We start from the raw sequence: 72,089 nt of genomic DNA on the forward strand, positions 1-72,089 counted from the left end.
GGGGCTCTATTTATAAATGATTGCCCTGTCGCTCTAGATCAGGCATGGGCAAACTACTGCCCAGTAGGGATGTTTCTCCGGCCCTTTGGGTGGACCGCGGTTCTGGAGGAGCTCAGAGCCTGTGATAGGGGAGTGGGTGGGCTGTGTCACTGCACATGTCAGATCTGCGATGGAAGAGTGAGTGGGGTATGCCATCATGATGTCATGTTGAGTGGCGACATGATGGCATAGCTCCGCCCACTCCCCTATCGGCCCCTCTGTCAAATTTAATTTCAGATTGTGGTCCCTGACTAAAAAATTTGCCCACCCCTGCTCTAGATTCATTCCTAATTTTCGTTTACAAAGATAGCATTTCCTATTGTGACAACTGTGCACTTTTGAGATTGGCCACTAGATAACAGAAAGAGTCATTTTTAATATGAACTGAAAGGATATGCCTGGAGAGAAATGACCACCTGCCAGCCAACTTCCGGCCAATTGAAGGGGAAATAATGAGCCCTAGGTGAATGAACCGCCTTGAATAATTCCGGTTAGGTCCTGAGAGGAGGGGAAACAGATTAACCCATTCATATGCTGCCATTGAGCTATCAACAAAGGAAAATAACAGGAAGTATTACATTTTCCATTTAGCAAGCAGTTTTATAGGTTTGCAAGGGTTTTGAGTGTTTTAAAACTGCTAGTTTGAACTTATCCTGAATAACACATAACCATGGTTTAATGTGAGTAAAAAAGTCAGTTGGGTAGATTTTTTTTTTTTATGCCAAGACTTCACAAAAAGTAAAACTGTTGCAATTTTTACCTTTGGATCCTATTTATAAAACGGAATCTAACATTCCTTCATTTGGACGTTTGCTTTATTAACCGGATAGTCTACTAAATTGTGCTTCAAGTCAGAAACGTGAACAATAGATGTAAATACACCATAAACATGGCTTCCATCTAAATACTGTCCAGCAGCAACCAGCCCTCACCACCTCCTTGATATTGTTTCCCTGCCTCCATAGCAGTGACCGAGTTCCCTCACCAGTCATATACAGCCAATCAAAGTACAGTAAATTGCCCCGCCCTTGCTGCAGTGGAAGGTCCGGACTAACAGAATCTGCGTTTATTCAGAACTTGTAAAGAGGTAAATTTATCTAATAAACAATTGGCAAATATTTAAATTTATTTGGTATCCTTTTAATTATAGAATACAAGTTGATTGCTTTTAGGAAGACGACTTCTATTGTAACAATATTGAAAGATAAGCCATTATTCAGGAAGGAAGCAGATGGTACAGTCCGCCGCGGTCATGAATTATTCATATAGTGGGCGAGGCAACAAAGGCTTTATAAAGCGAAGTCCGGCGCCTATTGCGCATTCCGCATTGCTGTTTCGTTTTTGGTGTATTGTTGTAAGTTGACAAGGTAAATATAATGTGAGTGATCGGGTTTGTAGGTCAGACAGGAGAGGATTCGGTTATTGGCATGGCTCTGTTCGTGGATTCTTTAATTTAGACATGTTTTTGTGTATTTTATGTAGCGCTTGTATTTGATGGCGAAATGAGGCTTCGCCTATGTGTTTATTTCTGTAGACGGGAGCTGGGAAGAAATGACTGCAATATTGTCCTAATGCTGAGTTCTTTGCTGGTGGCTATAATGGTAGAGGCTACTGTGAGGAGGGGTGGTAGGAGGATAACGCATGAGAACGGCGTGTGAGGATCAGCGGCCATTTTGTGAACACGTTAGACTTAATTGTAGACGCCATTTTGTCTTTATAGATCTCATCATGTCTTCTAACGAAGGAAAGCTCTTTGTCGGTGGTCTCAGCTTTGACACCAATGAGCAAAGCCTGGAAGATGTATTCAGCAAATATGGACAAGTCTGTGAAGGTTAGTTTTTTTTTTTTTTTTACAGAATTTTTTCTTGTTTGTTGGAGTTTTATTGACTTCTGTTTACCTTTTCAGTGGTTGTGGTGAAGGATCGGGAAACAAAGAGATCCCGTGGATTCGGCTTTGTTACATTTGAGAATCCAGACGATGCTAAGGATGCAATGGAGGCAATGAATGGAAAAGTGAGTACTTGGAGCTGGGATTGTTGGTGGTTTATAAGTGCATTTAAATTTACCCTGGTATTAATAAACAATAGATAAAAGGCTTTGTTGCAATTTAGCAATTCATTGCAGTCTTTTCCTGTGTGGAACACAGAGGTTAAGCATCTGGAACTGGCAGTTTTTTTTCTACCCCTGTGCCTTGATTACCTCTGCTATATATGCATCTGAAGTGGTTGTCATTGTTATCTGCTCTTTAATGCAAAAATCTCAATTTCCTTTTTAGTCTGTGGATGGTCGTCAGATTCGCGTTGATCAGGCAGGAAAGTCCACTGGTGAAAGGAGAGGAGGCTACAGAGGCGGCTCATCTGGAGGAAGAGGGTTCTTCCGTGGTGGCAGAGGCCGTGGTATGTTTATTACTAGGTTTGCTTTTTGTGTATGTTCACTATGTGATCCTTACTGTTTATAATGGAGCTACAGAAATCTTGATTACTAATTTATGGAGACCAGGCCTTGGCATTGTAATGGTCTGCATTTATCATTTATTTATCAATGTTGTTAGAAACTGTTTGGACCTCTATTTTGGGGTTTATAGTTTTGATTTTTAAAGATTGAATTTCACCACAGTAAATGAACCTAGAGGTCAGGGATGATATATTTTAGAGTTTATGTGAATGGCATATACTTGAAAATAGATGCTGCAGGAAGTCATTGAACAGATATTTTTGCAGTGAGTAAATTATGCTCTGTTGCACTTAAATAAGGATTTTTGTCAACCTTGCCCAGTTCCACTACAGGGGAATTATGTAGTTTATTGCCCGTATACTAGATGGATTTTTGCATGTATTTGCTTACCTTGGATGTAATTTTAGGTTAGTAATTCAAAGCATGGAAGTTGGTGGGTCTTAACCTCTATAAGTCTATGTACACATGTCAGATAATATAGGACAAGATTCTGTCTCGTGTACAGGGACTGTCTAACGTCTATCATCGATCCATCCTATCAGGTCCACCTATGACCGCGCTCACAATGTGAGCGCAGGGGTGTGCTGCTCTGTCCTTTTCCCCCTCCCCTCTCCATAGAGCAGAATGGCGCTGTTTTTTCTGTTAAGGATCGTGAAACATTCTTTCCAATGACAAAAATCTAATGTGTGTACATATCCTAAGTCCTCTTGTTTGAGGTTTGTTTGCACTGCTATCCTTAAAAAAAAAAATAGGGGGCAGTCGGAATTGGCTAAGAAAACTGCACCAGTTAAAATGTCTGTTTTGTGGTTAAGGTGGTGGTGACCGTGGTTATGGAAGCAGCCGGTTTGACAACCGAAGTGGAGGTTATGGTGGTGGATCCCGGGATTACTATGGCAGGTAAGTTCCTTTGTTAAGAAATTGTAAAGTGTTCTAGAAGTTATGTTTGCATACTTAATTTGTTTTGTTTTTTTTTTTTTATTTTACCAGTGGCAGAAGTCAAGGTTATGGTGACCGGTCAGGTGGAAGCTCCTATAGAGACAGTTATGACAGCTATGGTAAGTCAAAGCATTACTGGATTGATGTGACTGTTTTGGGGGCCTAATTCCACTAGTGGTATCTGTAAGGGCATGCATAATAAACCTCAGCAGCCCATGAAATGCATGTGTATAAATGTTCTATGGAGGTTTAAAAGGATTTACAAACACTAGCAGTGGGCTTTGTGGGTTGGGCTTAGTGTAGGGGTGGTATAATAATGAGATCTGACATCTGCTTCAAGTATCTTTACAACCTGTGCCTGCTTCTTGTCCTCAGCCTCTCACAACGAGTAAAATACCTTCCTGAATCAAGATCGTCCTTCCAATGGCTGTATTTATAAAGATTTTTGGAGCTTCGCTGAATCGTTAATATGTAGTATTTTCTATTTGTCTTCACTTTTTATACACTTGATAACTGCCTCGTAATGTGAAACAGCAGTCCCTATAAGTTTTTTTTTTTTTTTTTTTTTTTTTTTTTTTTTTTTTTTTAACTGGGATATGTGCTTTTATTAACTTTTTTTTTTTTTAATGTTTATATTGACACGGACATTCCCTTGTCATTTGCTGTTTCCTTGAGGCAAATTTCAGACGTTTCCCTTTAAGTTATGGAGTGCATTGGAGGGGATCCACTCCATCAGCAACAGATTGATAGTAGCACATGATATAATTGTTTGCTGTTGGACTTGATCTTGGCTGCAACGTGGGCTTTGATATGCCTGTTGCTGTACATACTGCAGGGGTCAATGGACCCTAAATGCTTGTATAGTTTTTTTTTTTTTTCTTTGAAGACATTCCTTTAGTGTAACAAGGTAGCTCAGAGCCAAGGTGCACTGTAAATAGCGGCTTAACCTCCTTGATATACCTAAAGAGAACCTCCTTCCCAATCTCTCCAGTAACGTTTGCAAGAAGTTCTAGAAAAGATTTGTAAATATTGTCGCTTTTTTACTGGAAGAAAATGTATCAAAGTGGTTGCGCATATTATGTACTCTTCGTTTTGGCTTCACGAAGCCTATTAAATAAAAGACCATCTGAAACAAAAGTGCTTCTGACATTTACCTTCTGCACAACATCTATGACACAAAAATATTAGGTTTTTTTTTTCGGGAAATGGTAATTTTAATGTCTCTATAGGTATCTCATTAAAATTAGATATTTGTCTGAAAGGGTAACCTTGCTTTGCTTAATGAGTTATTCTCACACTGCATAGTCATGTGGGTACATCTAAAGAAAGTATCCAAAATGCTGCCACCTGCAGTAATGCTCAGACGTGATACGTTATGATGATGCTGCTAAACTATTTTATAGATGCATAAAACATGGTAGTAAAGCATGCTACTAAGTTATAATGGCAGCCAGTTCTTCAACTGAAATATTTTATTTGGGGTCTTTGCAAATAGAAATTACAACAGTCATTTGCAAAATTAAAGGCCCATTATTATTATTATACTAGGCAAATATATTGGAAGATGGTACTGAAAGAACTGACTAGGCATGGGTAGGAAAAATGCAATAAGTGACATGAATATATGCATGATGTTTACGGTAGCTAATGGCTTCTGGCTATCTGTTACCTTTTACTGTCTTGTAAGCACACATTAGTGCTCTCGTTTTATTGTACAGGTTTTTTATTTCATACAAGGCATTTTCAGATAGCATTGTAAGTGATATAGCTAAACTTTTCATACACCGTATTAGATGGTAAAATACTGTTGCCTTCTGAGAATCCTCTTAAAGTACAGAAGCTGCAGTTTCCTTGGAGAAGTCAAGTGTTGTGCATCCTGTGAAGCCTGGTGAAGCTGCTCATGGCTAGTTCGTTTGCTGAATTAGTCCGGTAATTTGAGGTAACTCTTCTGCTAATGTCCACATACCTCTTCCTCAAGTTCATATTGTTCCTGTGACTTTTTTTGCCTTCACATCAAAATATTAGGTTTACATGCTAGTATTGCTGTGCAGTTAGAGGAATTATTTCCCTCTACTCGAAAACCAATCTGGTAAGGTGATGTTTTAAATAGATGTGCCACTTCCAAACAGCAAGCAACCTAGCTTAACCTAAATATCTTTTAACTGTTTTTACTAAATGTTTAAAGGTGGTGGGGGGGGGGGTGAGTTATGATATTATGCAGTTTAAGTAGCAGATTTACTGTGATTTGATGGGAGTATACCAGTCTGGATAAAGTAACCTTTTAGAGACTAAGTGGGCCCTAATCTTTTTGGACACATCTTGGTGTACATGTCAGTGGCTATCAAGACTACAGTGCATGCTTGAGTGATTTTGGATATTACTTATTTTAATTGCGATACTCTGGGTTTGAAGCGGATTCTGTCAGAATTGATTCTAGCATATTTGAATGCATACATGAACTAGTTTATTTTTCAGAGGGATTATTTTTCATTCTTGTGTTTGACCTGTCCAGCCACAATGCACAGCTAGGCTCTCCTTCCTGTTCCATGGACAGAGATGCCTATTCATTGTACAGGAATAACGATGAAACCTGGAAAATCTACACTATGACTTTATTTGCACCATGGCAGGGCAGTGTTGAACACAAGTTTGCCTTAACAGATTTTCCAATTTCTTCATAGTAGTAAATCTTCATAACACCTATCAATAAAATATACTTCTGGAGTTTTACTGTGCATTTGAAGAGAAGGGAAGCCTTGGCAACAGTCAAATATTTTAGTATTTTTAAATAGACAAAGCCTGACCTTTTTCTCCTTGATTTTAAAAAATGTCTATCAGCTGTTTGCTATTTTTTAGGGGTGTTTAAATTTTGTTTTTTGTTTTTTTTTGTTTCAGGTTGATAACTATCTTCTGTCCATGTAAGACTACAGGAGGTATGACTGAATGAAATAGCCTGATGCTGGTCATCAGAAACTTAATGTGAGGTAAGTATTTGCTATAGTTCGGAATGAAGTGGGGGGGGGGGGGGATAAAGTACATCTGCATGTGATTTTGGGATTATTTAAAATTTTGAAGGCATTTGATTTTATTAAAGCTCTCCACGGCTTGAAAAAAGATGCACTTTCATCAGTGAATCTGGGTGCTTCAGCAAACCTTACTTAAATGCATCTGGTCCAGGATTGAAAACATTTGCCGGCAAATGACTGAAGAAATTCATTCCAGGTTCGCTGGATCACCCAGCTTCACTGATAAAAGGGTATGCTCCCCGGCCTTTGAGAGCTTTAATCATGCCCACTCTATGAGACAGTTTGCAGTCAGAAACATTCTAGACTAGGGTTCCTTGTTAGGTTGCTAGGGCTTCCTATAACTGACACCAATGATCTTTTTGACTATCTGCAAGGGTGACATTCATCCCACTGGCCAGCAATGTGAGGCATTCTTCCACCACACTAATGTGCTGCAAGCTGTGGATATAGTTACTATAGCGTACATTCCCTGAAGATTATTTTAAGGGATGCTCTGTGTAAAAAAAAAAAAAAAAAAAAAAAAAAAAAAGTTGAGAAACTCTGTTTTACATGAATCTGAGTGGCAGTGATCTGGATAGATAACACCCCAATAGGAGGCTAGGAACATGCTTTTTTCCCATCTAATCCCTGTAATCCAGCATTCATGCTTCCTAGTTCTCTTCTGAGGTCACGTGACCATAATCATATTGCACTTAATAGGAAAGTTACACTTACTGGCTTGATCCTTTAGAAGTTTTCTTCACTCTAATTTTGTATGATCAGTAAAAACCAGTCTTTGAATTTGTTCTGCAGTGTAGTACTAGCTGTACTGTTTTAGTCAATAGTTTGTTAAAAGTAGCCATTACCTTCTAAACACACATAATTTCAGAATGGGTAACTTTGTATCCTTTAAAATTAGACTAGTTGTATACTTTAAGACTTTAGACTAGTTGATTTTGGCAGGGGGTAAATTACTGTCCTGTCCTGGTTTTATTTATATTAGGATTTTTTAAAAAGTTAACCTATAGCTAAAAATATAAATTAGCCTACTAGTTTGAGATGGTCCGTTCAAAACAGTGCAGTGATTGTAGCAACAATAGAAAAAGCCTAAAGAAAGGAAACCCAGTGTTCTCCCCAGACATTTTTGGGTTCAAGTTGTTGGGGGAAAAGGCTGTGGCTTCTCAAAAAAATGAGCACAAAAGAACAAACATGCGAATTATGTTGAGAAAATTGGGGAAAAAAAAAACCTTCCCACCAGTTCGGTCCATAGCATCTCACAATCTTCTGACAAAAGAATATGCAGTATGTCTGACTTCAAAACCTTTTATTTTTGAGATATGTGATGATATATCTATAAGCAAAAAGTTAAATGGCGTTTTTACAAGGGTCAGCCTTATTACCTTTGACACATGGATTATATAAAGCATGTCCTCATACCCTAAGGCTGCTTTTGAATGGCAAAATCTTTTCCCATTGTGTATTTTCCATTCAAATACAGATGCATGTGTTTGAGTGGGAAAATACTGTTTAGCTAGAATACACAATGACATGAACCATTCAAGTTGTCTTCAAGAGTTAAAATTGTTTTTGGATAGAATGAGCCATATTATAGGCGGTTGGAAGATATTTTCAAATAACTTTTTTTTTTTTTTTTTTTAGGCTGGTCTTGCCATCAAAGCAACTGCATTGATTGATTTCTTCCGGTCTTATTTTTACAATAAAACGTTTTCTTGGAATGCCTTGTCTATTGTTTCTCAATATGATGGGTAAATGTGTTTTTAATGTGGACTAAAAGTTAGCTAATGGTACAACAGGAGCATAAAGAATATCAGGATAAAATGGTAACATTACACTGCAATACATGTGCAGTTTCCAATATTTTGTCTCCGTTAAATGTGAAACAACAAAAGAATCTCACAACAGAAGCATGGATATACCATCTTCTTAGAAGTGTCCACATTATGTTTTAAGATTTCATTTCCCAATCATTTTGGGTTTTAATAAATACATTTCATTATACCATACATGCAGGGAGCAGAAGTTATTACCTCAAGATTGTAACCAAATCAACAGATGTGTAGAAACTTAAAATGGTATGTTTAGAAGCAAATGAGAAGTTTGTATATAAGTGATTACATGGGTACTGTGGCCATTCTAGACTGATTTCTCATATTAAGAATCTAGCTACAGGTGCTATATTAGTACTTAAAAAATGAGAGCAGGCAAGCACTTTGTCATCTGGATTCTGGATCTTCAGCCATATAACTTATAAACATGCACAACAGCTGTCCCTTGTTGCAATAATAAACCTGCCCCCTCAGAATTTTTTCTAATTTAAAGAGGAACTAAACTCAAAACTGCAAAAAAAAAAAAATACCTTCAATCCCGCAGGCTCTGATTCATCCAAGGGTGTTCTGCATCGGGTCCTGGAGCGGGCGCTCTGGGCGCCGCCATTTTCATTTTTTCCTTTTTTTCATCCTACGTCACCATACCCAGGCGCAAAATTGGGTGACCTAGGATGAAGAAAAAAAATTGCCGATCTCACTGGGCATGCGACAAGCCACACTCGGCTAAAAAAAAACACCTTTTCCCATCACATCCTCGGGCGGCGTCCTGCCCGTCGGATCTTATCCTCGGGTGGCGTCCTCTTATTCGGATCTTCAGCTGACGAGTGCAGTGATGTTCTTGGGGGGTTTCCCCAGTGACGTTGGGAGTGTGCAGGAGGTGCAGCGGGAAGTTCAAATTATTTTGTATTGGGATTCAATAAAAAATAGCTGTATTGAATCCAATACAAAGTAATCCTTACATAATAATTGTTTTATACATGCTACTATACAGTTTTATTACAGGTTTCAGTCGGTCAGTTATGCCTAAGAATTTTAGTCCTACAATGTAAAATACATTTCCATGCAAAACAATTAAAAAAACAAAAACATTTAGAATGCTAGGGGGGTTAAGTATAGTTCCTTCTTCAAGAGCAACAACCAAAAAAAATATAGAAAAATAAAGGAACTTTAAAGGCATTTAACAATTGATTTTTAACCTCCCTAGCGGTAGAAAAAAGTAGCTAAAAACGGTAACACCGAGTCACAGTCGGGGTAGGTAATCCGATGGGAGGTAATAGTAAATAGTCCATCGCTGTCATCTCTGTCTTCTCTTTCTCCAGCTGGCTTGTGCATCCGATGAGTCACCAGGGAGTTCCCAGTGACATTGGTGCGTGTGTATGTTGCCGGCAGGGCCGGAAATTCAAAATCCATTTGTATTGCATTCAATACAAAATAACTATTGAATGCAATATATGTATAAAAGCAGTATTGCATTGTTTTCAAGAACATTTATTTTACGGTATATAAGTAATACAATATGTATTTAAAAAATAAACTTTTTTAAATATATAGATTTTAAATGTATTCAATTTATTATTTTTACATGATTTTGTGTTTCAAACTTTAATATACTGTAAAAGAATCTTTCATGAAAAACAATGTACTTACTGCTTTTAGATATATAAAACCGTAAAGAAATGAACCGATAGGAAGGTTGATTCTTAATTAACCACCTGGGCGGTTAGCCCGACCTTGGTTCGGGGTAAGTAAACTTGCTAAAAAAAATACCCTGTCCCCGCAGCTCCTCCGGACACGTCTGTCCTCTTCTGTCTTCTCCCACGTGTGCAGTGACGATCTCCGGGGTTTCCCGGTGACGCCACTGCATGTGTTGGTGCGGGTGGGAGGCAGGCGGGGCGGGAAATTCAAATAATTTTGCATTGAACTCAATACAAAAAACTATTGAGTCCAATACAAAGAACTCTATATAATCTACATATATATATATATATAATACAGCTACTATACAGTTACATTACATTATACACAATTTTTTTTTAAAGATTTTTTTTTGTTTTATAAAAAAATGTTTTTATTAAATTTATACAATTTTGGACATATTTCGGTGAGTTATGCGGTAATTCGGTGAATTATAAGTAATTATTGAGTAATTACTTATTACTTATTATTATTATTGAGTAAGCCTACAATCTAAAATAAATTTACATGCAAAAAATTTAACACTTTTTGCATGGAAGTACGGAAGTTCAGAAAGAATTAGAACACTCGGCGTTTGCGTACGCGTCCCTCTGCGATTTCTGATAATAGTGCTTGTGCCCGTCGACGGGGGACGTAGCGGGAATTTCAATTATTTTCTATTGGATTCAATACAAAGTATCCAATCCAATACTAAATAATACAAAATATATTTATGTGGTTTTGTCTATAGGTATGTGATGTTGGACTCTGTTTTAAAATTGACCACACTAGGGGGTGTTTTAGAAAAAATATAGTACTATACAGTATACCGAATTATTGCATTTTCAGTATTTTTGTGTTTTTTATTGAATTTTATTAAAAGTACATTTTTTTTTACATGATTGTGTTTCAAACTTTTTTCAATTTCATGATATCTACTAGACCCTTGGTCGGACATATTTCTAAGTTACAGGTCTACAATTTAAAAAAAAATTTCATGAAAAACCGTGTACAGAAATCTAGACATCAGTGAAACGCCCAGGTGGTTAGAAACCTATTGTACAAAGATAAAAAGATTGCAAGAACAATCGTAAATAAATACACTTTGGAATGATCAGTCAATCCTTCACTTAGTCTCAATCAACAATTGTTCAATGTGTTTGCTAAAGTACCCTGTTTCCCCTATAATAAGGCACTGTCTTATATTTTTTGAAATGCCAAAATATGCCCTAGGTCTTATTTTCAGGGGGATGTCTTATTTTTCCATGAAAAAGACTACAGTACACATTTATTGTTGAAAATCACTCATGTGCCATTCATTGTCCCCTTTTGATCACTCATGTGCCATTGATTGTCCCCTTCTGATCACTCATGTCCCATTGATTGTCCCCTTCTGATCACTCATGTGCCATTGATTGTCCCCTTTCTGATCACTCATGTGCCATTAATTGTCCCCTTTCTGATCACTCATGTGCCATTGATTGTCCCCTTTCTGATCACTCATGTGCCATTAATTGTCCCCTTCTGATCACTGACTCACTTTTTTTTGGCTTCTACGGCCGGGTAACGAACTCTGTTAGGGCAGGGATCAGCAGCTTGCTTGTCCTTTGAAGTTACTTTCAGTTTCACTGCACTGCAGCCAGCATCGAGGAGTCACACAGAGGCACACAGTATCAGGTATCGGAGGATGTCCATTTTGCGGGGGGGTGCTTTATTTTAATTGTTTGAGCAAAAATCGGGGGGTGGCTTATTTGATGGGGATGCCTTATCATTGGGGAAACACGGTATATACTGCTTCATCAGGAACATATTTTGAAAACCTACAATACAGTACAATTTAAAATTACATAACAAAAAAAAAACATTCTCTATAAATAAAATCATAATTGTGAAAATACAGCTACTAACTTAAAAACTTCAACAAATCATAATTAACAATCTGGTGATGTTCTTTCAAAAGAGAGTGGGTATAACAGGTCGACCGATGGGAGCAAATCAACCCAGAGTATGCATATATGCATACCAAACCTGAATCATCCAAATAATAAAAATATAATTCCCTTTACTTAAATAGATTATATTCAAAATATTCCTAATATATAGATTTACCACCCTGGCGGTATGAATTATGATACGAGTATTTTTAAATGTAAAAGCGGTATTTTAATATACACATTTAAAATTTTTCCCTTGGTCCTGCCTATTTGCCCAGTGGTCCTGCCCTCCAGACTAAGGCTCGCGAGCAGATACCCGGCCGGCATCTGCTTCCCCTGGCCTCGCATCCCCAACGTGAAGCCTGGCGATGGCCAGCAGTGCTAGGGGAAGCAGATGCCGGGTGTCACTGGAACGTGGGAACCAGGTAGGGGTTTTGAAACTCTGGCTATTCCATCCCGAGTGTGGCTTAGGGTAACGCTTTTGGCACTGAAAATTAACTCCGAGCCACACTCGGGAATACCACCAGGGAGGTTAATCAATGATTCATTTTAAATAAAATTGCCCTACAACCTAAAGTCACCTTTAAGGTAAAAAAAAAAACACGTTGAAAGCGGCAACCCCAAACCACACTCAGGCTAGCTAAAAACATAAAAAAAAAAAAACCTGGTCTGATCTGCGTCCTCTGGTGCCCTGCCCGTCGGATCCCATCCTTGGGCTGGGAGGCGCAGCGGGAAATTCAAATATTTTGTATTGGATTCAATACAAAATAACTTTTGAATCCAATACAAAGGAATCATTATATATACTTATATTATATATACTAATGTACAGTTTTATTACAGGTTTCAGTAATTTTATGCACCCTTGTTTTAACAGATTTTTTTATTTAAAGTTTATTCTGTTGTATATATTTTAGTGAGTTATGCCTACCTAAGAACTAAAGGCCCACAATGTAAAAAGAAAAAATTACTTCATATAAAAGGGTCCTCAACCCTTTTACGTAAAGTAAAAATTTTAGTTTAGGTCCACTTCAATATGGCAATTCTTAAAAGTTTAGACATAGAAAATGTTTACTCCAGCATCAGAAAATGTGTATGTTGTCTACAATTTTTTTTTGAACTGGTTTAATATTTACCTAAAAACGACTCTATAGCAGGACTAATAATCAGAATATTAGTAGGATTGGGCTGACCACTGAATAATGTAAATCGGGAACCAAGACATTCCTCATTTACTGTTGTTTGGGGTCGGTTGCTGGCAACATGACCACTTCAAGTATTTTGGTGTATTTAAACTGATCCATAGGTCCAACACCATACTTTAAGAAACACCTCTATATCATGATGCTTGCACCAGCATGCTTAACTGCACAGTGTACTGTGGCTTGAATTCAGTGTTTGGGGGTCAGTCTGCAGCCCCTAGACCGAAAAGAACAATCTTGCTTTCATGAAAATATGCACCATTTCTCTTCAGGCCAGCTAGGCAAGCTGCTCCCACTCTTGCACCTGTTTTTTTTTAATCATTGTAACTTTGCTGGAAGCTTCTTGCTGATAGCTTGGCTTCACAAAGGTGTCTTCTAACTGTAACAGTACTTCACAGGTAACTTTAGACCTTCTTTGATGTTCCTGGAACTAATCGATGATTGAGTCTTTACCATTCAAATAGATAGATTAGCCAAAATGGCATTTTTCTGTCTTCTTCCATGGTAGGGTTGTCATTTTTTTAAAAAAAAACTTTTGATATTTTAGTCAAGCAGGCAATCCTTTTTTCTGCACTTTTATATATGTTTTCTCCTCTCTAATCAACTGTTTAATCTTTATAGGTTTTAAGAATCCCACATTTTACACAGATTGTTGCCTTCCGTCCTTAAATTAGAGCCGCAATTGACACCTGGTTTTCACAGAATGAATGACCTCACTAATTTATATATTTATATTATTTTCAACAGCCTCATATTCTATTCTCTTTCTGTAAAGGAATACTAAATTTGAGATTTCTTCATGTTTTGATTTAAAATAGAATGTGCAGTGTTACCAATGCATGTGTGTATGGAAATTAAAGCTAATCTAAGAATTTTTAGGTTTATTCACTTTTTTAAAAACACACAACCCTACCTATCCCTATCCTCTTGCTGAGTGTTGCCATGTTTTTTTGGCCATAATAATTGGACATGTGGGGTGAAATAACGTGTGTGAGGGAGTTCAGCCATCCCTGGAAAACTCGAGGGTAGAAAGAAATGCTGGGTTTCACTGGCAACAAAAGCTGACAGTGTGGGCTTGATTTAACAAGCAAGTTCGCGGAAGCTTGACGCGCGTATACATGCGCCGAAATACGAGGCGTATTTCCGCGAACCAGAGCTGAGTGCTAGTATTCTCGCCTTCACTTGCCAGCCGGATTCCTGCCTTGAGAAATGAGCAATAGGGGTTGAGAATACGCCAATTAAGGCAATTAGTTTGCAGCTACGTGATTCAGGAGGATCTGTTATGCTCTGTCAATGATGAGGTCATAGCAATTAGTTAGCACACACCTGCTCACTGTTCTGTGCGCATCTACAGTCCATTACAGATCAATTTGAATCTTCATCTTCTTTTGGGTAAGTGCTACATTTTTATGTTACAATATACTTATTCACAAAATTTAATAATTTATTGTTACATTTGTTGCACTGTTTTGGTACTTTTTGGTTTGCTTTGCAACACTGCAAACTAATTTAGATCAAGCTGTAAATATACTAATTAGCACTTCATAATATGTCATCACACAATAGTATGAATGTTAAAAAAAATGTCACCAAGCATTTGTGATCTGATTCAAATTTCATTGTAGTTTGGCTTGATAGAAAACAAATATTTGGAAAAAGGATTGTTGCCAAAGATGTTATAATACGTGTATCAAGAAACATTTAGTGCTTTCACTTGTGTGTGTATTTCAAAATACATTTAAATGCATTTAAATACATATGCATTTTCATTAATACTTTTTTAAGTAATAAAACTTTTTTTGTGGGCGGGGGGTTAATCAAGTAAGTTTGCTTGAATGGTATGCATTGATGTGACTTTGTAATCCTCAATATTGTTAGTTTCAACTTTTGCTGCAATGTTTTTGTGCCTGGTTTGTAATGATGTTGTAATGTTGTAATGATGTTGTTTAGAAATTCTTCAGCAATGTTTTGTCATTTTTTTCCACAAATATTCAGTGCAAATGTATGCATGCTTTCCACTCCAAACTGCTACTTGAACCCCTTTGTTGCCTTTGTCCCATTCTCAAAGTCACATGCCACATATTGGTATTTGAATGTATTATGTACATATTCCTTTTATGAATAAATTGTCATGGATTTTATTTATTTGGTTTTCTTTGTTTTATTTTTCTTAGTCTGACAATTGCACTTATGTTGATTTGCTGCCACACAACTCCTCTGTTCATTTGTAGTAGTGTTATAGGTTTGTTCTCATTGTGCTGTGCTGCCTGATCTTAGCTCCATTGTATACAAACACACTTCCATTTGGTGTCCAAACAAGTTGTCAGCTGTCCAGCTGTGTTGCGTACTTTTTCTAACACACCTGATGGTGATGGAAGGAGGTCCAGGTTGCCAAGCACAACATCAAACCACATTGATTGCCAAGCTCACAAGCAGAGTCAAGCACTCTTAGAGAAGTGAACAGATAATCTATTGTTGCTCAACCTAATTTTACTGATTAAATACTGGCGTGTATGCATTATTTAGGTCTTTACAAAAAACAAATAGTACTAGTATCTAAAACTTCCAGGGACAAATCCACTTTGTGCCAAACATATGTTCTTGCTTTTCCAGCCTTTCAGGGTGTTATTGCAGTGAATGGCAGTTCAGACCTTGGCCCACTATATATTGACTTACTCACCTCAGCTTGGTAGTGGAAGCACGTAAAGAGGGTTTCCTCCTTTAACCAGAAGCAGTATCATTCGTGAATTTTGCTTGGAGCCAAGCCCATGACATCAGAAATTATAGGAAGAAATAGGCAATCTTTTCAATTTGAAGTATATTAGGCAATATGCCCAAAAAACATCCTCTTTGCCTATTTCTTCCTCTAATTTCTCTTTTATATGTATATGTACACACAAATGCATACATACATACTTATATATGCATGTATGTACATACATTAGTGCACATGCAGCAAAACAAACAATATACACCTAAAAAGAAAAACTTACCCGAATGAGGATCCTTCTCTGGAAAATTTTTCAACTGATAGATTACAGTTCACACACACATAGTGGTTACGCCTTGGCACACAACAATGCGCATCACACTCCTAAGGTTTGGGCGCACAACTATGCACATTAAACTGAGTTTTTAGCCAATCATACAAATCATAGAAGGGAACTGCTTAAAAGCAAGCATAATTCAATTTTTAAATTGTAGGTCCTGGGACGCTGTAAAGGAGATCACAAACTCCCCAAAAACAAATTACAACATTTTTCAAAAAACTTGATTCAAAATAAACCCATTTTTCTAAAAGGTCACATTAAAATATAGAGACCGCACAGTTACATGACAAAATAAAAAACACACATGTAAACCCACACTTCCATATAAAGCCAAATTAGTTAAAAAATGGCCCAACAAATATTGCATTCCAAAAATACCAAACCAATATGCAATTTTGACCTATCAAGGGTGGGAAACTGGATTAGAAAATATTTATGCAGGACAAACATTTAAAGGTGGTAATAAAGACATATTATTGAAATGAAACAATATGGCCACAAACACAATAACAGAGCATTAAAATTGACTTCTTAATTGCAAAATGGACATTCAAACATTCAAAGTTGAAAAATCAAATTGTGCTACTGTGCTAAACGGTAAGCAAAGTATCAAATGTAGCAACATAGGTTAGGCAAACAAACAAAACAACAGCCCCTCCTTGAAAAATAAATAAATAAATAAGACAAAAGAAAAAAGCAAGTTAGACAACACCCTTATATATGCTCATCATTATGTGCACAGGTGCTAAAAATTGTGTGCAGTCCGTGAAATTTGGCTGTTTGTTTTTTTCTCCAGTCTGACATTCCATATTATTTTATTGATCCGATCCTTTAGATTTGTACACCAGTAAACAGCTAGTCAAAAAAAAAAAAAAAGTAGAGGAGGATTTTTCAAACACATATATATATATATATATATATATATATATATATATATATATATATATATATATATTTATATATATATATATATATATATATATATATATATATATATATATATATATGTTTATTTATTTATTTTTTTGAAAGAAAGAAGTTTTGAAGGCCTTAGAAGTTGATGCACCTGGCTTACATTGGATCCCTAACCTGCAGATATTGTTGATGGTTTTGATGTGTTGGATGAAGTACCCAGATCTAATTATGGATATATACAAAATTTAGAAGTTTTCTGCTTTGGAAAAATTTGAAGAGAAGTTCTCCACTTATGCATAAACGTTATGAGTTTCATAGTAGCTTTCTTTCAAGAAGGACTGAAAGAAAATTTTCTGTTTCCCTTATGTTATCCTTTTTGTTGAAAGCACTATCTTTACTAAGTCACTATTAGCCTAAAATAACACGCATCTTAAATAATAAGATATTTATGAACAAAGAATAGAACTAACAAGTAAATCAACAATTATTAAAAATAAGCTAAATAATGATCACACAGACCAAGTAAAATGATACATTATGCAAAGAGTCCGTCCTCTGTATGCTGCACCCTGGCTGGGTTCCAAGAAAAAGAGAGAGATTAGAGCAATAAGAGATTTAAGAGAGAGCAATTAGAGGGAGAGATTTGTGGCTATTGTCCCTTCTTATACATCTCGATGACCCCTAGCTACATTTAGCCACACCCATGCATCCCTTACTCAGGTGTCCTCCCACTTTCGAAAATATACTGCTCACAGGTGCCCGCTGATATTCTCCAGTAGGTGTCACTGTTGCATTGGGGGCAAGTCCTCTGACCACCTGGTTCCGGCTCCTTTGAGTGTCATCAGATAACAGCGATGTTTACACCCCTGACAGGATATTTGGAGAAGTCCTTGAAGGAGATTTCACAATGCACACCCCCCATACCCAACAACTGGTATGGTGTGTTATTCATGCTCACAGAGATGTTATCTTTTTTGTGGTTGCTTGGTTTCAACCTCCAGCTGGAATCATCCTGTTAGTTTTTATTAGGTTTCAACAGTATATTAAACCATAAGTGATGCATATAGAAAAGAAGTATCCATGTAATTACATATGAACAATATAACACAAGTGTCAACATAGGGGAGGGGGGAAACGAAAGAATGCCCAAAAAATTGGTAGCAAAACTAATTAAAAACTGATGATTCAATTTAACCTTACCGGCATATGATCAATAAACAATAGCCTGTGAGAACCATATTTCTGCTCTCTTTAACCATGTAGGGGGTGAAGGGTAACATGTGCAGCCCACAGTTTGAGGGGGGGTGGGGAGGGGGGGTGTAGGATTAAGTATAGATTAATACTCGCCGGCCAACTACTCATTAAGCCGCAGGATCAGAGGGCTAAGTCCACTCCCCTCAACGCCAAGCCATTCTGTTAGCCTCATGGCTAAGCGGAGTATGTCAACTTGTACTTTTCCGTCATGTCTTCATCCTCTGCGGCAAGCAATTTCAAATGTTGTATTTTTTCTAGTCCTGAAAGCCAATCTCTCATGGATGGTACTGCATCCTGTTAGTTTTGTCCTCGGAGTCCTTTCAGAGTCAAGCCTATTTGGCATATTTCAAAGTTAAACTTGGTGATCAAGATGAGTCTTGGGCAAAGAGAACACGGGATAAAATGCAATTTGCTATACCTATGGTTTGACGAGAGCCAGGAGATTATTTTAGTGACTGTTACTTTTGTATAGTGAAAACTTCAGGATATAACATGAAAAAAAAATGTAACATAGAGTATCCTAGTCTACCATCGGCTATATGCTCAGTGGCTCATTCAGATGAAATCCCAGTGCCGCTTTTCGTTACACTACCCTCTCTTGAAGAACATTATTATGGTGATGAACTAGGTGACAACAGTGATAAAGAATTTGAAATTGAAGAGGATTGTGTTTGTAGGGGATTTGATCAGCATGAGCTGAGTGATCTGGCACATGATTTGGGACTATTGAAGAAGGCTTTAGAACTCCTAGCATCAAGACTGCATAAAAACTTACTTGAAAAAGGAACGAAGGTAACATACTTTCGAACCAGAGAAATTGCATTTCTGCAGTACTTTAGAACTGACGGTGGCTTTGTGTATTGCCATAACATACCTGGTTTATTGGAGGAATTGGGAATTCCAATCTACAACTCAACTGAAGGGCGACTATTCATCCATAGCTCAAAGCGAAACTTAAAGTGTGTCCTCCTTCACAATGGCAATATATTTGGGTCAGTCCAAATTGGCCATTTAGTTTCTCTTTGTGAAGAATATGCAGACATAAAGAGAGTCATTGAGTTGTTGCAATATCACCAACACAATTGGGTCGTGTGTTGACCTTAAAATGGTATGCTTCCTTCTTGGTCAGCAACGCAGATACACCAGGTATCCCTGTTATCTGTGCATGTGGGACAGCAGAGCTTGTGAGAAGCATGAGCCACTTGTTGATGAAAGGATAATATATTCCCACCTCTGTACATGATACTGGGTCTGATGAAGCAGTTAAAGCTTTGCCAGCTGAAGGAGACTGTTTCAAGTATCTCATTTTAGCATTTCCTAGCCTGTCATTTGAAAAAATAAAGGCCAGTGTGTTTGATGGTCCACAGATTCGGCAACTCATCAAAGATGAACATTTCATCAGGAGAATGTCAGAAGTTGGAAAGAATGCTTGGTTATCATTCAAAGACATTATCAAGGACTTTCTTGGAAACACACAAGCAAATAATTACACAGAAATTGTCCAGAAACTCTTGGAGAGCTAAAAAATGCCTGGTTACAACATGAACATCAAGGTGTATTTTCTCCATAGCCATCTTTCTAACTTCCTGGAAAACCTTGGTGCAGTCAGTGATGAGCAAGATGAACAATTCCACCAAGATTTAAAGGTCATGGAAGGAAGGTATCAGGGTAGATAGGATGTACTTAAGATGGCTGACTATTGTTGGAGCATTTGGCGTGATTGTCCTAACACTCAACATTCCAGGAAAAGCTATAAGTGTAAATTTTACCTTAATTGCTTAGCCGATTTTACTGTAAAAAAATGTCATAGAGTAACAATAAATCCTTTGTATGAACAAAGAAATTGAAATAAACAGTACATTCATGTTATTATTTCATTATTTTTTCATTATATGTAAAATGTGTGTTTTTTAACAAAAATGGAGGGTACCCTGTATCGTAAAAACTGGATATGATAGCAAAAAATTGGGGTCTTTTCTGGATTCACCACCCAAAAATAAGTAAAAAACAAGTGTAAGATCTAACTCAACAAAAAATGCGTTTCCCAGTGTATATATTGTTAATAAAGATTTTGTCATTTTATCCACAAATAATTAGTACAAATGTATGCCTTTGTCCCATTCTCAAAGTCATATTGTCACATATTGGTATTTGCATTTCAAAAGTTTTATCAAATTTTTTCACAAATAAATTACAGCAGCGGTTTTGGACATATACGAATATAACAAAACAAATATTCCACACATTTATGGATTAACACTGTTTACATGGGGTAACAACAACTACAGAAAAAAATTCTCTTCAGCCGAATATGAATTAAAAAACAAAGCCTCAATAAAACTGACATGGCATTTCAACAGTTATAAATGAGGCCTGAGGAAAAAAGACATAACGAGAAAAATGGCACTACAACAATTTAAACAAAAATGAGACCTCAAATAAAAATTTCCTCAACAAAAAAAGAAAAACAATTAAAACATAGTCACACTACAAAAAGCATGCAACAAAAAAAAAGTGAATACCTCACATAGGTACCATTTAAGGGAGGGGGTGGGGAGGGAAACCATAACCGGGAAGGGTGGAGGACTCAAAAATAAAAAAGGTTCTCACTGGAAAATTAGTGTTGAGTGTAGGCTAACCACGGGTTCCAAGTGTTTTAGAATTTATCCATGTTGTTCTGCAAGGCACAGGTTAATTTATCATTTGTCCTGATCCAGTTTAGTTTGAGTTTAGTACAATTGAGTGGAATGGCGGAGGCTTTCCAATAGCAAGCAATCATGATGCGAGCTGCTAAGAAAGTATATTTTACTAATCCGCAGTGAAGTTTAGGTACTGAGTCTGGTAGTTTTGAGAACGAAGCACTCTCCGCTTTTCTCAAAATGTTGATTTGTGTGACAGAAAACAGCAAGTTAATAATGCAAATCCAGAACCTTTGCACTTTAGAACAAGTCCACCAAGCATGAAACATGGTGCCCAGCCGTCCACAGCCTCTGTAACACAGAGGGGAAATAGTAGGATTAATTTTATTAATTCGGGTGGGCACCATATACCATCTCAGCAAGACTTTGTAATTAGCTGTAATTCTCCACCTAGCATCAGTGATAGAACGGCAAGACTTTTCAAATGCTATACTTTGGTAAGGGGCAGATAGGCCTTTAAGTTTAGATTGGATAAATGACCTAATTTGGCAATAGTGAAACATTTCAGTGGGTGGGAGGGAAAATTTATCCTGTAAATGAGAGCTACTAATGATATTTTTACCATCCAAAAATTGCCAAAATCCTTTATTGTGCTACCATACTTCATGCCCCTGTTCACATTCAAGAGAAAAATCTGGGTTTCGCCATAATGGAGTCAAAGAAGTGTGCTGGGAATCAAAAGCTTGCTTAGTTTTTTGACCATCCCACACAAAGAGGGCATAGAAAAGGGAGGGGAAAGAATTGCTGGACGTTTTTTACTCGAAACCAACAGTAATGTTTCAATATGAATAGTTGGGCAGGACAGAGCATCAAAGTCAGTCCATTGGGGTCTAGACTTCAAAAGAGAACATTGGCCCAGGGCTGCTATTTGGGCTTCTCTATGGTATAATGCAAGACTGGGGACCCCTAGACCACCTAGCTGTTTGGGAGTATAAAGTGTAGTCGCATTAATTCCATGCTGTTTACCATTCCATAAAAATTTGAGTAACTTGTTTTGTATATTGTGGAGAATCACTTTGGGAATTGCAATTGGCAGGCTGCGAAATAAATATAGCAACCTGGGCAAAATATTCATTTTAATTGTACCAATTCTTCCAAACCATGACGGAGGAGAGGATTGCCATCTGTGAAGATCATTAACTAAGGTACGAAACATTGGGGGATAGTTAGCTTTAAAAAGCGTGTGAAATGAAGGGGTGATCTGGATGCCCAGGTAGGTTATGGCCTTAGGATTCCATTTAAATTAAAAATTCCCCTTAACCCCCTAAGCGGTAACCCTGAGTGTGACTCGGGGTAGAAAAAAGTTGCTAAAAGCAAAAATCCCGAGTCACACTCGAGGTAGGTAAACTTATGGGAAGTTTTAGTAAATCGAGTCTTACCTGATCCGCCAGCTTCCCACGTCATCCTTCTCCGTGATGTCCGTCTTCTTTCTTCATCCAGCCGGCTTCCTCCACACTCGATGAATCACCGGGGGGTTCCGTGCGCGAGGACATTGCCAGCAGGGTGGGAAATTCAAATCCATTTGTATTGCATTCAATACAAATTACCTGTATTGGATGCAATACAGTGGATTTATATGTGTAAAGCAGTACATTGTCTTTCATGAACATTTACTTTATAGTATAAAAAATTAGTATGAGAATAATATTTTTTTTTTTTAAATGTTAAAAAAAATTAAAGAAGAAACATTTTTTTTTTTTAAATTCATTAAATTTATTATTTTGACGTGATTTTGTGTTTCAAACTTTTTTATACTCATACTATTATTATACTGTAAAATACATTTTCGTGAAAAACAATGTACCGCTTTTAGACATAAATCCAGACAGAAATGAACCGCTCAGGAGGTTAAGCAGAAATACCAGGTTTTCAGGAAGTGAGAGGTTGAGAACTTCTGATTTGCTTCTATTGATTTTGAGTCCTAAAGCCTCTGAAAAAATTGTGAGTTCTTTAAATAGGTTGGGCAAAGAAGTTAAAGGGGAAGTGATGTATAAAAGGGTATCATTGGCAAACCCACCCATTGGCAAACCCACCCCAAAGCCACATTTATGTACTGTGGAACCACACTTTAATGACAATACCTCTAATGTCCTGGTTAAGTTGTATACCTATAGCCAGGGGTTCGATAGCTAGTGGGAAAAATATTGGAGATAAAGAACAACCCTGTCTAGTTCCACGTCAGAGATCCAACCAGGGTGTGAAAAAACCTCCAAGGTAAATTCTAGCTGTGGGAGTGGAGTATAGGGGCGCCATCAATTGCATGAAGGCTGGACCAAAACCGATTCTCCTTAATAAAGACATTAGGTAATCCAAACATAGCTTCACATTTTTGCACCACCATCCCAGTTCCCATGCACTGCCAAAATCAAATTATTGGTTCTCCTAGTTTGATCCAGGGCCTGAAAGTTGTGAAGAAACCCAACTTGATTGGGACGTATGTATCGGTTTAAAAAGACCCTAATCTCATTTTTGTCATTATTTTAGGATTGCAAATAAAAAGTAAGATGGGTCTGTAATTGGCTATTTCCATGTGATCCTTACCTGGCTTGGGGATTACGCTTATATGAGCTCTGTTGTCATCAAGAGGTACCACATTGCCTTTACAGAGGTAGTTGAAAAAAAGAGTCAGACGGGGAGCTAAGACCTCACTATAAGTTTGATAGTATAGGTTGGGAAACCCATCTGGGCCTGGGACACTGTTGGTTTTGACAGATTTGATAGCTTTTAAAGTCTCTGCTGAGAATTCCTTATACAATAATGGGACTTATGTAGTTTAGCTAAAGGGATTCTAGAAAAAAATAGTCCAAATTGTCACTAAAAAGTGAAGATGGTTTTTCATAGAGTTTATGGTAAAAAGCATGAAAAGCTTTCAGAATCAATTTTGGGTTCTGGGATAGGCGACCATCAGATAGCTTGATTTTAGACCCCAAGTAATGGACACTTAAAAGGCATTCATTAAGCCACCAAGTTGGTCTGGGGTTTTTGGTGCCCAACCCTACAAAGTGAGCAACTAATGGTTAATGATCAGACCATGGGGTGGCCAAAATGTGGTAAGGAATGCAGGGGGTGTTAATAAAAATATGGTCTATCCTGGTGTATTGTTTATGGGCCGAGGAACAATAGGTGTAATCCCTAGTTGAGGGATTGGACTCTCACTATGTATCCACCAAATCAAATCTGTGCAACAAATTGGCAAAACGTGAACTCTGTTTAGGTGGGTGCTTGTAGGTAGGAATAGATGTCTTATCTACCGTGTTTATATTTATTTTACCTCTGAAAATCGCATTAGGGCTTATTTTCAGGGGAGGTCTTATTTTCATATTTTTTAATGTACAAAAAATCTATATTTATTCATGTACAAAAATCCGTATTTATTCATGTACAAAAAAACACAGCTTCATAAGCAAACAAGTGCAACATAACAAGAAAATGTGCTGACAATTAACATATGACTGTGAGTAACATGCAGACACAGAAACAAAACTTCCAAAGCTTTGTTGACCACAAACAGTAACCAATATAAATCTAAATAAAAGCAAAGAAAAAAAAAACAATCAATAAATATGCATTGCTGCTAGTGAATGAAATACTAGCAAGGACCCTTTGAAAAAAGAATTCACCCACCTCTTATTAGTTGTAGTGTCACGCCAGAGTACTGTAGGGTAATTAACCCCGCAATTTCTTCACCCCTTGCTCCAGTGCTTTGAAAATCTCCTGCTCTCTCACTCTCTTCTTGGTATACCTCTGTGTACCATGTGACTGCACCCTCCGAAGAAGCCAATAGGGCTTACTTTTGGGGGAGGGCTTATATTTCACCCTTCCATGATTAGCTAGCTAGGGCTTACTTTCGGGGTAATATCTGGTCTAAGGCCAGGTTAGAATCACCTGGCAATCAAATTAACATTTCCCAATGGGGGAAGTACCTTTAAATTGTAGGTCCAAAGCAGACTAAGGTCCAGATAGGAGAAAGAGGCGAAAGGGCTCCACCTGCTGGCGATTTGGAAGATGTGTCTGATGAAATAAAGCACAATTCCTTGAGCAGAGATTCACCCTCGGAAAACGTGGAAAAGGCATGAAATTATTTGGAGTAGTGAAAGCATAATCAGAAAGGAAATGCCCATCGAAACTTTATATTCTGCGACATTAAAGATTGCAGCAGAGGTTTGAAGGGCCTTCGTTTTTGTATTGTAACCGGGGAAAGGTTCGCAAAAATCTGTATTGGGTAGCCTTCAATGGACAGATCAGGAGTGGATCGTACAGCTTTCATAAGGACATCCTTCGTTTGGAAATAATGAAGCTTCACGATAAAATCCCTTGGGGCACCATCTGCCCTGGGGGCCATAGTAGCTCTGTGTAAACGATCAAACTCCAGGTGTAAATCATCCACAGTAAGAAGCATGGATCTGAGAAAGGTTTGCAAACAGACTCCAAATTTTTAATACTTTCAGGAAGGCCTGAAATTGGTAATTACTGAAATTATCTTGCCTCCAATGATTTTCCAGGTATTCCAATTTATTTTGAGCACTGTCTAAACGTTCCTCTAATGAAGATATAGCAGAGGAGTTTTGTTTGACGGATAGTTTCATCCGTTTTTTGCCCTATGAGCTCTATTCACTGACCCAAAGCATGAAATTCTTGTTTCAAATCTGCCATCATTTTCGTTTTCATTTCATCCAAAGCTTTCTCTAACAATTCTGCAAAACTTGCAATTAATGCAGCATCCCCTGAATAAGTAGTTGTACTAGAGTGCTCTGCAGGAATACTTTCAGGACTAGTTGGATCATGCTCTGCAGTGTGAGACAAGCTAAGGACCCTTAATAATGAATCAGTGTCCTGAGATGAACATGGGGACCCTGCCATGTGTGCATCAGGATCAGGTGAGCACATGGGGGGGCCTATTAACAGGAAAAGATGAGGGGCTCTCACCTCTATTATCATGGTCTCCACTTTCCAGGTGCTCCATAGCTGCAGGAGGCGAGGATGGGTTGGATGCCTGTATGGATCCTTTCTTTGCAGAACGCACTGTGGAGGAACCTGCTGCAGAGGAGGAAGCAGCTGTCTGTGATGCCGCCATCTTGGAAGACCCAGGAGCCTGCTTTTCTGGCTTATACTGGGGTTTCTGTGCCTGTTTGCCATGCATCGCAAGCTGCCCGAGGGAAGGAGAGAGCAGGAGAAGAAAGCCTGTGTGCCGTGGAGTTGATACAGCCGCTACGTGTGGTATATGCATGTATGTACATACATGGGTGCACATGAAGCAAAACAAACTATACATACATACACACATAGATGTCTATAATCTACAAGCAGACCTAGATGTACTATTTGATTGGGCAGCCAAGTGGCAAATGACATTTAATATAGATAAATGTTAAGTTATGCAGTTAGGGGGTAACAACATGCATGCTTCATGCTGTCTAGGGGGAATACACTTGGGGGAGTCAGAAATGGAAAAGGATCTCAGGGTTCTGTAGATCATAGACTTAATAACAGCATGCAATGCCAAGCTGCAATATCTAAAGCAGCTGGTACTTTCTTGTATTAAAAGAGGAATATACTGCAGGGATGGAGACATAATACTGCCCCTGTACAAAGCATTGGTCAGACCACATCTGGAATATGCAGTCCAGTTTTGGGCACCAGTTCACAAAAAGGACATTGTGGAATTGGAGAGAGTGCAGGGAAGGGCAACTAAACTAAAACAAGGAATGGAGGAGCTCAGCTATGAGGAGAGATTAGCTGAACTGAATCTGTTCTCCCTTGAGAAGAGACATTTAAGGGGGGATATGATCACCTTGTATAAATAAACGGTCCATATAGAGAACTCTCTTCCCCATTATCCACTGTAAGATCATTACAAAGAACAAGAGGGCACTCTTTGTGTCTGGAGGAAAAGAAGTTTAAGCTCCGGATAAGGAAGGGATTCTTCACTGTAAGGTCTGTGAAAATGTGGAATCAGCTCCTTCAGGAAGTAGTTTCAACAGCTACTACAGATTGCTTTAAGAAAAAGCTGGATGTTTTTTTGGAAGCACAGAATATAACTGGGTATTAAAGCTTTAAAGTAAATATAATAGTGACTGTTGATCCAGGGAATATCCGATTGCCTCATGGAAACAGGAAGGAATTTTTTTCCCCTGTTGAACCAAATTGTACCAGGGTTTTTTTGCCTTCTTCTCGACCATGTGTTAAAGGGTTTAATATCTGGTATATGAATATTTCCCTAGTGGTTGAACTTGATGGATTTATGTCTTTTTTCAACCTAACCTACTATGTAACTATATTCTGTATGATCTCATCCAATAACCCTCTAAAGGTCTAAACCATATAAAGGTAGGACACAACAAGATTTTTTGAAAGGCTGTTCCAGTGACTAGCATTTGATGACCAGCATGCCCTATGCATCTGATTTGACAAAAAAGCCAAGGCATAATATCTGAGAGCCAGAATTGAAGTTGGGTTCATATAATTTGAGCACTGAGAACGATCCACACATGTAATGTGTTTATAATCAGTATTTTTAGCCTAAATCTTGGTTAGTCTACTTAATCTGGGTAAAAAGGGCAAAAACCAACACAGTACACAATAAGGAACAGAGAGTATGTGAGTAGAAAAAACAGAGAAGAAATTCTCTCCTATCTATTTATATATAAAATATAATAGGTGAAAATGTTTGTTTTCTGCACAGGAAAAATAGGGACAAAAAGGAAAGCAACTGTGGGGATTAAGTCTCTGCAGCCTGTTCCACAGATAGCCTCTCTACTCATTTAGTAAAGATTGGCATATCAAATCCTGATTTCACTTGGGATGGAGAAAAAGAGAGCTTGAACCACCTGCAATCAGGCTGTGCTTCAAGTATACGTGAAGGCATCCACTGTATCAGGCACTCAGAGGGCTAAGTGTTGGTTTCAGATACAGGCGCTGAGACATTTAGTTTGATGTGGTGTCCCCAGTAAGGTGAAGGTGGTGGGAATATATCCCACTGTAAAAAAAAAATTTGCTGTGTCCCTCAATACACCATAATAAAAATAGGTCCCGCTGCATTTGTCAGTTTAACACACAGTAACACATATTTATTAATATTAATAATAAGTAACAAAATTCAATCTTTTTTTTTTACCTAGTATAAGGAGGTGATTTGTGAGCAGGCCACAAGAAAGCGTATGACTGTAAGTAGACCAGGTACGCTTTAGGGAAACACTTTAACTTATGCTATGTCAGTGCCCTCCCTACACCTGAGCCCGTACTATTGGTCGCTGATTATAATTGGCAGCCACCTTGACCAGTAGGGCTCACACAGAGAATGATTCCACTCCAAAGGAAATTAACGCAGTTTTCAGTAAATTTATTCCCAGACAGTAAAACGAATGTTTAACATTTGTTCACGAATGAAAAGCATAACCACCTCCATCTTCTATTTGGCAAAGGACCGTCACGTGTCAAAAGAGACCCGCCTAAAGATTAGAATCTGAGCAATAGGAACGCGGAGTGACTGACGTGAGGTGGGGAGGAGCGGCGTGCAGGAAGTGGAATCGTCAGTGAGTTTTAAGTGTCCGGTTACTGTACTGAAGGTGCTGTTGACGGGCAATAGTTGCTGTTGGTGTCCATACACTGGTTCTCTCCGTTGCCTGGTACGAAGAGGTAGGTGTAGGTGTAGGTGTAGGTGTAGGTGTAGGTGTGTCCCCATACACTGTTCTCTCCGTTGCCTAGTACGAAGATGTGTGTGTGTCACTACTTGTATCTATGGGACATATTCTGAAGGTCCTAATGCACAGGTGTTAAAACTCTGGTGTCCGCCGCTACTACAATTCCCGCCATCACTCCCAGCTGTATGCCTATGCATTGACCCGTCTTACACTGTTTTAGAAATGCAAGTAATGCCGGCGTTTGTATTAGCAACATCACTCTCGTCTCTAGACCAGCGGCCTCTCTGCCTATGTGTGGCCTCCCATTGGACTGTTTTCTAGATGCAGGGAATTGTAGTAGCGCTGCTATTTTGGTGAAAAAGGAGTTCAAGACACTCAAATCATTAAGTCCTGCATTGGACTGTTTTCTTGAGGCAGGGAATAGTATTAGCGGTGTTATATCAGTTTATAATCCTAGGTTTTCAATTTTGGTCCACTGTGTATTTGACTTTGACACCCCTGTCCTAATGGTTTATTACAATCCATTTTTTCCCCCCATTTTTAGATAGGGAGCAGTAACCTTTCAATGCTTCATTATCTTTCAGTCTCTTCAATCTTGTCAAAACATAACTAGTGGACTCTGCAAGTTTCTTATCCTCGGACCGCTGTTGCCTGAAGGCAGGCATCTCTGCTGTGAAATATGGAGGTTTGTATATGTGGAAATCTACAAGAGAGCTTTGTGAAAGTGTAAAGGTTTCAGAAAACATGAGATGGGACTGGCTGGATGGCCGACATGCACTAAATGTTTTGCATAAATGTGTGGCTTCAGAGTATGTAATAGGAGCACCGGAAATGGTTGTGCTGCTGGCTGGAAAGGCAGTGGGGAGGTTGAAATCAGGAAAATTGAGGCCTCTTTATTATTTACTGGGGATCAGAGAGTACTCTGACTATACAGAAGTTTACCATCTTTTAGGTTTTGTGCCAGTGGGCTCTTGTAAGTTTTGATCAGGTTTTGCACCCCCATACAGGTCTTTAGGACTGCAAAACCTGCTTGAAGGAGATCAGAAGGAACTAAACTACATTTGACATATTCCTAATGATCTTAAAAGTGTTAAATTGGGACACATACCCTTAGAACACAATGAAAGTTTCAAGTTAATTTGAACACTAATGGGTTTGCATTAAAAAGAAGTTAATTTATCAATGTTTCTGTAAACAACTTGCCTAAGGCAATGTACATATGCTTGACATTTGTCTTTGGGAAAAATCTTTCATGATCATTTCCAGTGACAAACGATTGAAAGGTGAATGAACGTGTAAAGGGGAGAACAAGCAGACTTTTTTCATCTTAATCAGTAATTTCCACAGTTTGCCATCCAGCTGTCCAATGACCATGGCTTTACTGGCAACTAGGGCAGTCTTGGAGAAGGGGTGACACTCTATAGAGCTTAGACAGGTCCCAATACCAATATGAAAATGTAAGTACATGAGTTAGTTTTTGGGAGACCTCTTGTAATGTCTGCTCATAGGCAGTATGCATTCACCAAGTCAATAAAATGCTATACTGGTTAAATTTTAAAAAAATCTCAACCATTCACTGTTTTTGTACATGCTAACCTTGTATTGAGTATCTGATTAGCAAAAAAGTGTCGCAACTTATTTATTTTTATATATTTTTCATTTTGCACATGTAGAAGAGTTTTAAAACCTTGGAGATCTCCCCCCTTTAAGCATGGCAAGGGTATTGATGGTGAGGGTTGGCACAGATACAGCAGGCAGCCCACTGACTCATGCAGATTGGTGTTGGAAAATGCTACCTACATTTTTATTATAAATTACCATGCAGCGATAACTAGGTTTGAACAGCTTTGTAAAGTCATCTCCATTGGGTTTCATGTTTCAGATCATCATCCTTTGCTGGTCAGTTTTGGTTGAAATGACACAATATAGATGTTTTTGATCTGTCTGTTTTTAAAGAGAACTCCATTTGCTTTTATGTGTGTGTTTACAGATGTGGACTTGTACATGCGGTTTAAGCTTCATCCTACTTGTGGTCGACTGTGTCAGTGCAGTGGCAAATTCTACAAATGTTACAGCCACAACAGGAACACCTCTTGCCACGACCACATCTACTACTAGCCACGTGCAGCTCTCTTTGTGGAACAATTATGAAATGTTGCAGAGAGCATTCTACGTACTGATTGGAATCAGCGTGTTGGCTGTACTTTACTTTGTCTTACGGACTTGTAGGTGAGAGATTAATGGTTACCATGTATTTTTTTTTTTTTTTTTTTTTAATTTCTTTTATTTTTTTAGAGTAAAATGGGTATATAACAAATAGTACAACAATAGTTCAGAAGATTAACTGCCTTGGTGGTATTCCCAAATGTGGCTTAGGGTGAATTTTACATGTCAAAAGTGGTAACCCTGAGCCACACTCGGGGTAGCAAAAAAATTACTATCTCCTCCCCTCGATCCAGCGGCATCCTCGCCGATCCTAAGTCGGCTTCTGCATCACATCCTCGTTGTGATCGATATGATGCGTGAAGCGTCGTACACTGGGGAGGCGTGGCTTGGTGGGATATTTAAAACCAGATTACATTGTAAAAAATTGATCACAGTGATAAAGTTATAAAAAATAAATCCAAAAGTTTATTCTATTATTGTACCTTTGGAGTTACTCCTAAGAATTACAGGCCCAAAATATTAAACAACAAATTTCCACGCAAAACAATGTACCGCTTTTGACATAAAAATACAGACATAATTAGAATGCCAGGGGGGTTACACATGGGGGGGGGAGGGAAACGGGTAATAATATTACAATAACAGATAATATCCGGAGGATCATTATCAAGTAAGCGGTATGTTTTCCATAAACAAGATTTTGCTATGCGTTTGTAAGGATTTCTTTAGTGCTTTGTGTCCCATGCAGGGTCAAATTTCCAGAAATGGCCCAACCAGGTGAAAGTGGCGAAAAATTTAGCAAATGACGTAGGGCATACGTGACCACTGTCCCCCAAAAATATCTAAGCTTGGAGCAGCTGATCTGATACACACCAGCTTCCAAATTTTTATGGTAATTCCCCCTATACATAGTGAAATAGTCCAGGGAAAAACTGACCAAGCTCTATGAGAGTCTAATGATGTGCCAGTTGATGTTCTGCCCAGGTAGTGCCTAGCCCACCTGCTCAAATTGGATTGTTGAGCCTGATAATCTAGGTTTACTTATTTAAGTGAGATGTTTACCATATTTTATTTATGAGGCTGTTGTGATTTGTCATCAAAGTGACAACAAACAGAAGTGAAATAAAATTGTAGCAATAGTTTTGAGTGTTAAGGTCACCGTGCATGTTAATTTTGAATACCTGTTTTTGCTTAGCACGTATTTCCAAGTGTGTATCCTTTGCCCAACTGAACTGAAAACTGCCCCACTGTTTGGATGTTGTAGGACAAAGTAGATTTTCTTTTATTTAGAAATATTTATGCAGATATGTTAGGGTATAACAGAGATATAGCCTAAACTTTTAAAGCCAGTTAGACCAACTAGAACACCACTGTTTCAAGCTTGATAGTCATGGTTAGCGGAGCTTAAAACCCTGCAGAATACTGTTTTCACTAGTAGACATATGCCTTCAAACTGCTGTAGACTGAAAAAACAATGACTTGTAATTAGGCTGAGAAAGTTGTTCTGAAAACACAGTTTGCCACTGGAGCATAAAAAAGTCATTTTCATCAGTCTATTCAATGTCATTGTGCGTTTAATAAAACACTTGTTTTCCTGTAAGACCTGCCTAGCCACTAATAAATACATTTTTAAAGGTCACGTTTTTAAAAGCTCAGGTTCTGGGTTTGTCATTTTGATTTTTACTTCACTACCTAGTAAGTTGCTAATCTTGAACAAGCTTGTGGAATTTACCCATCACTTGCATTTCCAGGTTGGTGACTTTACATGGTTATGGCAGGAACAGGACAAAATCCCAGGGCCTTACCTTTTTTTATTTTTATTTTTTCTATGATAAAAATGTGTGTAATTAGTAGAGGGGTGGACCCTCTTCCCTTCCTCCCTTTGTAGAACACTAGGTGTCTGGGCAACCAGTAATAAGGCCCTGGGTCAGGGCCCAACAGCTAATAATTGCTTCTAAACCTCGAGTACATCAAATCTTGGTTCAACATCTAGACAAATGAGATAGAGATGTCCTTTAACAGCTTTTACACTAACTAAATAAATTATTTCCTTCAGCATAAAAAAGAAACCACAAAGGAAGAAATATGGGCTGCTGTCTGACTATGATGAAAATATGGAGATGGGATCTATGGAAAGTGATGAGGAGAAAATCTTTGAATCCCGAAATATAAGAAGGTAACCAATAGGAATCCTAAAGTCGATATTTACACTGCAGTTTTTAAACTTCCTTTTACCTGTGTGTTTTTTTTTTTTTGTTTTGTTTACAGGTGATTGGTGACAACCTTGTGACTCATGGTATGCTTATGACTCTTAAGCCCAGCATTCTGTCCTTGTGATGGCACAGACGAATTCCTCCAAGATCTGCGTTTGAAGGAACAAAAGTATTTGTCACCTGCATTGTATTAATTAAACTTGCTGCCTCTTGAAATGGGGGAAAACTGCCTAATTTAAAAACATAAAAGGCACTTGTGGCTCTCTGATCTTTGCACAAAACACATTCCATTTCCATAATATGAATTAATGCTGATTTCCTTTTACCTTGATCTCACAATTTGCCAAGGACTTCTACAGGAATCTACCTAAAAATATGCATTTTGTTGTAGACTGTGGGATGTTTTGTAATAAACTTTTATTTTTTCAGTGCATCCTTTTTATATTGTATGTAAATAAAACATTCTGTTTGTTCTCAAACTTCTAGTTTTGTAAGGTGATTACCCTTTGAGGCAGATACCTGCATAATTGTTTTAGTATGTGATGACATCTAGCATGTAACTTTTGAATGTATCATCTCTGTGGGTAAGTAGATAGACAAAGAATACAAATAAATACTTCTTCCCCAAGAATGTGCAAAAATGCCAGGGGGTTTATGGCTAAAATATGTGTAATAGCATATCGGTCAATCACTGTTTTTATGGAAATATATTTCTTCATGGCAAATAATTTACTACCGGTAGGAGTTGTAGTAGAGTAATAAACCAACAGACCCAACAGTGAATGCATACTGCTGATTATGTGTAATTGAACAATTGAGTTCAAAATATTAGCAGTGTGGGGGTTATTCAATCTGTGAAAAAAACAGGTGTCAATTTCAGCCCTTATTAAGGAAGAAGTGCAGCAAATTTCGGTTCTAGTGCATTTCTCCAAGAAAGTCAAATTGGGTTGTCCTAAACCAGCAGAAGAACAGCGTAATTTGATTAAAAAAACTGATTTGAGAGGGTAAAATATATAAAGAAGTGAAAAAAATTACAGACCACTTAGCTAAAATGATCTCAAATGCTTTAAAATTGGAATCAAAAGATGTGGAAGAAAATGGGAAAACTACCATTCAAATGGCTAGAAGAATAGCCAAAATAGCAAAGACTCAGCCAATGATGAAGATCAATGATGAAGGAAGATCAAAGAAGGTCTAAAGTTACCTGTGAGTACTGGTAAAGTGAAGCCAAGCTATCATCAAGAAGCCCCCACAACGTTCCAGTGTTGAAAAATAGATGTGTTGAAGAGGTTACAGTTTGCTAAGGAACTGACTTGCCTAAAAGGAAATAGTGCAATATTTTGTGGACTAATGAAAGCAAGATTGTTCTTTTTTTGGGTCTAGGGGCAACAGACTGTTTGTTTGATGACCCACAAACACCAAATTCAAGCCACAGTACACTATGGAGCATGGTGGCACAAGCATTCTTTTATGGGGATGTTTCTCATCAAAACACTTGGAAGAGGTCATATTGCCTTATGCTGAAGAGGAAATGCCCTTGAAATAGATGTTTCAACAAGACAACGACTCCAAACACACCAGTAAATGAGCAATGTCTTCGTTCCAGACCAACAAGATTAACATTATGGAGGGGCCGGGTCCAGCCTGCTGTTTTCGAGGCAGACCCAATACCATTACCGTGCAGAAAAATTGTGGAATGTAGTCCAATCATCCTGAGCTGGAATACTTATTCACAGATGCCAAAATTTGGTTGACTCCATGCAGCACAGATGTACAGAAGTTCTCAGAAACATTGGTTATACAACTAAATATTAGTTCAGTGATTCAAAGGAAAGCAACATTTTTAAAGTGTTTGAGTTTGTAAAGAAGAATATTCCCTCTAAACTTTCGAGGGAAAAAATATCCCCTCTTCACTTTTCTCTAAAGGATTACCTTCTTCCTATTCAAACTGCTCAAGCTGTGATAAGTTTGAAGAGTGCTATCTTTATACTGCATGTCTCGGTTTTTATAGATTATATGACAGAATTCAAATCAGGGCTTTCAGGAGACTATTTCTGAACAGTCCACCCTTTTGTTTATGAATTCTTGGTTGCTGTTAGTTGTGTGTTTGGCTCATTATCCTGTAGGAGGATCCATAACCTCTGCCTTACAACAAAGCTGACACTGTATAGTATATTTCAAGTAAGTCCTGATAGTTTTGAGATTTCACTGTTTCCTGCATAAACAACTCTCTACTTTTCTTCATTTAATTAGGCTGGTGAGGTGTGATACTAGTTAAGGAAGAAAATCAGAATGTTACTGATTAAAGTGTTAGTTGCAACTCTATCCCTGTGAGCATGACATCTGCAGGACTCTGCAAATTTCAAAAAATAAAGGCATTCCACAACCTTTGAGAATCAGAAGGAACCTTTTCAATGTTTTAAATGATGCTTAAAGGTTCCAAAGCATTTGCCTTGAATCCATCCATTTCACCTGCACCCATGGGCCCAAGCAGTGAGCTCCCCAACCCTAGAACCTGGCACCCAAAGTAACAGTGATTGAGTCTCCAGGATTGAGTGGCCTGCTCAAGGTAGGATTTTGGGGGTTCATCCATTACCCTAGACCCAGATACTGAGGAAAGTCAAACACTTAGAAAAGATAGATAGTAAGTTAGAACTGGTGATGCCCACACTATATGTCCTCATGTTTTGATCAGTGTAAACTTTCTCTGGGGTACAAAAACTCTGCCATGACTTTAACCAAACAGTATTCCCAAATGTTTTAGAAATGTAGAGGGTATTGGCTAACTTTTTCAGGTTTTCACTACCTAACCAAACTCAGAAAGCTACTGTAATTCAAGATTATCTGAAGTAATAATGTATGTGGATTCCCTTATGCCTTAATAATGCCACCAGAAACAGCAAGATCAACTATATGAATCAATAACATTTCTTTTTGGAGCTCTTCATGCTGATATGAGAAAATATTGACCTAGCCTCTAGGACTTAGCTTCCCTAAAGTGACCCCTTAGCTTTCTAAACCAAAGGGGTTGCTGCCTTGTTTTTCTGAGGATGCTGACCTGATTTGCCCCCTGTCACCATCTAATGGCCTCTTCCAGGATTTTGCCAAAGAGCAAGCTTTCTGAGTACATATGTACTAAGTGTCATGAGCTGCCAGTGCACCATCAGCCTAGCAGAAAGGCAAACTAGGCCAACTGTCAACTATGCCAAAAAATTGGATTCATTCAAGTACTGTAAAGCAACAACCTTCCTTCCTTACCTTCCTTATTCCTACTGATAAAAAAGAGCTCTTGATTGTCAGAATCTACTCTTACATTATCCTAGATACTGAAGTTAGGGCAACCAATAGCTTGCAGGCTGGTACAATAATCCTCTTAGGATCAGAGTCAACTCTAGATTATTCTGTATTCAATATTGTACTTATAGGATACCATATCCTTTAAGGGCAAGACAACATGTCTTGACAGCCTCTGGCTCTCCAAATTTTAAAGAATATAGGCAGTCCACAATCTTTGAGAATAAGAAGGAACCCTTTCAATGCTTCAAATGCTGCTTTAAGTTCCAAAGCATTTGCATTGAATCCATCCATTTCCCCTTCACCCATTGGTCCAAGCAGTGAGCTCCCCAACCCTAGCAACTGGCACCCAAGATAACAGTGATCAAGTCTCCAGGACTGTGGGATCTAGGACTGCATCTACTATTGGGGAAATGTTCCTAGGACTGCACATCTTCCTGCTGTAAAGTATATTCCCGTAATGTGGAGCTGTGAACAGACATGTAAGGCTTATTCTTCATGTAAGAAATATTCTTTATGCATTATTTACCTAACTTTGAGAGGAACAGAGGGAAAATTCTTCCACTTCTTCACCTGAACCTCAGTCCAGGTCCAATTCCTAACCCCTGCAAGGGGTTTCACTTGTCTGCTATCTTCTAGCCTTTTGGGGAATAGCTCCTGACTGATATGCCTCTGGAGACTTTTGACATCTGCTTGGAAAATGTAACCCTTCACCCTGATGTGGATTGCCTTGCAGTGGAAACTTTCACCAAACATGATCTGCGTGTTAACTTTGGCAGCAACACTGTAAAGCTATGTTCCAAGCACAAAAAAGGTCTTCTAGAGTCATATCTACGTCCGCTTCAGGATCTATATCAGGATCAAGATATATATATATTCTTGACTGTAGAAGATAGTTATACTCTCTAGAAGGGAAATAAAGACTTAAAAGAAAACATAGAAGTAAGACTAGAATAGAATAGACTAGAATAGAAAACAGTTTGCAGTCTGCAGATAAGAAATACTTCTTTTAGAGAGAAGTCAGACCAAATTAGAAATTATTTCAAATTATAAATTACTTCAATTTAATCTAGTGCCAGACTTTTTAGGAAAAGACATGAAGTTGACCCTATGCCACACCGAAGAGCTCTAAAACTAACATATTCATGAGTTTAAAAAATCCAAGCCACTTTCAAAACAGTTTTTTTAAAGACAAAAAAAAATTGCAAATTTTTTACAAACAGATAAAGTAATAATTTAGTGGCAGAAAACATTTGGTCATCACCACCCAGTCAGTGTTCTCAGGAGTTAGCATCATGGCAGACTGTGGTACATACCATCTGTTTGCAACAATGGCAAATATTCAATCCACATGCATGATTCAGTCTTGTACTTCAACACCTGTTTATTAGATATGCACTGAAGTAACATATAGTTGCAGTTTTCTGCAATGTCATTTTAGGAGTAGACAATAATACTTGACTTGTCTAAAGGAAAATATAAGGGTCTATCCTTGTTAGCAGACGCCTTGGACTCCATAGTACCTAATTTACTTTGTCAACCAAGTTGCCAATATTATATTTTCAAAGAATAGAAAAATCCGGGAAAGTATTGTCATCTGATTTTCTTGGGTGCTGGCTAGACCATACTAGGCATTCTTTTATTGCCATCTATATAATATCTTGAAACCACTTTATATTAATGTGCCTGGGGAGTTTAATTTGATCCAAGTTGGTCAAACTAACTCAAACATTTGATGAACATTTGAATTTTAATTAATTTGCATTTAGGGTAATGGCTGCCAAATGTTCAAGGTAAAAACCTGTGAACTTTTAAAAAACAGGGAATCTGACATTTCTTCAAACATTCCCTTGTGGGAATCAATTACTGCCACTGAAACACATAACACATAACTCAGATCACCTGTTTTTAAATAGAACCCTTTGTGTTTGATGCTAGGTTACACTGTGGGATGTCGGGATTGATGAAACATTTATTTCTGGGCAATTTCCTTTTAATCCTTAACTAGGTATTGTGTGTTTTTTGTTTTCAAATAGAAGAAGTTTTTTTTGGCTTCTGTATGTTTGTGTACATTGTTTAAATATTGTCTGGGTATGCTAAGGGCTACTTTGCACTCCTGTACTTATTCCTCAGGGTGGGAGGGCAGCTATATGGGAGCAAATAAGCCTCACAACATTTTTTTTAATATAAAAGGTACTGTCTTTAAAAAACAGTCATAATGATACAGCTATACAGGTGTAGCTATTAAACTTGTATTTAGGTGTCTTAGTTACTTGTCTTAGGTGCCATGCTGCTCATAGTGGTTCCTTATGCCAGCCACTATGTGCCCACTGTGTCCTGTAGTGACATAGGGGTCTGTGGGTGGAAACATAGCCCACAGTGTGGGAAACCAGCTGTACCTCTAATTCTGTAGCCCTTTAAAAGAGCCAATATTTGACTCACTGCCCCTGATTCATCAAGCAAAATCGGATTATCGCTCGCGCATTCGTATTAGCGATCCGGAATCGTGCGCGATCGCGCTATTCAGCAACTGAAAAAGCTCGCGCACGGAGCCGCGCTTATCCGACAGCTTTTTACTGGTACGCGCATACTCGAGTCCGGACCGCGGTAATCCGCGATCGATGGCCGCGCGTACGTTCGCGCTTCCAGCGAGCGCGGATTTCATTGATGAATCAGGGGCACTGTCCTCACAAAAGGTAAATGTTGCTAGCAACAGGATCACATTAAATAAAATCTATATTAAAAGAAGTATAGAGGCTGGCAATACTGAAAGCATTCTGAAGATAGCAGTTGCCTGGTTGTCCTTAACCTTTTAACGTTTTAAAAGCATGCCATACCAAAATGCAATTTACACAAATTAGCCCAAAAGACAATAATGATCCCGATTTAGCAACCTAGCAGCTAAAAGTATTTGTTTTCCATATCAGCTAATCTGAAATGTAAGTGTTTTGTAACCCGTACAGAAATAAAATGGTTGCTAAAGCATCTTTGTTGCTACAGGGAACTCATGCATTCTGTTCCAGGCTTAAATGCATAAAGCTCACCATCCAGTTTTAGAAATAGTTCTGTAATGTTGCATTGGCTAACACAAGATGGCAGCAATGTGCTGCAGACTCTACAGCAGCAAGCCTCTGTCAGCCAAATTGTGTCTCCACCTCTAGTGCTTTAGATTTTACTGGTTATGGTGAAGAATTGTTTTTAAGCCATGTGTGTCAGTATTGCTTCTAAATTTAAACTTTTATAGGCTCTCTTAATTATGTGTATGCATAAACATATATATACTGGTGAAGTAAAATTGACTGTTCAATAAAATTCGGGTGATTAAATTCCTCCCCAAGATCATTTGGACTGTGCATATGCAAAGGTCATAGAAAAGTTAATGTGATTTCTTTCATTCAGACTATGGTCAGCCAATGATAACACTGGTCAACAAACATTTTCTTGAAAGAGAGCATACAAATATTGGGACTTTTCAGGCCAATTCAGTTCCAGATTAAGACACTTTTTTTAAAAAAACTTTTATTTTGAATATAAGGTACTAACATCAATATTGACTATATAAAAACATATGAAGTGAGCCACATCTCCTGTACAAACACCAAAGGTGATATGCAGGTTGTCGACGCGTTTCACGGAATAGAGTATCTGCTTGTTCAGGACAAGTCAGGAGATCTACAATTTTAGTACAAAGTCATATGATCACTTTATTATTATTAATAATATTATTATTATTACACAGTATTTATATAGGGCAATGATTTTATGCAGCGCTGTACAAAGTCTATAGTGGTGTCCCTAACTGTCCCTCAAAGGAGCTCACAATTTAATGTCCCTGTATCCATATATATATATATATATATATATATATATATATACCAACAAAAATACAAATATTGTAATTTGCAGAGATGCCCACATCTATCCAAACATCTCTTTCACATAATGGTGTTGAAAAATCGAGCAATAGAAGGGCAACAGGGCATGGAACAGCTCCAAAAGGCTCCTACCAGCATTTAAGGAATGAATTGGAGGAACAAAAAAAAAAAATAAATCAGATAAAATATGATAGGTTCAGTTAATTGGTGACTAGTTAAATAGAGACTCACAGTGATTATTTAATGACTCTCTTAAATCAACCATAATATATTTAGCTAACTAAAATTCATGATCCTTTTAATATTTAAAAACCAAATTGTATGTGCATATGAGGTTTATGTACCAATGTGAAATGTAATACTATTACTAAATACCATGATAATCATTAGTGTTGGTTGAATATCTCACTATTCAATTCGACAGCTATTCAATCAAATAGGGGGATATTGTTCGGGTGATCGAACTTCGAATTCGAACACCATTAAACTCAATGGGGGGAAAGTTCAGGGTATTTTTCGGGACTGTGTAGAACTGCAAGAGCAATCGGGAGCAGAGATGACAGCTCCGCTCCCCTGGTTGCTCTTGCAGCCCCTTACTAGTTGTATGTGTTCTTGAATATAGTTTCTCTATCCAAGAACAAAGGAGTCCTGTGTTCCTGGATAGAGAAACTCTATCCAGGAACACATACTACAGGGCGGCAACAGCAATCAGGGCAGCGGAGTTGACAGCTTCGCTCCCCTGATTGCTCTTGCAGCCCTAGCGTAAATATGGTATGTGTTCTTGGATAAAGATTCTCTATCCAAAAACACAGGGGTCCCACAGGATCTCCGGGCACTAGAGGCTAAATGGGGACAAGTCTCTCCATTCATTCACCTCTAGTGCTTTGTGATTGGCTGGGTAAAGGAAAATCCTGATGACGCTTGAGCAAACATTTACATTAAATGGGGACACATTTAACCTCTAGTGCCTTGGGATCCCACGCTGACAGGAGGATTCCCACGGCTGCACAATCTTCCTGTCATTGTGGGATAACCTGTAAAAAAATAAAAGTTAGTTACACAAATCACACATATTCAATAAATTACTTTATTGAATATGTTATTAAAAAAGCCTCTTTTTTTAACAAATTTGCTTACACATGAATTTGCAAAGTCGAATCCCGTGTTTTTCAGGTCGGGTCTATCCGAATTCGAACAGCCATATTCAGGTCGAATATAGAAACGACCCGAATTCGAACACCAACACTAATTATCATGGTTATAATGTGCATTAATTAAATAATGTAATGAATTAAGGTCAATTGACTTTTATTATTTCATTATTGGAATAAATAAAAATTAACCTAATTTAAAGTACATGTAAAATTATTTTATCTGGTCATACATATTAATATTATCATCAATTATCTAATTGGTATATAGAAATCCATTTAATAAATTAATAAATTATCATCTCAATAGTGTCTTATTATCAATTCATATCAAAATGTATATAAAAAAACTTTTTGTTATTGAGATCATTGTCTAATACATTAATCATTGAAAAAAGGGGGATGCTATTAAAAAGAAAAGCTCAAGAAAAGTACATCCAAGGAACGAAGAACCCCCCTAGAATAAAGGTAGCTCGCAATATGATGATCAATGCCAATATCAAAGCCTGTTCAGTAAGGGAGAGTGTATACAAAAAGTTACCACCCATTAAAGAAAAATTAGGATCAATCAGAGAAACACCAAAAGATTTTAACTGTTTTTCCTACACTTGCAAGACCACAAAGAGACAGAAAGTATTTGGTAGTGACCAGAGCGAGAGGAGACACCACAGTTGCTCTCATGCCCAGCACTGCTCGATTGTGACGGCGTTCCATGTGGGGAAAGCCTGATGTTTATATCGGATACTCGCCCCACGTTGGGTAGGCGTGACTACGCGCACAAAACTTATGAAACGTTGGAGCTGTGAGAGGCGACCATCACTCAAAAGAGCGGTTAAATAGCCTTAACAGTTTGTTGTCAGAAGTGGGATATTTACCTACCTTAAAAGGACCAGGATCGGGTAAGTGGGAATTTTCTTTTCTACTTCTGTCCTCCCCTGGGTTCCTGTAGATATCTTACGGACCTAAGCACTGTCTGCTACATAGCCAGACACCAGCACCCGCTCCAGCCACTGCTCCGTCACCTGCAGCGGCGGCCGCAGCATCAGCACCTCCTCCCCCGCCCGTAACACCCAAGCAGCCCATGTTACTACAGAAAGTAACAGTCGATTCCTTATGCCATGCAGCACCTTCGAACTCCCCCTTTGATTGTCTTCTCCAGAACGGACCAGTCACCCGCTTAAAGGCAAAGGGCGAAGAGCAGGGAGAACGTAGTAGTACCTTGACCATGCCCTTTATTACAATGGGAAACTAAATGATTGTTAAACTTCTGGGCATGCAGGTCCCTAATGATATCATTAAAAATGCACCTGACCCTTGTAAAACACCTGCCACCACTATTAATTACCTAAAAAGAATGGTCCAAGGTCAACAGCTCACAGTGAAGGATATTAGACTTATTGTAGAAGGTGTCACGGCATTTGTCAATACCGATGATGGAGGAATTGATTTTGATAAAGTACCCACCCATAAAGCTCAGAAACTTCAGTAGTGAAAAAGGCACCGCCGATCCAGCGCCAGGATGATGCTTCTTGATCCACAAATACCAGCCCGGATGCTTGTCTGCAGTTTTGGAGCCCTGATGGTCATATTCTGTCTGCTCTTCGTTTGTTCCCAACCAAGCCATAACGTAAAGAATGACTCTACTCTATCTATGAACCGGCAAGGACTTGAGTATAGAGACTGGACTGATTTCCGGAGTAACATATGGGAACATCTTGCCAAAGTATCTGATATGCATAGTACTCAGGATATGTTAACATCTTGTTTGATTGGTTATGGAATCTGTTTCCCAACACTGGATTATGAATTAACCCCCCTAGCGTTCTAATTCTGTCTAATTCTGTTTTTGATGCAAAAAGTGATCCTATTTTTTTTGCATAGAAATTTTTGTTTATATTGTGGGCCTGTAATTCTTAGGACTAACTCCCGGGTATAATAATTATATTTATTTATTACAATATAATCATAAATTATATTATAATACATAATTAAAAATCCTAATTATAAAAAATAATGAAATAATAGACCACAACAGTGTAGTTTATCCAAAAAAAAATATTTGATCAAAAATTTCTCACTGAAATTTTCCAAACAAGGGTGTAATAATATATAAGTTAAATGCAGATTTTAGAAAAAAAAATATTTTAATTTTTAGTAGACATCTCGGGTGTGGTTGATTTTGAAGCAGGGTGCTGCACAAAGTCCAACATCACAGTCAGGACAGTAGAACCTGGTTTCCTTGCGTTTCTTCCTTCCTCTGTCATTGGTCTTTGAGCAGCAAACCACGCACATCCTTATAGGTGCTGCCTTTTTCTAGGTTGGTGGGATGTATTCAGTGAAGTGACGACCGGTCAGGCGTTCTGGGTTGACAACGGTGGAAGCACGACGTCCAGGTCTATTCATAGCCACTGATGGTGTTTGGTGGTTCTCGACTATGGATTCGGAAACTTGCAAAAAGTAGGCTGAATGACTCACAGGCCTCTGACTATTTTTTTTTGTACAGAACTGTACAGCACTGCTCAACAAAAAAAATATTTTTGTAGTACTTCCTTTGCTGTTTCCTCATCCCTGGGTAGAATGTCATGGCTTGGTCAGCTCTGCCCACACCTCCCATGGTGTTGTTGTAGTCAGTCACCACCTGTGGTTCATCACTTCTTGCCCATGTTTTGTGTGTACCAGAATGGTGGAGGTATCATGAACAGTACTCATCAGGCACACATCTTTCTTGTCACGCCATCTCAGGGCCATCATCTTTCCTTTCTGCCAGGCAACAATTTCTCTTGTCTTCAGCTTCTCTTTTGCAAACAGTGCTGGCAGGTTGTGCCGGTTAGCCCTAAGGGTTCCATACGCATCTGTTCTGTGTTGCAGAAGGAACTCATAAAGCTCAGGAGAGGTGTAGAAATCGTCAGTTATGACACAATAGCCCTGACCTAGCAATGGCTCAATGAGGGATAGTACTGAAGATGTTGCCAATCCATAATGGCTGTATCTGGAGTTGAACTGTGTCCCTTTTCCAGTGTACAGTACCGTATTCCAGATGTAGGCAGATGAGGATTCGCACAGCATATAGGCCAAATCGTGCCCTCTTTGACGCAATGTACTGCACCCAGCTGAGCCTCCCCTTGTAAGCCATTAGACCTTCGTCAATGCTGACATCTCTTTCTGGCACATAGGTTTGCTGGAAATTTTGTAGAATCATCTGAGACACTTCCTAAATTTTCCTGAGTTTTGGTGCAGGATGGGTAGTCTCATCAAATTCTTCATTGTTTGCAAAGTGCAGGTACTTCATGATGAGGGAAAAGCGGTATTCTGACATGACTGTGCCAAAGAATGGAGTGGCAATCATTTTATTCTTTGACCAGTTCCACTTCTGCATGGGTTTGCCCACAACTCCCTGCAGGATCACCAAGCCCAAAAACAGCCAAATGTCATCCTTGGTCACAGGTTCCCACTTTCTGCTTCTTGCAAACCTCAGGTGTGGAGCACCTTGTTGTTGTCCAGCGTACCTGCATAAAACAAAATAAAAAATTGTATTTTAGGATATGTGCTTTTTTAGTGTGAAAGTTGCAAGTAATATGTTAGCAAACACAGAGCAGCATATATGTTTGCATAAAAAAAAAAAAAAAAAAAAAAAGAATTAGCAAAAATAGCTACAACACAATTAAAAACATCTCTGTGTGCACTCAAGAGAACTCATCATTATGTTAATATATATCATTCAGAATACATGCATATACAACATCACACACATATACATAAATATAAGTCACAATAAAAAACAAAGATAAAAAAAAAAAAAGAATTAGCAAAAAATTTCTAAACGTTAGCAAACACAGAGCAGCATACGTGCTTACATAAAAAAAAAAATGGCAAAAAATTTCACAAATTTGAAAAACTTAACACAAAGCAGCATACTTGTTTGCATAAAAAAATGACCAAAAAAATTTCAAAAAGTTATCAAACACAAAGCAGCACGTTTGCATAAAAAAAATTTTGCAAAAAATTTTAAAAAGTTAGCAGACTCAAAAGCGGCTTACCTGTTTGTCTCTGCAACAATTTTTTTGATAACTTTATCTGTCAAAAACAACTTCAGGTATGCCAGGGGGTCGTCGCATTCAGCCTCAATTTTCATCCCAGGTGCGCCAGTGAATGGAAATCTTGGCGGTGCTGCCTGGTCCGCATCAAGGTCAATAGGACACCATGTGCGCACAGCACTGACCTCGGGTTCAGAATTGTCGCTCAGTTCACTTTCGCTGTCTGATGACAAATTTTCTGGTGAATCACTATTGCTCCATTCCACAAGAGACTCCAAAACGCTATCGCTGCTTTCAAATTTTCTCAAAACCAGCGCTTGTGCTGGCGAGATGCCTTTTGGATGCCATGCAGTCTCCAACAATCAGTCAGGAACAATCAAGGTCAAAGACAAGGTGATGAAATGATACATTCAGGAAGTGATTTATAAGCCATCAAAAGGTCAGATCAAGGTCAGGGCTAATAGTGGGCAAAATGTAAATCAGGGCACTGGGCAATGATGCTTGGTGCACTACAATATGTATTTATACTTTTATTATATGTTTTGCTGTGTTTTTTACTGTAAAAAAAAATTTAAAAGCAGATTACATAGTAATCTGCTTTTAAATTTACCGCCCCCAGAATCCATCACTCCATCGCATCACCCGGAAGATGTCACACATCTTGCCGGGTGATGCGGTGGGGATGTCCCCGCTCTGCTCACTCCCCTGCTCGCATCACCCGGAGGCACATCTTGCCGGGTAATGCGAGCAGCTGCAGTAGATTCTGAGGGTGATGCCAGCGGGAAATCTCTGCTGGCATCACCCCTGGAATTTACTATTGGTGATCGCATCTGATTTACATTTTGCCCACAGATGCTTGCAGCAGGGTGGCGGGGACCCGGGCGGCATTTAAAAGCTTAAGATTACTCAGTAATCTGCTTTTAAATTTCCAGCCCGGCCACGCCCCCCGACGGAGAAGAGCCCCGGCATCACAGCGGGAACATCAGATTGCCGCTGGAGCACGGGGCTAAGGTAAGGAGGACCCCAAAGTTACCCCAAGTGTGACTCGGGGTTACCGCTTTTTGCTAATTTTTTCCACCCTGAGTCACACTCGGGATTACCGCTAGGGGGGTTAAGCAATTTATAGCTTTTATCTTTATTATCATTGGTATATGTATCTTTTCATGCTGCTGTGTACAATGTACTCCTATGTTTTTGTCAATATGCAAATCAAGAATCATTCAGCTTCCTCAAGTTATGTTTGCTAAAGAGCCTGAAGCTGTTTATTTGTACGTAAAGGAACAAAGGTATGAAGTATGTAGTTGTCCTTTGTTGAGGGATAAAAGGAGGGAAACGTAAGAAGTGGAATTTTGAGTCTTAAAAAAAGGTAATTACTTTTGTGTTTTTGCTATATTTTGTAGATAGTTGAGTTGTGTTGAAACTAGTTATACCTGCCTTATCAGTAAACCAACATTTGCTTCCCCTTAACCTTGAGACTTCTTACCTAAAGACATTCCGTGCTCAGCAAAGTTGTTAAATGTATTTCTTGGTATTGACTAACTACTAAGTGCCTTCCACCCTGCTTTCTGACTATATAAACTACAATGTGATAGTAAAGTTTTGAGAGTGATTTAACTACACATTGATTTGTGTTGGTATGCTCCACCAGCGCAGTAAAATAGAGGCCGTGAGAGAGGGATAACATGAAATAGACTTAACACATTCTCAAAAAAAGAAATCAATCTAATACAAAATCAAACTAAATATATTCTATACATCCACAATACTTCTGTATATTGATTGAATAATAAAAAATAAAAAATTATAAATCATCAATTTTGCCTCATAGATTTCAGTATACAGCAATATGGAAAACAGAGATTAACAGAGACAACATAACATGTAATACCAAGCAGACAGGAAAAATAATTTTTAAAGGGTATGTTTTATATTGAAAGGAGCTGGATGGGATCCTAAGTATTCTAGTTAGTCCTAATGTGGCTATATAAAGGGTTTGAAACTGAGAATTTCATTTGCACCCTGGTATGTAGTGGCACTTAGGTTAAAAATCCATTTGGCCTCTCTTTGTAACAGAATCTTGTGCCAGTCACCTCCACGAGGATTGTGTGGGACATTTTCAAGTACTGTGAATTTAATCTCTTTTTCATTAAAGTTGTGATGTTTGGCCATGTGGAGACTAAGCGGGGTTACAATTTTACCATTATTGATATTGTAAACGTATTCATATACTCTTTTTCTGAACTCCCACTTAGTCTTGCCCACGTTTTTACAGCCACAAGTACAAAAAGCCAGATATATAACTCCTTTGGTTGTGCAATTAACATTTTGTGTAATTCTGGAAATAAAAGTGACAAGGACTGATAACTCACTATTGTGACTTTTTCCAACAATCCATCCACATGGTTGCATGAACCACACGGGCGAACTTCATTATTGACTAAAGATTTTCCCTGTTCATTCTTGTAGTGACTGTGGACCAATTAATCTTTTAAAGATGATAGTTTTTTATAAGTAAATTGTGGGTAATGGTTTAGATGTTTTTTGATACGTTGGTCTGATAATAAGATTGGCCAAACTGATTACATACATCTCTCAACATCTTGTGTTTTTACTCTTGTGAGAGTATTTGGTAATGATTCTCACTTCATTTATTTTTTGAGGGTTGTTTTAGTGTATCCTCTATCTAGTAATCTTTTCTGTAAGTCTTTAGTTACAGAATTCTGAGGTATTGTGAGTAAGGTATGCTCCCTTTTTTTGCTTCAGGATGTGCACTTCTAGCTGCTAGAATGATGTTCCCAGCAGTCGATTTCCCATACAGATTTGAAGATATGGTTAAATCAGTACCAATACCAATTTCAATATCTAGGAATGGAAGTGATGATGAATTGTATCGCATGGTAAAGTTTAAATTATACAAAAATTTTTTTTTGTTTCTCAAAAAATTCCAACAGCAAGCACTCTGAGCCCTGTCAGATGATGAATACACCATCGATGTACCTCCACCACAATAAAATGTGGCGGAAGTACATCGACACGGCCTCGTCCGAGAAGAGCTCTCTTTCCAACCCACCAGATACAGGTTGGCGTAGGTTGGGGCACAAGATGTCCCCATTGCCACTCCCTGTTTTTGGAGGTAGGTCTTTTCTGCAAAAGTGAAAACATTCCTAGTCAATATGTACTTAAGAAGCGATGTTATAAAATTAGTTTGTTCAACAAGCAATTGGTTGGTTTCACTTAAGAAGGTTTCTACAATTTGTAATTCTTTATTGTGGGGAATGCTTGAATATAAGGCTTCGATATCAATTGCCACTAAGAGAGAGTCGTTAGGTACTGATAGTCCTTCTAATGTTTTCAAAAGATCAGGAGTCCTTCAAATATGAAGGTAACCCATAGACAAAGGGTGTTAAGTAGTTGTCTAATAATTGACTGGCTTCAGATGAAATGCTGCCCATCCCAGACACAATAGGGTGCCCTGGTGGATTGGTGTTTTATGTACCTTTGGCAGAGTAAAGAACGTCAGTAATCCAGGGTTTTGATTATTCAAATAATCAAAAGTTTTTTTTATCAATTATCCCTTCATTTATTGCCGTAGAAATTAATGTATAATATTCATCATACATTTTTTTTACTTGGGATTTGGGAAATATCTGACACCAAGGATGGTTTTCTAATACTCTTAAGCACATTTGTTCATATTTTGCTTTATCCATAAAAACCACTTTACCGCCTTTAATGGAAGGTTTAATTTCAATGTCATGGTTAGTGTGTAAACGTTTAATTGCCTTTCTTTGATTCAATGACAAATTATCATAACTTTGTGTAATTTCCAAGTCTCTGACCGTAGTGTATAGCTGGATTCTGTCCCAGAATGTGAGACAGAATGTATACCTGGATTCTGTCTCAGATCAGGAAAATTATTTGATTTCATTCTAATTTTAAAGGATGGAAGGGTTTGTGTCAGTTTTGACAAGGGGGGGTGAATCTCTTGATTGTGAACCTCAGCGTTACCCTCATTCCAAAGCTGCATTAAGGTCTTTAGTGTTCTAAAATCGTCAATGTTCAGTCCTTCAAGATATACAGATCCATTATCTTGTGTAGCGGGGCTCTCATCAAAGCAAACTTTAAAGAAAAACTTCCTTGCAAAAAGTTATACATCTTTGATAAATTCTAAATGATCAAATTGTTCTGAAGGGCAAAAGCTCAGCCCTAGTTTCAAAACTTATTTCTCATCATTATTCAGAACATAACAAGATAAATTAATGATATTCAATGATTCACTTTCGGGATTTTGTAAACATAACTCCTAATTGACCCTTGGCCTAAAGGGCCCTGTGTGGGTAAAGGAGTGCTGTTGCCTAAAAAAGAGGGTAGAGTGGGTGGTGAGGCATGTGAGATACTGGTGTCTTGACCAGATGTGGTAGTTGTATAATCATTAATATTATTGTTTTTGGGTAAAGGTCCTCTATTGTCATAGGGGTTCAACTGAGTGTCATTAGAGTGACGTGCTGGAAGTCGTGTTTCTGGTGGGACTGCTGTAACAGTGTCACCACTAGACTGTGTGTTCTAATGTTTTTTGTGTTGTGTCTGGTGCAGTGATGTTTCGTGAGGGTATTTTTTAGTTCCTTGTTTGGGTCGCTAATTTATGAAATGTTTACTAGTTTGGGATGTCCGTGAGGAGCACTCGGAGCTGCTTTCATCGGTAGTTTTGTTTTTTGTTTTAGATTGATAAGTTTTTTTTATATGTGTTAAATTTTGACATTTGTGTCCATTTATATGCTCTTCCCCCAAGGAAGACCTGTTGATCCTTAAGAAATTTTTGTTCTTTATTTACTACCAGCTGTGAATTAAATTGCTGGAAGTAATTTTGAATTTCTAAATTTTTGTTTGCAAAGTTATCCAATGAGTGCCAATGAGTGGTATATAATATTTAATCAGTATACAGAAGTATTGTGGATGAAAAGGATGTATTTAGTTTGATTTTGTATTAGATTGATTTCCTTTTTTGAGAATTGTATACCTAATTAACTAGATTTGATATGACACGTTAATGCATTATGTATGCTGGTATCATTCATACTCTTATCTTTTAATTTATTATGTCTTAGATACTGGTTATATATTTTCAAACATATCAATATAATATGACATTTCAATAACAAATACATCCAGTAAAAAATCATCTTTCAAACCTTTTACTTTTCTTTTCAAAACCTTAAAGTGTTACCTGTAGTAAGACTATTTGGATGTACTTTTCTTGAGCTTTTCTTTTTAATACACATCCCCCTTTTTTCTATGACTAATCTATTAGACAATGTTCCTAATAAGAAAAAAGTTTTTTTTATATATATAAATTTTGATATGAATTGATAATAAGACACTATTAGGAAGATAATTTATTAATTTATTAAATTGATTTCTATATACTAATTGGATAATTGATGATAATAATTAGAGATGATTTCTCAAAAATTCGATTCAGCCAGTTCGCCGAATTTTTCGAAAAGATTCGCTTCAATCCGAATTTATTTGCGGCGAATCGTGTTAAAAAATGTCTATTTCCAGCCTGCAGAAAACCTTGATAGTGGTGTAGAACACTGTGCCTTGCGGTAACACGCATAGGGGGTCTGGTGTGGTAGTGAAATAATACTGTGAGTCAGTATGACATGCAGATGACAGGCGTCGCTATTAGAATCACTGCACACTTCACTTATTTGGGCCATAAGTGACCAAATAAAGTATGAACTCAAGTATGAACTCAGCCTTACAGGTCCATGTTAGCGTCAAGAAGAAGGACACTCCTTTTACACCCTTGTCTGTTGATTCCACAAAGATGTCTACAGAACCTGTTCTATTAACAGCTTATACAAGTAGAGCACCCCCGACAGAGTGGAGAGGGTGTCAGCACTAAGTTTGTGTTGAGGTCACTGAATATTTTGCCTTCCTCTGATCCATCAGAACAATAACCCACAAAAAAGCATTAGCATTAATAGCATTAGCTCAATAACCCATCAGTATTGCTAATGCCAATAAAAACAGGAGTGGATCCAAAACAGAGATGACACGTGAATGAAATATTTGCATGTCTTCTGTGTTTCGTACCCACTTCTGCTTTTGGGTACCAAATCATAAGCCAATTCTGATGGAACCATACAGGCCTTACAGCTGCTACACAGACAGGATCTGTTGTGCGTCTCTCCTTTCCTTCCTTCTGACAGATCAGAAGAAGGGTCAAATAAATAGTGATGTCATCCAGGCCGGAAAGGCAAAATAGTAGTCCAGTCATGGAGTGGGGAGGGTGGGAGAACAGCTTGAGAAGTCCACAGAGTGGCACAATGACATAGTGGTGAGGTGGAAGCAGCATGAGGAAACCACAGAGTGGCCCAAAGACAGGGTCTGGAGGTGGCAGCAGCATCAGGAGGCCACAGAATGGCACAATGACAGTGTGGAGGTGGCAGCAGCATCAGGAGGCTACAGAGTGGCACAATGACAGAGTCTAGAGGTGGCGGCAGCAGCAGCATCAGGCAGAGGCCACATAGTGGCACAATGACAGAGTGTGGAGGTGGCAGCAGAATCAGGAGGTCACAGAGTGGCACAATGACCGAGTGTGGAGGTGGCAGCAGCATGAGGAAGCCACAAAGTGGCACAATGACAGAGTGTGGAGGTGGCAGCAGCATGAGTAGGCCACTGAGTGGCGCAATGACAGAGTCTGGAAGTGGCGGCAGCATGAGTAGACCACAGAGTGGCACAATGACATAGTGGTGAGGTGGCGGCAGCAGCAGCATCAGGAGGAGGCCACAGAGTGGCACAATGACAGAGTCTGGAGTTGGCGACAGCGTCAGGAGGCTACAGAGTGGCACAATGACCGAGTGTGGAGGTGGCAGCAGCATAAGGAAGCCACAAAGTGGCACGGTGACAGAGTGTGGAGGTGGCAGCAGCATGAGTCTACAGAGTGGCACAATGACAGAGTGTGGAAGTGGCGGCAGCATGAGTAGGCCACAGAGTGGCAGAATGATAGAGCGTGGAGGTGGCGACAGCATGAGTAGGCCACAGAGTGGCACAATGACATAGTGGTGAGGTGGAAGCAGGCAGCATCAGGAGGCCACAGAGTGGCACAATGACCAAGTGTGGAGGTGGCAGCAGCATGAGGAAGCCACAAAGTGGCACAGCGACAGAGTGTGGAGTTGGGGACAGCTTCAGCAGGCTACAGAGTGGCACAATGGCAGAGTGTGGAGGTGGCGGCAGCATCAGGAGGCTACAGAGTAGCACAATGGCAGAGTCTGGAGGTGGTGGCAGCATCAGGAGGCTACAGAGTGGCACAATGACATAGCCTGGAGGTGGCGGCAGCAGCAGGAGGCTACAGAGTGGCACAATGACAGAGTCTGGAGGTGGCGGCAGCATCAGGAGGCTACAGAGTGCCACAATGACAGAGTCTGGAGGTGGCAGCAGCAATAGGAGGCTACAGAGTGGCACAATGACAGAGCCTGGAAGTGGCAGCAGCATCAGGATTTTCAGAATGAATACAGACCATGAAAGTGGGGCCTCTTGATCCTTGCTACTTTTGGGTTAGGAGATGGAGGTGTGAGAAAGTTTACCACAGGGATAACTGGCCACAGAGTGGAACAATGACAGAGTCTGGAGGTGGTGGCAGCAGCAGGAGGCTAAAGAGTGGCACAATGACAGAGTCTGGAGGTGACGGCAGCATCAGGAGGCCACATCAGGAGACCACAGAGTGGCAAGGTGACATAGTGTGGAGATGGCAGCAGCAACATCAGGAGACCACAGAGTGGCAAGGTGTCATAGTGTGGAGATGGCAGCAGCAGCATCGGGACACCACAAAGTGACTCGGTGGTGGTTGGCAATACCAGTACCCGCTGACGAAGGTGGGTGAAAGAAGGAGCACTTGGCATCTGATGTGTGGCATCAGGCAGGTGGCAGCATCAGAGTAGTAGCTGAGGCAGGTAGCCAGGATAAACTGGTCTCTTTTGTCAAGGTTTGGGTCAGGCGGCATGGATCATATAATCAGATGCATCAGGCATTGGTGGGTGGAAATCCTGGCTGATCCACGCCTGATTCATCTTGACAAAGGTCAGTCTCTCCACATTTTGGGTGGACAGGCGAGTTCTTCTTTGGGTAACTATGGCCCCGCCGCACTAAACACCCGCTCTGATGCCACACTACTGGCCGGGCAGTTCAGCTTTTCCAGGGCAAACTCGGCCAGATGCGGCCACAAATCCAGTTTGGCTGCCCAGTAGTCCAGCGGATCTTCAATGATGGTTGGCAGGGTGCACTCCAAGTATGCCACCACCTGCTGGTTCAGGTTCTGCTCTATTTCTAGCTGCTGGTCAGTAGTTTCTTCACTATGCGGGTGCAGAAAGCTGCTCATCAGCGTCTCTAGACTCAGGCTGCAGCTGATGAAGCTGGTACTGCTCCTGCCACCCCACCCCTCCCCAGCAGCCATGGCAGTGGAACATGAGTGCAGAGGGCCCCCCCGGTCAGACCTGCGAGAGGATGGACGATGGCCCAGATAGGCAGCGGCCAACTGACTACATAGAATGTCTCTGTAGTAGTTCAGTTTGTCCTACCTCTCAGCGGGTGTAAAAAAGGCCCTTATTTTGGACCGGTAGGGAGGGTCCAACAAGGTGAGAAGCCAGAAGTCATCCCTCTGCCGAATGGTGACAATTCAGCTGTCACTGCGCAAGCAAGTGAGCATGCAGCGGGCCATTTCTTCAAGCGACTCGGAGGCACTCCCTGCTTCCATCTCCACTGCATACTGCCACGGTGTGTCTGGGTCCTCTGCCTTGTCTTTTTCATCTCCCTCTTGCTCCTCTGGCTGCTCCTGCTCTTCCTCTCCTGTCACCTGAGTAGAAAAACCACCCATTTCGCTTTACATTGCATTTGCTCCAATGTCCTCCTCCTCCTCCAGTTCAGCCCCCACAGGGCTCATGTGGCCATGAGATCTAGGCGCCACGTGTCCAGTCCCCTGACCAGCCAGATTTACCAGCATCTGTTCCAGGACATGAAGCAGTGGAATGACGTTGTTCATCCCGTAGTCCTGGCGACTGACAAATAACATGGCCTCTCAAAGGGCCTGAGCAAACGGCAGGTGTCACGCATGAGCTACCACTGGCTGACATCAAAGTTACACATGGGAGTACCCCTATCTGCTTGGATCATCAAGAATTCGTTGATGGCCTTTCTCTGTTCGAATAGTCCGTCCAACATGTGGAGGGTGGAATTCGAACGGGTGGAAACGTCGTATATCAGCCTATGTCGGGGGTTGCCAATCTGCCACAGCAGCTCAAGAAGGGTGTGCTTTGTGGTGTACGAGTGGCTGAAGTGCATGCAAAGTTTCCTGGCCATTTTTTTGATGTCTAGCAGATGGGTGGAAGACTTCAGGAACCGCTTGACAACCAGATTGAAGATGTGTGCAATGCAGGGTGCATGGCTCAGACTTCCTTGACGCAGTGCAGACACAATGTTCCTCCCGTTGTCGGTCACCATGGTTCCGATTTTGAGTTGTCGCGGAGAAAGCCATGATTCAATCTCTTAATGAATCACACGGAGCAGTTCCTCCCCTGTGTGACTGAGTTCCACCAGGCAAATCAGGTGCAGAACAGCGTGACACCGCCGTGCCCTGCACATGTGGTATGCTGGAGGGGCACTGTCAATTGTCCCTGCAGTGGAGGCTGAGGACACGGTGGAGGATGAGGAGGCAGAGGCGGACGTTGTCGCAGGACCAGCGGTGTGAGAACATGGAGGCGGAAGCAGTGTCACCTGGCCAAGTTGCTGGTGTGGCTGTGCAGGAATCACATTCACCCAGTGGGCCGTAAAGGACATGTATTGTCACTGCCTGTAGTTACAGCTCCACATGTCGGCGCTGCCGTGCACTTTTGCACACGCCGACAGGCTCAAGGACTGGCCCACCTTCTGTTCTACATATTTGTGCAGGGCTGGTACTGCCTTTTTCACAAAGAAATGACGGCTTGGGATCAGTTCTGTAAAAGGTGCAGAGTCCACCACTTGGAAAGGGAGGGACTGCAGCACCAGCAACGTGGACAGGAGCACATTCAACTTCTGCGCCGTGGATGAGTGCACGCATACTGTTGTCTCTTGGCAATCGCTTCAGAGATCGATTGCTGATGGAATGACTGATGAGGAGTAGGAGGAGCAGGAGGATCTGGGCCAGTAGAATATGGAAATGACATACAGCTCCCTTCAGCTGAGGTGGTGGAGCCTTGACTGCCTGAAAGCTGGTGCGTGCCACTGGGTGACGCAGCGGTTGCTGCAGCAGGCTGGACCACCACATCAGAGCCACGGTTCTCCCGGGCCACTTTATGGTGACACTGCATATGTTGACGCAGGGTCGTGGTGCCAACATTGGCACCCCAGCCACGCGGCACCTTCTGCCCACATATTCTACATATGGCCATGTTAACCTCCTCCGGCGTCTTAACAAAAAACTGCCACACCGCCGAGTAGATGATTTTCCCCCCAACACTCCGCACTGACTGACTGCTACCGCCGCTGCCTCTGTGAACCACTGCACCACTACTTCCCTGGCAGGTAGGCTGCTGTGAAGCATGTGGTCTATCCCAGGCACGTTTGGCTCCTGATCTCCCACTGCTGCCACCCTGCTGACTACCAGCCATGCTACCACCTTGCTGGCTCAGCCGCTGCCTCATGGGCAAGCTGCCACCCTCTTCTCCAGATGATGATGAAGCCCCTTCTTCACCTGGCTCCCAAGTGCGATCGACTTCATCATCATCGAGTAGTGTATGCACGTCACTGATGTCCTCCTCAACGGTCTCTGGGTCAGGAGGCTGACCACTCGCAACACCACCTCCACGCCACTCTCCTCATCACTACTTGCCCGCCTAGCGGAGAAAGCGGTGGATGTCTCCTTTAGATCTTGGCTGGGCAGTAGCTGCTGACTGTCCTCTACTAGCTCGTCCTCGCTGTATAGTGGAGCTGAGCCCACAGCATACAATACTTCTGTGGCTGAGGGAACAGCAAAGGACAGAGGCAAGTTGAGGACAGGTGAGGGCACAGGGTCCGCTCCCAGGCCATGCCAACTAAGGGTTGTGTCTGACGAACCCAGTATTTTTGTACTGAAATACGTCACTAAACGCTTTGACCACAAATAACTGCAACAGTGAAGTGCGTATATATTTTTCTGGATATATAAATTGATGGAATGACAGAGCTGTATAATGGCTATTTGGATCCCCAAATAATCTTTCCCTGCACTTGTAAATCGCTTTTCTAGCACTGTCCCGAGCGCCTTCTGACGTCTCTCCCTTCAGTAAGATGCTGTGAAATGATTCCTCCCTATCCTTTCCCTGCACTTGTAAATTGCTTTTCTAGCACTGTCCCTAGCGCCTTCTGACGTCTCTCCCTGCAATAAGATGCTGTGAAATGATTCCTCCCTATCCTTTTCCCCCACTTAAAAATCGTTTTTTCAGTTTTTTTTAACACAATGAGGTTCTCCTAACACTCTCCCTAGCGCCTGCACACGTCTCTCCCTGCACTCAGAACGCTGTAAAATGTCTTAATCCAAGATGGTTGAGGCTATTTAAAGGGGTGTGACATCACAGGGTTGGCTGGCTGCTGATTGGCTGCATGTAGGGCATTATGGGTCATCCCGCCTTCCCAGAGTTCCTTACCCCATGTCCTCACACGTGTAGCCACCATTTTAGAAAAAATTATGATTCGTTAGCACGAATCGCGAGGAAATTCGGATTCGTTGCAAATCAAATTTTTTCTGAAATTCAGATCGAATTCCACTTTGTCAGCTTCAATTCGTTCATCTCTAATAATATTATTATGTATGACCAAATTATACAGTTTTATATGTACTTTTAACTAAGTTATTATTTATTTAATCTATTAAAGAATTGATAAAGCTCAATTGACCTTAATAATTCATCACATTAATTCATTTATGCACATTATAACCATGATAATCATGATATTTAGTATTAGTATCAAATTTCACATTGGTACATTAACCTCATATGCACATACAATTTGGTTTTTAAATATTTAAAAGGATCATGAATTTTAGTTAGCTAAATAACGTGTCGACAACCTGCATATCACCTTTGGTGTTTGTACAGGAGATATGGCTCACTTCATATGTTTTTATATAGTCAATATTTTTGTTATTACTTTATATTCTAAATAAACGTTTTTATAAAAAATGTCTTAACCTGGAACTGAATTGGCCTGAAAAGTCCCAATATTTGTATGCTTTCTTTCAATGGTTCCAATCTGGGGATGTCGCCTTTTGATAAGTTGGATAGAGGAAATTCTATATTTCTCCAACAAACCTTTTCTTAACCAAACAGATTAAAGTGATTTTAGGTTATGTTTGATGCACATAATTATTATAATAATGATCTCAAAAAACATCTCTTATAAAACTATAAAACTAATAAAACATGAAAATTAAGCAAAATTAAACTAGATATGCCTACGTATACAAAATTAAAAATTTTAAATACTTAATGTCAATATGAGGGGGTTCTGAGAAGTTCCTTGCTTTGCCCAGAAAGAAGAAAGCCAGAGGTATGAAATAACACATTTATTCAACATTTCCCCCCCTAAGACTGATGCACTTGGTACAGTGTACTTGAAGCTTTTCTAGACTGTTCAAATAAAAGTCCTTTGGTTGGGACGCAATCCAGCTCACAGCAGCATCTTTGACATCAGAAATGTCCTCAAAACGTTGCCCCCTCAGGTGTTTCTTCAAATCCAGGAAAAGATAATAGTCCGATGGAGCCAGGTCAGGTGATTTAGGGGGGATGTGGACCAATTGTAAACCCAGGGTGTTCAATTTTGCAGCCACAACGTTGGACGTGTGCGCAGGTGCATTGTCCTGCAAAAAAAAAGGATCCCTTTGGTCAACTTTCCACAGCGTTTCGTCCTAATTGCCTCCTTCAGCTGGCCCAGGAGGTGTGCATAATACTGTCCTGTGATACTAGAGCCCTGAGGTAAGTAGTCCACCAACAGAATACTGTTTTTGTCCCAGAAAATGGAGTCCTGGACTTTTTTGGCCGATTTCTGGGTGCAGAACTTCTTCGTCCGCGGGGACCAGCTGTGGCGCCATTCCTTTGACTGTTCCTTGGTTTCAGGATCATAGATTTGGAGCCAGGTTTCATCCCCAGTCACTAACCCAGCCAAAAAGTCCTGTGCAGCTTCAAAATGGGCCAAAACAGCTTTGGATGCTTCAACTCGTTCCTTCTCCTGATCACTGTTCAAACATTTCGGCACCCACTTCGCTGAAAGCTTGCGCATGTCTAGGATAGGGGTGATAACAAACGCAACACGCTTCTGTGAGATGTCAAGTATCTGGGCTTACTTTTTTGTGGATATTCGCTGATCATCAATAATCAGCTCATGGACAGCATCGCAGGTTGAGGTTGGGGGGCGCCCACTGCGGGGCTCATCTTCAATGGTGAAATGCCCAGTCTTGAAACGAGATATCCAGGTTTGTCTTCCCAAGTGTTTGTGACATCTCTGTGTAAATGTCTTTTGCTGACTTACCCTGGAGAAACAAAAACCTTATGACCTCCCGTAACTCCAACGATGTGAAACTTGCTTGTGCTTCTGCCATCACAGCTTCTCACTAAAAGAAAAAACGGTTTTAAGAATCGCAAAGACCTGATATTTGCACATACCAAGATATTAGGCTGTCATATACCCCCACACTCATTTTTCTATTTCATCTGGAAGGGGGCAAAGCCAGGAACCTCTCAGCACCCCCTCGTATTTTGTATATTTACAGAACTAATCACAAAGAAGTCATTGATATACTCTGTATGATTTCCTTTTTGCTGATGATTAGGAAAATTACGTTGAAGGCTCTAGCAGAAGTCTGCCATCATGTGTCTATCCCAAAAGCCCTGTTACTTTTCTTCCATCACCTTTATATCTTGATAGAACCTCTCGCCTTGTTCCTCACTGAAATCGCCAAGGTTTTTTGGAAATGTTTGCAAATGGCTATGGAGATAGTGTACCCTTATGCTCATAGTAGCACGCAAGTTTTTAAAGTTTAAGAGCAAGTTTTGTGCTTTATGGTTACTCAAGATAAGATAAGATGCTTACTTGTGAAATTGGAATCATTTATCAGTTTCCGAATCTGGGGTCCATCAAAGATTCCTGCTTTTATTTTTTCAGTACTCAATGCAGATAAGAATCTACAAATGTATTTGAAGCAATACCTTTCCTTGTTTAGCGCTCTAACAAATTGCTTCATTAATCCCAACTTTATATGTAGTGGAGGGAGAATTACTATTATTTTTTTTTCTTTGTCAACCATTGGCTTCCTAATGATGTTTGCTGCACCTTTTTTCATGTTTTCCCTTGGAGGCCATGTCACTTTTTTCCCAGTGATCCTGCTTTGCTCTACTATCCCACAAGCGGAAGAAACATAGGTACTTTGTGTATCCACTTTGCTGTCCAAGTAGGAAGTTCACCATTTTTAAATCAACACATATGGACCATTCGTGTTCATAATAGCAAAGCTTTTGTAAGACCGATTTGATAATTTCATATTCTTCCTTAAGTCTTGTTAAGTGACCAAGAAGAATTGATGAATAGGAGTTGCCATTATGCAGTAAAACAGATTTCAAACTTCGAGTGGAACTGTCTATGAAAAGCCGCCAGTCTTCTGCTCTGTATTCTGGCACTCCCATACGGGCTAGTAGTCCACGGATATTACAACAGTACACAAAGTCCCCATCTTCACTGAAATATGGTAGGAGTGTCACCTCACCTATAACTGCAAGTTAAAATAATGGGTCTCAGACAGTTCTTTTCTTTTAGCCTGGATGCTAAAAGTTCAGATGCTTGTTTTGACATACTTAGGTCACGTATTATTTCATTGAGCTCTTCTTGGGAGAGCTGCTGGTTTGATGAAACACTTCCTTCATATTCACTTCCACAGCTAACTACTGGATTACACTGCAAACCCTGTATATCCTCCATATCAGATACAGGATTATCAAGGAGCGTACTGAACACTGTTATGGGAACATCAGCACCATGCAGCACAGGTTGTCTTGCTGTTTCCAAATCGGGTTACTCCCGCTTGTTTTTCTTGTAATGATTGAAACCTTTTACATCCACAGTACAAAAATACCAATCATTATGATGATTTTTGAGTTCTTGCCATACCATAGGTACACCAAATTTTAAACTTTTCAGTTTTCCATTTTTCCACTGACATAGACAGTCTACGCAAGTTTTGCATACCATATAGGGAGACCAATACTTATCTTGGTCCCCCAGTTTTATACCAAAATATGCAAGATATGCTTGTTTCACAAATTCTGTAATGTTTCTTCTCTGTTTTTGCTGAGAATATTCATCACAAATGTAGCAAAATACATTAGGGCCATTTAAACAACTTCTTAAAGCGTTCATATTTCTGTAAAAAAATGAAAATGTATTAATAAAAAGAAGGCAAATGAAAGTTTAATGAAAATAATGCTACATTTAATAAAAAAAAATCAAAACATTGGTGTTAATAAAGATTGATAATATACTGTGTTAACGTTTGTTGTTGGTAAAATCGTCCATTCTGATTCCTGTATCACAAGAACTAGAGCCAATTCAATGAAACTGATGTCATTTCTGGATTCAGCAGACCTTAAATACACTAAATATTTTGAAAAATCCTAGACAAGTGAAAAACATTTTTTTTTTGTTGAGCTGTGTATTATATCATATCTAATAGCACTTCATTTTCTTTCTAGTTTTAGTCCAGTCAGTCATTTTGGACTTCATTGTCCATCCAAATAATAGTGTTTCTTTGCATTAATATGATACACAGACAAGGCTACAGTGATAGATAGTTCCCCTGTTCAAAGGTCTGTGTATTTTCTAAGCCTTTTCCTAACACCTCCATCAAACCTTTCAGGATTAATGTTCAAATAATTTGTAGGCAGCCGCCAAGGTTAATGCACCATTAGCAAATGTCTAAAAAGGAACTCGGCAGACAGGTTGTCAAAGACTTCTGAGATTAAAGAGCCAGATTCACAGAAGGAAATCTCTTGTGCCCTGAAGGAGCAAGGGGGTGGGGGAAGCACAAGATGTAGCGTTGTTTTGTAGGCATCTCCTCTCTCGTTAGCACAGCTACAATCTAATAAGCAGGTCACGTCGGAGTTAGTGCTGAACCTTTTCCTAGTGTGAGCATGTGTATAGTGTTCTATAGTAAATACAATCTTATCCAAATACCCTGCTTTAATATTTAGATAAACACTGTCTGATTAGTCAGTTATCTCGTATTTGATTAATTGGATAAAGTCCCGGTTGAACTATTGTTCCCAAGCATTATGTTTTAAAACCTATACTGACCTCTCTGGCTGCATGTATTCTTAAGCATTGCATTCTCATAGATCAACAAAGATCACAACAGGGACCTTTAAAATAATTATCAGTCAGTGCTTGGCTTTATTAGAAGTCTGGCAGACTGCCAGCTTTGTGCTTTGACAGAAAGTAAGGCAAGAGAAAGTGTCACGCTAAGGGAGACAGGGCCACTAGGGGGCGCTACAGCTTGCACCAAGGTGGTGTGAGCCCTGAGAAGGGCCAAGGCGCAGATTCTAAGCAGTAACCAGGTCTTCTCCAGAGCCTCTGATAGTGAGGATGTTGAACCGCTGGTTACTGCCAGGTCCTTGGGCACACCAAGGTGGGTAATAAGAAACAGGGTACCAAATCAGAAAGGAGAAGATTAGTTGAGGAAGGCCAGGGTCGAGGCACGCAGCAGGCAAGGGAGGTCAAGTCACATGCCAGGGGTCGATTACCAGGGATCCAGGAGACAAACACCAGTGGCACAGGGGCCACTGAGGACACAGGGAACACAGGAATATCCACAGACAGACAGGAATACTGGAACAGCACAGGAAAGTTGGCTGGGAACCAACAGACTGGACAACAAGGGGTTAGCACAGGAGCTGGACAGAGAAAACACTGAATTAGTCAACAGGTGTACAGGAACTAGCTCAACAGAACTAGGGGCTTGGCGCAATGGAGACACGTTGCACGAACACCGAGTGTAGTGTGTGAGCTAGCTAAATAGCCAGGGATGATAAAGAGGCTATTTTCTGATTGGTCAGCGGATTGAGCAAAACTGATAAGGTTTGGGATCTGAGGCATGCCCAAATTCAGAACTGCCTGCATGTGCAGGAGAGAGACTGTGACAGAAAGTATTTAAAGTGTATAAGAAATGTAGTAATCTACATTTCAACCCCTATACCTGGTATTGCAAATGAAAAAATGATTTAAAGTGTTTTTACTTTTTTTCAGAATATGTATATATTTTAAAGCTGAGCTCTAGTTAGCCCATTAAAGTACCTTCAAACTTTCTCTTTACCTTGTGTAGTGTCCAAAGTCTCTGCCAGTTTCTGTGACCAGTAACCAATTAGAAGCAAGGACATGTTAATGCAGGGACGACAGGCACTGTAGGTGGTCAGTATGTCCCCCCCACTCCTGTATTTTGTGTTCTGGGGAGAATGGTCAGTGCTTGTCACAACCAAAAAAGGGATTTTGTAATTATCCAAAAAAAATATAGAGGTTAGATGAATGACTTAGTGCAAAGACTTGTGTAACACAAGCAGTTTTTATGTTGACAACATATTGGTAGTAACAGATTTGCTAACAGACCACTTACTTTTTGCTATGTCGCTCCATTGCTTATTGGAATACATAGAGGTTGCTTGCAGTTCCCTTGCTGGAAAGTGAGATTTTGCAGTGTTTTGGGTCTGTGGGCAGCTACCATTTCTACGCAATGGTAGAAACCTCTGTGATTCTACCACTGGTGTTGCCTGCAGCAGAATCACCAGATTGTCTCTAAATCCTTTGGTAGGTAAGCATTTCATTGTTCTTATACAGTTCTAAACATGTGATAAAAAGAGGGAAAACTGAGTAGAAGAAGGCACAGAGAAAAATTGGTTTCCACAAAATGACAATTTTTTTTTAATACTGCAATATTCTATCTTAGTGTAATCTAATGATAATGAATTTTAACTGCTTTCATTGTAATTGTATAGAGCTTCCCAAATTGATATAGTCTATTTTATCAAAAAGTCGAAACAAATGTTGTGCTTCTCTTGAGAAAATATCTGACATATGTACAGCTGTCCCCCAATGTCGTTTATCAATCCACCCTGGTAGATTGATGAACAACCAATCAGGAACAACTAGTGTTCATTCCTAAGAAGGAGAGCACAGAGGGGCACTTCTCGCTCATCTTCCCTCTTTCCCCCTCCTTAGAACAGATGTGTGTACAATGCTGTTCATTCATCTGTCACTGGTACTATCTCAAAAGATTGTTTCCAGCGAAGATTTTCCCACATCCATTGAACATCTCAATGAGGCTTAAGTTAGATTCTGCCGCCATTATGTAGCCACGCAGTTAGTCCTATAGTAGTTGCCTGCTTTAAAAAGGCTATATTTACACCCTTGACTAGGCAGAAGCTTTTCTGAGCAAGCTCCCTATCCCATAAGTTAACAGACCATGACAAACAGTTGAGAGAAATATCTAAGCTTTGTCTAATATTTAATTCATCAAGTTTTCACCAAAGTATTTAACTTAGACTGCCACATTCCAAGTAAACAAAAGCTTATTACAAGCTTGAAAACAGGACTTTAGTGGCACTGAAATATAATTAAGGTTATACCAACAAGAAATTAAGCTTGAGAAAATAAGCTTGAATCTGAGTTGTAAAATGGGTTGTTTTAAATATTCTGGTAAATTATTCATACAAAATTGATACAGTACAATGATTGAATATTTGATAAACCTATCTCTATGCATTCCACCAAATGCACAGGAGAGCCACTGGAAATACGTATATTGGAAATAACTCAATGAAACAATAATTCACTTAAAAACTGGGACTGGCAGAGAATGAATATCCCTGGAAAATGCATCCCTCTGACCAAGGCTGAATCTCATATAGGACACCCCTGATGACTGGATATTCATTGTTACTGAGGCTTTACCGAGGTTGGGAGCTGTAGATGGCCTGTTTGGTGATGGGGTAGGTCTGGTAAGAATCTGTCTGGTTTCTCTGTGCTGGTAATGCTGGTGTATTCCCCACAACCTCCTGGTAGTCTCTTCTGTACTGCTCAACCTAGTTCTTCCTCTTTCAGTTTCTGGTTTAGATGGCAGAACCGAGGGATGCTAAGCATTTGCTCAGGTTTGGCAGTCAGGTATGGGGCAGGTGGAGCAAACATGGTTATAATGTAGAGTTGCATTCCCGGAGAAAGAAAGGCCTATTTTAACTGGTGCAAAAAAAACTATAGTTGTCACAGACATCCCAGTCAAGCCTTTTTTCATGATTTCACGGACTCTCTGTAAATTTATGAGCACGGATATTTAGTTACACCCCTGAATGTGACGTCTACCAAACATATCATAGAAATTACTTTACTTCCTGTGAAGGTGCCTTCATTTGATTTTCTCTCCAGAAGAGAGACATCTTTATTTAGGTAATTTACCAGGTCAGCATTATTATTATGGACTGACATAATTATGGACTGATCTAAATGGATATCAATGTACCATATACCATGCCCACTGTTTTAAGGGAAACCAGTGACCAGCTTTTTTGGATATTTTTAGAGTTATTTAAACTCTTCCCTCTCTCTCCCCCACTGTACACATTCACATTTAAAGGTCCTTTGGAATGAACAATATTTTAGCACTTTGATTGGAACTACAAGCCAAATTATACCCAATTTGCCTATGGCCAATTTAGTCTTTACATTATTTTGCAACAAACTATCCACTTCAGTTTCATAAACCCACAGCTGCCATTATGAAATACATAGAAGGCCCATTACCGTACCTGATATGTACTTGTAATGCGCCTGGGCACACAAATTACAACCAACTCCAGGGAACACTTCAGACTTCAGTCAAGCACAATAGATTAATCAGATAAGTGAGGTACAAAAGGATGAGACAGAAGGCGTAGTCAGGGACAATCCGAAGTCAGGGCACGCAGAGTTAATGTAAGGCAATAATCAGACAGGGTCGCTGCTGATCGTAAGTCCGAGCTGATGACAAGACACAGGGGAAGACAACAGAGGTCAAAATGGTAATCCAACACAAGCAACGCACCCAAGTAACAGTAACACAGAGGCTATAACGGGCAAGGGTGCTAATGACAAGGGTCTCATTAAATGGGCTGGGTGCCCAATCACATTGCACCCCCTGGTGCTATTGGATAGGAGGAAGCACACTGAATAATTAATCTGTCCGCATGCAATTCATACTTTATTAGCCCTGCCTCGTGGCGAGGCAGTCGGGTGCCTCGGCCCCTGGGGGTACAAGAGGTGCGGATAGTAGCCAAATATGCGTGCCTCTTACAGCAGGACCCTTGGGCCATGCTGTACTGTGCACTCCATAGGGCAGTAATAGGGAAAACAGAACTAACTTAAATGATGAACACCTTGTCTTAACCAGGTTATTTTTACTGTCTCAAAACAGCCACACACATATTACAGTGTATAACCCTTGACCTTTTTCTAAAAATGTACTTTTTTCCTATTTACGTAATTTTTCTGTTTTGCAACCACTGCATTCTAATGTTTACATTCTACATCACGCCTTACTAATTTCTCTTAAAACCTGCTTTTCTGCAGTTCAGAGACCCCTTAAAAATATATAATCACATAAAAGATAACCTCATATCTACTGTTTTTATTTAAACTCTGCTTTTCCAGATAAAGATTTAGTTGCATCCCAGTACTTAAAAAAACAAAATAAAAAAACAAAGAGAAAACTGAAAAATGGAATCCCACCAATTTACTCTTTTTACTTTACCAATCCCCAGTCTAGAAATACTAGTCATACTAGATTCTTACAATGAGGTGTATGTGTCTCCAAATACAAACAAATAAAATCTGAATATTTAGTAGTTGGTTTTCAAAATGGTAACACTTTGTGGAAACGTGCTAAGAAAGTTACAAAGGCTGCAATTGCTGCCGTCCTGAAAATGCTAGCTGCTGCCTGCTACAATTGATACAATTGCTTTACATAGCGCTTGAGTCACCAACATAGTACAGATATCAAGATCAGGCCTTTTGACTTTTCTCTAACTTCAAAATCTGCATATTTGTTCCTGGTTAGTGACTCAAAACATACTGAAGTTAAAGATTAAAGTTGATAGACAGGCAATTAAAATGTTCAGAAGAAAGTCAGAAAATGCAGATTCAATGTTTCTTTCAACATGCATTTCATTTACTATAGATAAGAAAAAGGTTCACACTCATATATTCTGATGCTTCTGACCTAATGGTAAAGACATTGCCCTCATTTATCAAGCGAGCTCGCTGCGCGTAAATACGCGCCAATATATAAGGTGTATTTCCGCAAGCTGAAGCCCAAGTCGGAGTCGAGTGCTAGTACACTCGCATTTACTTGCCAGCCATATTTTGGCTTTGATTTCGGATAATCGGCTCAGGGCAGATATCGGACGAGAATCTGGCATGTGTACAGTGCCCGTCGTCCATTTTCTGAACAACCATCCTGGATCCATGGACGACGATCGATCCTAATGCAAAGGAAGGGGAGAGTGCGCAGCGGGGTGCCGCTCTGTTGTTCTTCCCCTACCCTCTCCATAGAACAGAACAGTGCTGTATGTACAGCACTCGTTCATGCATCCTGCAGTCCTTAGTCGTTGGAAAGGATCGTGAAAGATCCTTTCCAACGACTATAATTGCACGTGTGTATGCGGCTTAACACATCTGATGGTGATGGAAGGAGGTCCAGGTTGCCAAGCACAACATCAAACCACATTGCCAAGCTCACAAGCAGGGTCAGGCACTCTTAGACAGGAACAGATGTTCTGTTGTTGCTTAACTTAATTTTGCTCATTAAATACAGAATTGTATGCATTATTTAAGTGTTTACACAAAACAAAAAGTATTAGAGTATCAAACTTCCAGGGACAAATTCATTTTGTGCCAAAAATATTTTCTTGCTTTTCCAGCCCTTCAGGGTGTTTATGCAGGTTTGAATGGCATTTTAGACCTTGGCCCACTATATATTCACTTACTCACTTCAGATTGGTAGTGGAAGCACATAAAGGTGGATTCCTCCTTTAAACCAGAAGCAATATCCTCCATGAATGTTGCTTGGAGCCAACCCAATGACATCAGAAATCATGGGAAGAAATAGGCACTCTTTTCAATTTGAAGCATGCTAAGCAATATGCCCCCCAAAAAACATCTTTGCCTTTCTTCGTATAATTTCTCTTCTCTATGTATATGTACACACATATAAATGCATACATACATATATGCATGTATGTACATACATGAAGGCAGACAAACAATATACACCTAAAAAGAAAAACTTACCCAAATGAGGATCCTTCTCTGCAATAGTGGCTGGTGTGCTTTTTAACTGATAGAACACAGTTCATGTGCACATTGCAGCTCCACTTTTGTGCACAACTATGTGCATTAGGCTCCTGTGATTTGGCGCACAACTATGCGCATCAGACAACAGTTTTAACAAGACAGTTGTGCTGTTTTTAGCTTTTCAACAGTTTAGAGAAAGGAACTGCTTCAAAACAATCACAATTGACTTGTTAAATTGGAGGTCTGTTAGATCACCCAAGGTTAAAAGTTCCTGGGAGATTGTAAAGAAGATCACAAAAACAAACCCCCCTGTCTTTTCAAAAGACAGCATTTTGAAAACAACTTTATTCAAAATAAACACATTTGCTAAAACGCCACATTAAAGTATTAAAAGGACCACACAGACACCACTAAATTTTCATGACACAAAAAAACCAAACACATGTAAACCCACATTTCCATATAAAGCCAAAATGGTTCAAAAATGGCCAAAGAAATATTGCATTCAAAAAATACCTACCAAACCAATATGCAATTTGGACCTTTCAAGGGTGGAAAACTGGATTAGAAAATATTTATGCAGGACAAACATTTAAAGGTGGTAATTAAGACCTAATATTGCAATTAAACAATATGGCCACAAACACAATACCATCACATTACCATTGACTTGCAAAATAAACATTCAAAGTTTAAAATACAAAAGCAGCTATTGTGCTAAATGGTAAGCAAAGTATGAAATGTAGCAACATAGGTTAGTAAAACACAGCAAACAACTACCCTCCAAAGACAAAAAAAAAACAGACAAAGGAAAAAGCAAGTCAAACACCCTTATATTGGTTCATATTTATGCGCACAGCTGATATGAATTCGCCTGTAATTGGGACGTGCGCAGTCTGTTCAATTTGGCTATTTGTTTTTTGACAGTTTGACATTCCATAATCATTTATTGATATGATCCTTTACATTTGTACACCAGTGAACATCTATCTAACAAATAATAAATTAAAACAAAGTAGGATTTAATGTTCAAGTAATTTATTAAATGTTTGTGTTTAGTGTAACTTTTAACATTTTTGTATTTTAATGTTTTTAGTAAATTTCACAGTTTTTCAGTACAATAAAAATATACAAAACAAGAAAAAGAAGGAAAAAAAAGACAATGATGAATATCGATTGAAATAAATACTATTCGTTACATATGTTTATTGTATACTTTGTGGTGAAGCATTAACAAGTATAAATTTACAAGGCAAGAGAAGACAGGGCTAATAGTGAATAAAGAAAAAAATGTATTTATATTCAATAAAAAATAAACATTAATAACTAATAAGTTATTAATATAGATCTATTTTTATTAAAATCTAATTGTTATATTCCAAATACATTAAGCTTATATAATCAATAAATTTTCATTCTAAGTATAATATAGGGTTCTGTACTTTATATTACTGTTGTAAAAAAAAAGTTGTTTGTGCTCAGTGACAAAAAACATTATTAACTAGTGAATTAATAATAAAAATCTAATTTTGTTAAGGTCTAGTGATAATATTCCAAATAAAAATACCACTCTTTTTTATTCTAAGTATAGTCTAAGATCTAATAATTTATAATACTGTAGTGAATAATTACTCCCTAAAGTAATAGAAAAATTAAAATTTTTATTTGTGCTCAGTGACAATTAACTTCTGAATTATTAATACAAATCTAATTTTATCAAAATCTAATTATTTTCTAAATAAATTAAATGTATATAACTCTTATACTACCATTCTGAATAAAGTCTAAAATCTGATCATTTTTAATATTGCAGTGAATAATACTCCCTAAAGGAGCGAGCTTGGTGGGATTCGAGTTTCCTCAATGCAGTAAAATATCAAAAACCTATCTTCACTCCAGCACAGGGATAAATAAATAAATATAAAAGAGGAAAAATATTTTACATATTAATTCACAACCAATTATCTATTGCATGCCAATAAATAATTAATGACCATAATCCAATTTATTTTAAGAAAGAAGGGATTCAATATAATAGTCGATGACTTTCACGATTTCGCTGGAGTAATGCAAGCTGCTAGTAGCATCAACTTCAGCAGTTTCTTAGTAACTTTATTAGCATCTGCTTTATATTTACTGATTAGTGCTATCTCTGGCGAGTATCCAATATCTCGATCCAAAACCCCGGCTATGATATCAAATATCTCCCTCCTATAATTTTGAGCAATGGGGCAGGACCACCACATGTGGACCATTGAACCATTGGCTCTGCAACCTCTAAAGCACCACGAAGAGATTGAGGGGTTACATTTAGCAAGCCTGTAAGGTACTGCGTACCACCTTAATAACACCTTGTAGTTAGCTTCTATCAAAGAGGAATTAAGAGGGATCCTTGAAAGCGAGTAAGAGATATACCGGTAGTTAAGTTTAAAAATTGGAACTCATCAATATAATATATGTGGTTGAGATCTGACCCTTTGTATCAGCCAGGGATCTACAAGACCTTTGAAAAGCAGTAAGTCGTAGTGGCTGAGGGGGCCAACCGAACTTTAGATTCAATAAATGAACAGATTTGTCTATAATAAAAATACTCTTGACACGGGAGTTCCATTTCATTAGAAAGATATTCAAAACTTAATATATTTCTTGTATCTTTTATGTCCTTAATCCTTATGACTCCTTTACCAATCCACCATTTGAATGCACTTAAGTTACATCCTGGAATAAATTCCGGGTTTTGCCAAAGTGGAGAGAGGGGAGCATGAGCCGAACACAAATTTATGTTTGACTTATGTCTATCCCATATTATAAGGGAATGGCTTAATGTAGGACATCTTCGATATTGCCTAAGATTCTTAAATATCCACATCAGTGGCATTATTTTACCTCTTATAAGGGCAGAATCCTCTTTCTCCACCCATATTGGTTTCGTTCCTAATATAGTAGATAAAGAAAGTTGTGAAATTTGGGCTCCTAAGTAATAATGTTTAAAAGAGGGGATTGCAATACCTAGCAGTTCCATTACGAGAGCAAATAGTAAAGGGGATAAGGGACATCCCTGTCACGTACCTCTCTTAATGTAGATTAAGAGATGAAAGAAATCCACCTAATGAAAAATTTGCCATGGGTCTATCATAAAGGGCTCTTAATACATTTAAAAAATCATTACCCGAAGTCCATCATCGATAGAACTTTAAACATATAAGGCCAAGATACGCTATCAAAAGCCTTTTGCAGATCTAAAGCTAAAAACATGGCCTCTCTTTTACAACATGGCCTCTCTTTTACTATCACCATTCCAATTATTTTCCAGTAATGAGATCAAATTTATTGTACGTCTTGTCTGATCTGATGCTTGTCTGCCAAGCATAAATCCCACCTGGTCTGGGTGAATATATGTTCCCAGAAAAGAGCTTTAACGATTTGCTAATATTTTAGTCATCAATTTCAAGTCGCAGTTAATCAAAGAAATTGGTCAATAATTGGACACGTCAGTACTCTTTACCTGGTTTTGGAATCACGCTTATAAAAGCATGGTTGGCTTCCCTAGGAAGGGAGTTTCCATCTCGTAAAGAATTAAAGTATATAACTAGATGAGGAAATAATTGAGATGAAAAAGTTCTATAGTAAGTATATGAGAAACCATCTGGGCCGGGAGCACTACTAGTTTTTAACCCTTTAAATGCTCTAACAACTTCCTCTCCTGTTATTGGTTTTTCCATAGTCTGGACATAACCAAGATTAAGTCTAGGAATATGGAGGGCATTAAAGAAAAATTCCATAACCCCCGAAGAATTTTTGTTTCCCATAAAGAGACAAATAGAAATCTTCGAAAGCTGATGTAATCTTTACTTGATTTTGAGAAATCTTTCCATCTTTTAATTTAATCTTGGGCAAAATAAAATTCTTTGGTCCTGGATTCAATTTATTTACTAATAGCTTCCCAGGTTTATCACCCCAAATAATACCTATGGGATGCCTATCTTAAAGATTTCTCTGCTTTAGTTGTGAGTAATAAATTTAATTCAGTTCGTAGTAAATCAATTTGAGGATGACGATCCAATATAGGATCAGATTTATGTTGCTTTTGTACAATGTGATATTCCTTCAGTTTAGATTCTATGGCCCTGATTTATCAATACAATGCGCGTACGCTCGATGCGCGTATGTGCGCACCAATATACGAGGCGTTTTTCTGCGGGCCAGAGCCGAGTGCTAGTACACACACCTTTATTTGCCAGCCGAATTCCTGCCTTGATAAATGAACAATAGGGGTCGCCAATCTGCCAATTAAGGCGATTAGTTTTCAGCTGCGCAATTAAGAAGGATCTGT

The 72,089-nt window shown here is 39.1% G+C and overlaps 2 protein-coding genes across 5 annotated transcripts; both read left to right on the plus strand.

The window, feature by feature from the left end:
- The first annotated feature begins 1,265 nt into the window (after positions 1-1,265).
- Positions 1,266-8,170, plus strand: LOC140326334 (cold-inducible RNA-binding protein B-like). 2 transcript variants are annotated; one of them, XM_072404823.1, is made up of 8 exons: positions 1,266-1,406; positions 1,760-1,870; positions 1,946-2,052; positions 2,315-2,435; positions 3,306-3,390; positions 3,481-3,548; positions 6,325-6,413; positions 8,094-8,170. In XM_072404823.1, exons 2-7 carry the CDS (start codon positions 1,768-1,770, stop codon positions 6,327-6,329), a joined length of 489 nt encoding a protein of 162 aa, XP_072260924.1. In that variant the 5' UTR covers positions 1,266-1,406; positions 1,760-1,767; the 3' UTR covers positions 6,330-6,413; positions 8,094-8,170. The 2 variants fall into 2 exon arrangements, with proteins under 2 accessions (XP_072260924.1, XP_072260923.1); XM_072404822.1 differs by lacking the exons at positions 6,325-6,413; positions 8,094-8,170 and adding an exon at positions 3,805-4,566 and having other exon boundaries at positions 1,267-1,406.
- Positions 8,171-28,488: 20,318 nt separating this feature from the next.
- FAM174C (family with sequence similarity 174 member C) lies at positions 28,489-33,507 on the plus strand. Of its 3 annotated transcripts, none has more exons than XM_072404824.1 (5): positions 28,489-28,644; positions 29,234-29,334; positions 30,640-30,878; positions 32,872-32,991; positions 33,084-33,507. In XM_072404824.1, the coding sequence occupies exons 2-5, from the start codon at positions 29,329-29,331 to the stop codon at positions 33,085-33,087; spliced, it is 369 nt and encodes a 122-aa protein (XP_072260925.1). In that variant the 5' UTR covers positions 28,489-28,644; positions 29,234-29,328; the 3' UTR covers positions 33,088-33,507. The 3 variants fall into 3 exon arrangements, with proteins under 3 accessions (XP_072260925.1, XP_072260926.1, XP_072260928.1); XM_072404825.1 differs by having other exon boundaries at positions 28,495-28,634; XM_072404827.1 differs by lacking the exon at positions 29,234-29,334 and having other exon boundaries at positions 28,515-28,644.
- Positions 33,508-72,089: the final 38,582 nt, after the last annotated feature.

This window comes from Pyxicephalus adspersus, chromosome 3, assembly GCF_032062135.1.
Source record: "Pyxicephalus adspersus chromosome 3, UCB_Pads_2.0, whole genome shotgun sequence".
In the NCBI taxonomy this organism is placed as follows: domain Eukaryota; kingdom Metazoa; phylum Chordata; class Amphibia; order Anura; family Pyxicephalidae; genus Pyxicephalus; species Pyxicephalus adspersus.

Coding starts and splice junctions, on each gene's coding strand:
- LOC140326334 (XM_072404822.1), top strand. CDS start 1,768: ATGTCTTCTAACGAAGGAAAGCTCTTTGTCGGTGGTCTCAGCTTTGAC. Junction 1,871..1,945: donor ATATGGACAAGTCTGTGAAG/GTTAGTTTTTTT, acceptor TTACCTTTTCAG/TGGTTGTGGTGAAGGATCGG. Junction 2,053..2,314: donor TGGAGGCAATGAATGGAAAA/GTGAGTACTTGG, acceptor TTTCCTTTTTAG/TCTGTGGATGGTCGTCAGAT.
- FAM174C (XM_072404824.1), top strand. Junction 30,879..32,871: donor TTTGTCTTACGGACTTGTAG/GTGAGAGATTAA, acceptor TATTTCCTTCAG/CATAAAAAAGAAACCACAAA.